Genomic DNA, 56,728 nt, shown 5'->3' with positions numbered 1-56,728 from the left:
CATTTATGCGCCGCCATGATCACGAGCATCGTGGCGGTGTTCGCGTCATGCGCGGCAGGTCCCAGCTGCTATCAGCAGCCAGGGACCCGCCGGTAATGGCTGACATCTGCGATCGCGTGGATGTCCGCCATTAACCCCTCAGATGCCGTGATCAATACAGATCACGGCATCTGCGGCAGTGCGGTACTTTGAATGGATGATCGGATCACCCACAGCGCTGCCGCGGGGATCTGATCATCCAGCATGGCGGCCAGAGGTCCCCTCACCTGGCTCCAGCTGTCTCCTGGGGTCTTCTGCTCTGGTCTGAGATCGAGCAGACCAGAGCAGAAGATCACCGATAATACTGATCAGTGCTATGTCCCATATATAGCACTGAACAGTATTAGCAATCAACTAATTGCTATGAATAGTCCCCTATGGGGACATAAAAAGTGCAACTGCCGAGCCGAGAAGTTCATGGCGAATCGAATCACTATAACTTCGCTCATCTCTAGGGAATACCTAAATCTGACCCTACCTATAAGTGGGCCCTATAAGTGGCAGACTTCTCTTACCAGCCTTACAAATAGGCAGCTCTTACAAAGGCTACATCTACAAATTTTTGTGGTTTCAGCAGTTCAAAATACATTCATAACAAATGGTTCCCTTTTGACTCTACAGCTTCATCACCATAGAACTGTGTAAGGCTGGGTTCACATTACGTTTTCTCCCATACGGCAGGGGGGAGCTAAAACCTCGCGCTCCCGTATGCCTTCGTATGCGCTCCCGTGTGTCATTCATTTCAATGAGCCGGCCGGAGTGAAACGTTCGGTCGGCTCATTTTTGCGCCGTATGCGCTTTTCCCCTGGACCTAAAACTGCGGTCAACCACGGTTTGAGGTCCGGTCGTAAAAGCGCATACGGCGCAAAAATGAGCCGACCGGACCGAACGTTTCACTACGGCCGGCTCATTAAAATGAATGACACACGGGAGCACATACGAAGGCTTATGGGAGCGCGAGGTTTTAGCTCCCCCCTTCCGTATGCGCTCCCGTATGGGAGAAAACGTAGTGTGAACCCAGCCTAAGGCTTGTGTCACAAATGGCAGTTTTTAAGCCTAAATCAGAAGTGGATCAAGCAGGAATAAGAAGTATAAAGGGTGACCAGTCCTCAAAGGGATATAAGACAAGAAGATCCAGTGCAATGAAATATGAGCATTTATTAAATAAAATGCAATGTATTACAGTGATCCCCCGACCTACGATGGCCCCAACATTTGATAGTCTCTGAGAGGCCAGCGTATGTTGAAATTATCGCATGTTGAAGGCGGCATCAACATGCAATGCTTTTGTATGTCGGGGCCATCGTGTAAACTGCTATCCTGCAGCACAGACTGCTTCAGCTGCTGCCGGATTAGCCATTTAATGTGCTCCGGTGAGTGTCACTCACCTGTCCCCACCGCTCCTGACTGTCATTTTCAGGCTCCGTTGCATAGCGGTCGCTCTACTTCGTCATCACGTCTCTGCGCACGCCGCCCCGTCATCCAATAGGAGCGGTGTGCACAGCGATTGAGAGCAACAATTCAGGGCAGCGGTGCCTGTCCGGAGTGGTGGGGACACCACAGGGACGTGATGATCCAGGGCAGCAGTGTCTGTCTGGAGCAGCGGGGACACATGAGTATAAAATTTTATATTATTGTTATTGCATGGATCCCTCAATATACGATGGATTCAAGTAACGATGGTCCATTTGGAACTAATTACCATTGTATGTTGAGGGACCACTGTACACAGAATAACTGAAATTTAGCGCAGAGCCCTTGTGCAGGCTCCAGATAATTATTGTAGATATAGGTAGATTAGAAAACAATAATATCAAGCCAATGTAATATATGTTCCCCACTATTAGTTTGGGGTATAATAAATAAGGCTAAATGATACAGGTGGAGATAAAATGATTAGGGATAAGATAGGTATTAAAATAGTATAAAAATGTTATATAAAAAAAAAAAAGGATAAAAATAGTGCCAAGGTTCGCTATAGTTTTCTATATTGCAAAGTTCGCTATAGTTCTCTGTTTTAATTCCGCTGGAGTAACAGTAGAATTTACAAGATGTTGATAGAAATTAAAAGTATTTTTGGAGCACCGCACCACTCAACACCCTATTCGTTGTGGAGGCTTCTTAGTTCAGCGTTGGATGCGGGCTGGCACAGACTAGAGTAGGCGCTGAGCAGTCGTGGCTGGGGAGCTCTGTGTGGTAAAAGCGGTGATCTCCAGTGAGGTGTTGTTGCCGCGGTTTGGCACGGATAGCAGCCGGCCTCAGAGATAGTGATGTTGTCAGATAGTGTGGATGCGCTGTGATGCCGGCATACACTTGTGTCAGAGTCTTTTCAGTGCACGTGCTGTAACAGTGGTACTGTAACTGGGGTTCCAGCTGTTGCAAGTGGTTAAAGGGGTACTCCCAAGAAAAAAATATATATATTTTTTTTTAATCAACTGGTGCCAGAAAGTTAAACAGATTTGTGAATTACTTCCATTAAAAAAAATCTTAATCCTTCCAGTACTTTTTAGTGGCTGTATATTACAGAGGAAATTCTTTTCTTTTTAGATTTATCTGCTTTCACAAGCACAGTGCTCTCTGCTGACCTCTGCTGTCATTTTAGGAACTGTCCAGATCCGGAGAAAATCCCTATAGCAAACATATGCTGCTCTGGACAGTTCCTAAAATGGACAGCAGAAATCAGCAGAGAGCACTGTGGGCTATTCGGGATCACTGCCGTGAAATCTCAGCCTCCCGAACAGCTATAGGACACGGAGGGTCCCCTTACTTGCCTCCTGGTGTCTGATCGCCAAATGACTGCTCAGTGCCTGAGATCCAGGCATGAGCAGTCAAGCGGCAGAATCATTGATCAATGGTTTCCTATGAGAAACCATTGATCAACGTAAAAGATCAGTGTATGCAGTGTTATAGCCCCCTATGAATATAAATCATTTAACACCTTCCCTAATAAAAGTTTGAATCACCCCCTTTTCCCATTTAAAAAAAAAACAGTATAAATTTAAAAAAAAATTGTGGTATCGCTGTGTGCGGAAATGTCCGAATTATTAAAATATATAATTAATTTAACGCACGGTCAATGGCGTACACGCAAAAAAAATCCAAAGTCCAAAATAGCATATTCTTGGTCACTTTTTATATCATGAAAACATTAATAAATGTTTTTAATTCAAACATCAATAAGTCCAATCAATACAAAAATGGTACCGCTAAAAACTGCAGATGACGGCACAAAAAATGAGTCCTCATACTGCCCCGTACGCAGAAAAATAAAAAAGTTATAGGGGTCAGAAGATGACAATTTTAAACGTATAAATTTTCCTGCATGTAGTTATGATTTTTTTCAGAAGTACGACAAAATCAAACCTACATAAGTAGGATATCATTTTAACCATATGGACCTACAGAATAATGATAAGGTGTCATTTTTTACTGAAAAATGTACTGTTTAGAAACGGAAGACCCCAAAATTTACAAAATAATTTTTCTTCAATTTTGTCACACAATTATTTTTTTTTCCGTTTCGCCGTAGATTTTTGGGTAAAATGACTGACACCATTACGAAGTAGAATTGGTGGCGCAAAAAATAAGTCCTCATATGGATTTTTAGGTGCAAAATTTTAAGAGTTATGATTTTTTAAAGGTAAGGAGGAAAAAACTAAAGTGCAAAAAAAAATAAAAATAAAAAGGTCCTTGAGGGGTTAAGCAATAGAATGGATAATATTTGCGGTAAATGTCCTTCGCACAATATGGAAAAAAAATCATTGTGCGACAAATTTCGGTAAACACCTTATCATTATTCTGTAGTTCCATACGGTTAAAATGATACCCTACTTATATAGGTTTGATTTTGTCGGACTTCTGGAAAAAATCATAACTACATGCAGGAAAATTTATATGTTTTAAATTGTCATCTTCTGACCCCTATAACTTTATTTTTCCACGTACAGGGCGGTATGAGGGCTCATTTTTTGCGCGGTGATCTGAAGTTTTTAGCGGTACCATTTTTGTATTTCTCACTTTCTGGTTGCTTGTTATTCATTTTTTCGTTATATAAAAAGGGACCAAAAATACGCTATTTTGGACTTTGGAAATTTTTTTGCACGAACGCCATTGACCGTGCGGTTTAATTAACAATATATTTTTAAAATTCGGACATTTGCGCACGTGGCCATACCACATGTTTGTTTTTATTTACAGTTTTTTTTTTTATGGGAAAAGGGGGGTGATTCAAACTTTTATTAGGGAAGGGGTTAAATGATCTATATTTTTTTTTTTCACTTTTTTTTTTTTGCAATGTTATAGCTCCCATAGGGGCATATAACGCAGCACACACTGATCTTTTACATTGATCATTGTTATCCCATAGGATAACAGATCAATGATTCTGCCGCTTCACTGCTCATGCCTGGATCTCAGGAGGTCCCTAACAGCCCACTGAGCTAACCAGCACTTATTAGCTTTCACTTTGGACTCTAGCTATTAGCCATGGGTCCCGGCCTTTGCTAGGTGCCGGGCCCGACCCGCTATGACGAGGGGCCATGCCCCGCGTTATAGAAAGAGAAAGGACCCAGGACGTACTGGTATCTCCTAGGTCAGGAAGGGGTTAAATCCACCCTTGTTTTGTTTTTTTACACTTATGTTCTGTAATCAGGGCTGTAGCTCTGATGAGGTGAGTGAGGCGATCACCTCAGGTGCGCTGTTGCAAGGGGGGGGGGGGGGTCCAGCACACATTACACTGAGGCATTGATTCCCAACCAGGGGGCCGGGACACTCTGGTGGGAAATATGGCGCTAACATTTTTAGATTCTTCTGCCCAGGCCTGCGTATGCGAGTCAGAGGCCAGGCGGGAGGGAAATCTGTGTGCAGATGCTGCAGCTCCATTCCTCGTGTCTCCTCCCTCTCCTGTGGAGCAGCTCTGGATTCTCCCTGGTCCCTCAGCAGAATGATGTGGATGGAGGGAAGGAGCAGTGGCAGCGTTGACAGAAGCCTACTCTGCTTCAGGCAGTGCACCCCCACCCTTCTTTCACTCCTCTACACCTCTCTGTTATCCCGTACACCCCTGTCACCCATGTACTCCCCTCTAAACCCCTGTCTCCCATGTAGATTCCCCTCTGTCACTGTGTGGGGTAATGCAGGAGGAATTGTGTGTGCTTGTGGGGGGCTGGAGGCATTTGAGTGAGGCTGGAAACATTTGGGGGGGGGGGAAGATTTATCAAAACGTGTGCAAAGGAAAAGTTGCCCATAGCAACCAATCAGATCTCTTATTTCACTTTGCAAAGGCCTTGTTAAAAATGAAAGACGCACGCTGGTTTGTTGCTATGTGCAACTTTTCCTCTGCACAGGTTTTGATAAATCTCCCCCTTCTGCGTTGTGGGAAGGCTGGTGGCATTGTGTTTGGGGTGCCCCAAGCCAAAATATGGGGAGGGGCACATTTTTCTGTTCTCACCTTAGGAGCGTAACCATGTTTAGCACTTTGCTCATCTCAGAGAACAGAAAATAACAGCGATCAGCTAAGTTACAATATTTCGATTCTGCACGAACTTTGCACCGCAGCGGTTGCTTTTCCAGCCCACCGGAGAACCTGAAAGCTGAACTAATTTATGAAGGCTAAAGAAAGCAACCCCCGAGCTGTGAGGTTCGTGCACAATAGAAATACTGTAACTTCACTCATCTCTAGGTGTAGGCAACACTAGTAACCTCATGGAAAATGTTGTTGCTAAGTGAGCTACATGATTTTTTTTTCTGTCCGAGAAGTATAAGAGCCCATGCACACTACCAAATATCCGCCCAGGGAAATTCTGCCCGGACATTTCATTTGCAGTATGGGTCACCAAAATTCAACAGTTTGCACAGTGCAGCAGAATCCCACTGAAGACACCATCATTTTTTGAGTGGATATTGTGTAGTTTTCATGTGCCCTAAAACCTTCCTCTATCTTCCATTCTGTTTAAACTCAGAAGAGAAGGAGCGCCATAGGGCTTTTTGAGAGAGAATTTGGCTGGAATTGAAGGCCATGTGTGTTTACAAAGCCCCCATGGTGCCAGAACAATGGACCCCCCCCCCCCCCACATGTGACCCCATATTGGAAACTACACCCCTCACGCAATGTAATAAGGGGTACAGTGAGCATTTACACCCCATGTGTGTCAGATTTTTTGAACAGTGGTCTGTGAAAATGAAAATGGGGGCTTTGTAAACACACATGGCATACAATTCCAGCCAAATTCTCTCAAAAAGCCTAATGGCGCTCCTTCTCTTCTGAGCCCTGTAGTGCACCCGCAGAGCACTTTACATCCACATATGGGGTATTTTCATACTCAGAAGAAACGGTGTTACAATTTTTGGGGGCTGTTTCTCCTATTACTCTTTGAAAATAAAAACTTTGGGGTAACACCAGCATTAGTGAAAAAAAAAAAAAAAGATTTTTCATTTTCACATCCAACTTTACTTACTGATTCGTCAATCACCTGTGGGGTGTTAAGGCTCACTATACCCCTTGTTATGTTCCTTGAGGGGTGTAGTTTCCAAAATTGTTTTTTTTCTTCTTTCTGTTATGGCACCATAGGGGCTTCCTAAATGTGACATGCCCCCCAACAACCATTTCAGCAAAATTTTCTTTCCAAAATCCCATTGTCGCTTCTTCCTTTCTGAGCCCTCTAGTGCACCCACAGAGCACTTCACATACACATGAGGTATTTCCTTACTCAAGAGAAATGGGGTTACAAATTTTGGGGGACATTTACCTATTACCCCCTGTGAAAATGAAAAATTTGGGGTTGCACCAGCATTTTAGTGAAAAAAAAATTCTCTTTATTTTCACATCCAACTATAGTGAAAATTCATCTAACACCTGTGGGGTGTTACGGTTCACTGTACATTCCTTGAGGGGTGTAGTTTCCTAAATAGTATGCCATGTGGGGGTTTTGCTGTTCCTTCACCATGGGAGCATCCTAAATGTGACATGCCCCCCCCCCCCCAAAACCATTCCAACAAAATTCGCTCTCCAAAATCCCATTGTCGCTCCTTCCCTTCTGTGCCCTCTACTGCGCCTGCAGAACACTTTAAATCCCCATAAGGTAATTCCTTACTCGAGAGAAATAAGGTTACAAATTTTGGGGGACATTTTTACCTAGTACCCCTTGTAAAATGAAAGAGTTTACAAGAACATGAGAGTGTAAAAAATAAAGATTTTGAATTTTCTCCTCCACATTGCTGCTATTCCTGTGAAACACCTAAAGGGTTAAACTTTCTGAATGTCATTTTGAATACATTGAGGGGTGCAGTTTTCATAATGGGGACCATTATAGGGTATTTCTAACAAAGACCCTCAAATTCACTTTGAAACTGAACTGGTCCCTGAAAAATTCCGATTTTGAAGTTTTCATGAAGAATTGGAGCTAAACTAAAGAGCCCTAAAAAGGTCTTCAAAAAGTAAAAACATGTCAACTTTATAATGCAAACACAAACTAGACATATTGTATATGTGAATCAACATATAATTTATTTGGAATGTTCACCTTTCCTTCCAAGCAGAGAGCTTCAATGTTTGAAAAATGCTAAATTTTCGAAATTTTTCCATGAAATTTTGGATTTTTTTCACCAAGAAATGATGCAAGTATCGACAAATTTACCACTAACATAAAGTAGAATATGTCACGAAAAAACTATCTCAGAATCAAATTCATAAGTTAAAGCATCCCAGAGATAATAATGCATAAAGTGATAGAGGTCAGATGTGCAAAAAAACCTTACGGGGTTAAAGGGGTACTCCAGTGGGAATTTTTTTTTTTTTATCAACTGGTGCCAGAAAATAAAAACAGATTTGTAAATTACTTCTATTTAAAAATCTTAATGCTTGCAGTACTTAACAGCTGCTGTATGGAAGTTTTCTTTTTGAATTTCCTTTTTGTCTGACCACAGTGCTCTCTACTGACACCTCTGTACATTTTAGGAACTGTCCAGGGCAGGAGAGGTTTGCTATGGGGATTTGCTCCTACTCTTGACAGTTCCTAAAATGAAAAGAGGTGTCAGCAGAGAGCACTGTGGTTAAACAGAAAGGAAATTCAAAAAGAAAAGAACTTCCAGTCGATCATACAGCAGCTGATGAATACTGGGAGGATTAAGATTTTTCTAATAGAAGTAACTTACTAATATGTTTAACTTTCCGGCACCAGTTGATTTAAAAACATTTTTTCCTATGTGTTGACTTATCGTACATTTTAAAATGTATGATAACGTCAACACATAGGTCCCATGTCATGAACTAAATTAATTATAGGAAGCGGCTAAAGCGAATCTCAAATGCAGTTTGATATATACTGTGTCCAGTATCTTTTTTTATGAAACAATTTATTCAATCCAAAATGAAATAATGACATAACAGACATGAATTATAAAGGACAACCTGTTATTTTCAGCTGTTTAATACTTGTAACATCATCAGTTTCTTAAAGAAGACCTATTTACCGTTCTAGTTAGGGAGCCCTGATCACATACCTTTTTATCAGTTCTTGGTACACCCTTATGTTCCCATGATATGTGGGTTTATAGTTGTCAGCCAATTCAGGGAATCAGTCAGATGGGCGTGAACATCAGGTCATAGGCAGGATTATACAGTCAGAGAGTGTCAATGTTTAACAAACAGCCCCTGCCTGTATAATCCCACCAATCATCTGACAGTCACTCCCCTTATTAAAATTAAACGCCCATCTGACCGATTCCCTGATAAACTATAAACTTTCATCTCTCAGGAAAAGGAGGACGGATCAAGAAACTGTAATGAGGTGTCTAATCAGGGCACACTGAACAAGCTAATAATTCTAAAGACCAACTGCATATAAAGTTTAAATTAAAAATAAATAAAAAAAAGCAGCACAGGAACTTTGTAATATTGACTGTAAATCACATTCAACAGTAAGTGTAAAGTGATCTCCAAGTCCTAATCCCCAGATTGTAAATGCATATGCCAGCAGCTATGGCTTATAAAAATAGTGGCCCTTTCATGTAGAGAGGTTCCTAAGGGCCGTGCAGACTTTATTATAAATCCTGCTGTGGATCTGGGGCAGATGAACGCTTCAAGAGGACTTCTTTATATTGCTTTTGGGAAAGAAGTCCTTCTGTCACAGTTTTGCTCTCTTCAAATTTTGGCAGAACAACTGCAATGTATCCTTCTGTTGCTGGCTAGGATAGAAAAAGTGTTATTTAAATAATTGCCTTAAAAGTAAAGTAAACAAAAACATTTGTGTTACATTAAAGAGGTTATCCAGTATCACAAAACTTTTCCCCTATGGAGAATGAAGGTGTCGGCCACTGCACAAAGCTGTGGCCAACACACCCTCTATCTCTAGGGGACAGCCAGAGATACAGCATTTGAAGGGGGGCATGTCTGCCACAACTTGTGTCGCGTCCGCTCGCTGCACTATCCTGCGGATAGGGGATAAGTTTTGTGATACTGGACTACTCCTTTAAGAGCCTTTTTTTTTTCCACACTATCTATATATATGTATGGAAATATTATGTAGGGTTTCCTTTAACAAAGTGTAACAAAACATTATATATGGTAAAATCATCTTCTTTACCATGTCTGGGAGACATTCCTGCCAGCAGCAATGGTGACAATATAAACACTGAATAATGTCCCCCGCTGGCCTGTAAGTAGTCCACTGGATGGGGATCCATCCCCCTCTAGTCCCATCTGCTTTGGCTGTAAACACGTCCACTAAGCTTGATTGACAGCCCAGGCACGGCCCGCGTCGTTGCTCTGCTCTGTCAGCTTCGGAAGCAGAGCAGTGATGTGGGCTATCAATAATGCTGAGTAAGCGTGATTACAGCTGGAGAAGACAGGACTAGCAGAGGATGGCTTCTCCACTAGGGGGACTACCTATGGGCTGGCGGGGGTCACCTTTCAAACTGCCTAACCTCACCATGGCTGCCGGCAGGAACTTCTCCTAGGCTTGGTAAGGAAGAAGATTTTAACACACATATTGCATTGCCACACATTACATATAGTAAGATCTGATGTCAGGTTCCCTGTAAACAGTGTTCATTTAACATGAGCACCAGGATATGCATAAGCATTAAATAGGTCTATAATCAGTCATGCCCAATGTTATTTTGGCTTCCACTCAGGTCCTATTTGTACTGAGATGAGAGTATTCCTGGCCCCTCCTCTCAGCTATAAATCACATCTTTAACGGTCTTCTGATTTGACTTTAGAGCTATATGCAAAATGGTTGGGGAAACAAACAGGAGCTTCGTGCACCAAACAAGAAGAACCATAATAATGGCTAGGGTAGGTGATATCCAGGATTATTAAAAAAAAAATGAATACTGTGCAACTCCTGTCCTAAGTTTTTGTTTGGTATTGCTGTGGGTCAGACACAGAATGCCACACAACCTGAGGCCTGAGGACAGATGTGGTGCTGTTTTTGATAGAATGGTGCTATATTTTTTCTCGGTCATGCAAGAGGCCTCCAGACTTCTGCAGACTCCTTTTAGAATGATGAGCAAGTTGCTCTGGGCACTATGGATGTATGCAATATAATGTACCGCATTTATCGGGGTATACCACGCACCGGCCTATAACACGCACCCTCATTTTACCAAGGATATTTGGGTAAAAAGTTTTTTACCCAAATATCCATGGTAAAATGAGGGTGCGTGTGTGCGCGTGTATACCCCGATACACCCCCAGGAAAGGCAGGGGGAGAGAGGCCAGCGCTGCCCGCTTCTCTCCCCCTGCCTTTCCTGGGGTCTAGAGCCCTGCTGCCGGCCCTTCTCTCCCCCTAGCTATTGGCGCCGCTGCCAGTTCTGTCCCCCTGACTATCGGCGCCGACAGCCAGGGGGAGAGAAGGTGCAGCAGCACCCATTGCCGGCGCCGCTGCCCCGTTGCCTCCCCCCATTCCCGGTGGCATAATTACCTGTTGCCGGGGTCGGGTCTGCGCTGCTGCAGGCCTCCGGCATGCTTCCTCTGCGTTGTTGCTATGCCCTGCATGGCGCGGCGCATGACGTCAGTGCGCCGTGCATAGCAACGACGCAGGGGACGCACGCCGGAGGCCTGCAGCAGCGCGGACCCGACTCCGGCAACAGGTAATTATGCCACCGGGGATGGGGGGGGGGGGGGGCAGCGGCGCCGGCAATGGGTGCCGCTGCCCCTTCTCTCCCCCTGGCTGTCTGCGCCGCTTGGCAATGGGGCGCCGGCACCGATAGTCAGGGGGACAGAACGGGCAGCGGCGCCGATAGCCAGGGGGAGAGAAGGGCCGGCAGCAGGGCTCTAGACCCCAGGAAAGGCAGGGGGAGAGAAGCGGGCAGCGACGGCCTCTCTCCCCCTGCCTTTCCTGGGGGTGTATCGGCGTATAACAAGCACATAGACTTTAAGCTAAAAAATTTTGCCTAAAAAGTGCGTGTTATACGCCGATAAATACGGGATGTATATGGCTCTGGCATGTACACTTTTCCCAATTGTCCATAATAGTTTGTTGAAAATGTCAAGTAAGTGAGATGTCCGTGTTCTCAGCAATGCCCTAGTTACCTTTTCTTTTAGCAGTTTAGGATTGTGAAGAATATTTTCATTTACTTCCAGTAACCGGCCTCTAATGCAACTAAGAGAATAAACCAAGTTAAAATAGAAACAAACGCTAGGCTTAAAATACAAACATAAAATTATAATACCAGAATTTGCCACTCATACATTCTCCCACACATTTCACAGGGATCAGTTTCCATGTCAACTACTTCTTCACAACCTACTGTTATTCATAAGCGAATAAGCTTCTAATAATGAAAAGATCTCCTGCGCCAACATATTAACTATTTATTAAGTGGTTCACAGTAATGGAAAAAATGTGCACCTGTAAATGGTATATTCATCACCGTCACAGCAGGTTATCCTACACAAAGGTGCGAACTCTGTCAGGAATTGTGCCCCCTGAATAATAAAAAACAAGGTGTGTAAGGAACAATTTATTGCATCTTTATAATTCATATTGCAGCAATGAAATAATACTATTCAGAGTCTTCCCAGGGTTCCCTATCGTTCAGCCACATTGAGAAACACAAAGTGTTTTGCTTACTTTTTTGTTTTGTTCTCTTTAACTTCTTAATGTGCCTTTACAGCAATCATTAAGGGTGCCTATTCTAGCTCAATGTGTTTTTGCGGTGGGGCTAGAATAGGGCAGCGTGGCTCCCATGTACAGAGATTATGGGTGCTCGGCCATCAATATAATAGCGGGGCTCCTGCTGTATCTCCCAGAAGCGGAGAAACCTCAGCTCAGGTTGTTTAAAAGGGGTTATCCAGGGAATGAATATAATATTTATTATCTATCTATATCTCTCTCTCTCTCAACTGGCTCCAGAAAGTTAAACAGATTTGTAAATTACTTCTATCAAAAAAAAATCTTAATCCTTTCAGTACTTATGAGCTTCTGAAGTTGAGTTGTTCTTTTCTGTCTAAATTCTCTCTGATGACACGTCTCAGGAACTGTCCAGAGTAGAAGCAAATCCCCATAGCAAACCTCTTCTACTCTGTGCAGTTCCCAAGACAAGCAGAGATGTCAGCAGAGAGCACTGTTGCCAGACAGAAACGGACAACTCAACTTCAGCAGCTGATAATTATTGGAAGGATTAAGATTTTTTTTTTTTAATAGAAGTAATTTACAAATCTGTTTAACTTTATGGAATCAGTTGATAGAAAAAAAAAGTTTTTCCTGGAATACCCCTTTAACCCCTCACATTGTAAGTGCTGCATGTGAAGAGTGTCCCCCCCCCCCCCCCCCATTTCCATGGCAGCCAGGGCCATTATTCTCTATGCCCAGATGTGCTGTGCAGCATGGCCAGGTACATTGCCTAATGCTGACTGCTGAATACACTGCAGTAAAGAACTAGTGCAGTGTTTTATACCAGTGTTTTGTTTTGGTGGTCAGTGAAAAGTAAAAATAAAATATAATAAGGAAATGCCCCCGCAAATTGAATGTAAAGCAAAAAATAAATAGATTAACAAAATATGGCAATCATAATGTTTGTTTCTCAGCCTTCCAACCATAAAACACATCATAAGTATTGCAAACTGTTAAAAACAAGTTTTTCCATAAAAAAATAAAAATAAATTATGAGCCCTAACAAAGCGCCATCAAGCAAAAAATTGTTATTGATCTTGTAACGTGGCAATTTTTTTTTTATGGCATTGCAGTAAAAACGAAAAAAACAAAAAAACTAAAAACACAAAGCTATATAAAATTTGGTATTGCTGTAATTGTGAGTTGTAAATACAAAAAATGAATGACAGAAAAGCATTAAAAACAAAAAATAGAATTGCTTGGGCAATTGTGTGTGATGAGGGCACCATAAACTAATCAGTCCTCATTCCCAAGGTGGAATTTCTGCCTGGACAAATCCGGACATTATGCAGGCGCTCAGAAATGCGTTTTCTCCATAGACGACAATGCATTGCCAAACAGATTCCGCAGAAAGAATTAAAGGGGTACTCCATTTAAAAAAAAAAAAATTTCCACCGAACTGGTGCCAGAAAGTTAAACAGATTACGTCTATTAAAAAATCTTAAACCTTTCAGTAGTTATTAGCAGCTGTATGCTACGGAGGAAATTCTTTTCTTTTTTTGTCTTGTCCACAGTGCTCTCTGCTGACAGGAACTGTCCAGAGCAGCATAGGTTTGCTATGGAACTTTTCTCCTGCTCTGGACAGTTCCTGTTATGGGCATAAGGTGTCAGCAGAGAGCACTGTGGACAAGACAAAAAAAAAAATTTAAAAAAGAAAATAATTTCCTCTGTAGCATCCAGCTGCTAAAAAGTACTGGAAGGGTAAAGATTTTTTAATAGAAGTAATTTACAAATCTGTTTAACTTTCTTGCACCAATTGATTAAAAAAAAAAAATAAAGTTTTCCACCGGAGTACCCCTTTAACATGTTCATTCTTTCTGCAGAGTTCAGAATTTGAATTTCCGCCCCAAAAATTCTGTGTGGAAATTCCACCACGTAAATAGTAACATCTTTTTGTAAGATTGGCAACATGCTGTCTTTCAGAAAGTATAGTGCAGTATTATTTCCTAGTGTATACATCAAATATGCCTCACAAATGAAGTTGACTTTTATCATATACTAGCAGAGTACCCAGCATTGGCCAGTTTTCCTATGTAAACCTTGTGGGAGAGGAAAAGCAACAATGACGCTCTTGTCCTCACATCCTGACTGAAGAGGACTAGCTTGTGGAGTAAGGTTGGGCTGAGCTGTGATGAAGGGATTGTGGTTGAAGGATCCGTCATAGGGTCAGAAATATAAGAGGCGTGACTTGCGGGCACGGGGAGGGATGTTGGTTATGACTTGCAAGCTGTGTTGGTCCAAAAAGCTAGACCCTCACATTTAACTATCCTATACTTTTTGCTGACCTATAAGTAACATGTATACCAAGTTTCATCAAAATATCTCAAGCCAAAAGTGATGCTGGAACATACAGACACACGGAAAATACACACAGTTTTATATATTTAGAAAAATAATATTATATGCTTACCCTTTTAGACTTTCCTGATACTTTGTTCTGTAGTCTGCTGCAGTTGGCACTAATTTGGTAATTAATACTAGAAACATTTTTGCCACTTTGAAGAACTGGGTGGCATTCTGCAAGCGTAATGACACATATTCTAAAAGATATAGAAAAGGGGGGGGAAAGACTGAAGTGTTAAATAAGCATTAGGCATTTAAAGGATTATTGTACCATAAACAATTTTTTAAAAAAAGCACCATAAGACAGGGCTTTTAAAAACCTGAGCTCCTTGTCGAAATCTGTTCGGCACTTCTCCCGCTGCAGCCCATGGTCCATTTAGTTACTTCCGGGTACTGTACGAGTGCAGGTGACCTCACGAATTACATTACCCATGATTCCTCGCTACAGTTTTCTGGCTCCCAAGCCGTCCCTCCCTCTCATTCCCCACCCTTCATATTATAAAATAGATTAGGCCCCCCTCTGCCAGACTGCCGCCCATTCATTGGCAGTTTAGGGTCACATGGGGCCGGAGCAGGGATTGCTGAGCGCGCATGCGCTCGCAGCTCTGCATCATTGGATCCTTGCATCCTGGGCGTTTGCTCAGCCTAGCCAATGCAGGCTGAGCGCGCCCTGTGAATAAATGAATATTGATAATCGGGGAGGTCCGGACTTGTGGCAGGAAGGGCCTGCAGAGCGCTATAGGGATTGTGGGGCTGTTGCACAAGATGGCGATGCGCATGTGGGGGTCGGACGTCACAGATTCTGAGAACAAGCCAAACTTCCGGTCGGCAGAGATAACAGGTATCGCTGCATTTTAGAACATGGGGGTAATTGATTTAATTGTATAAAACTTTGAATTTCATGGTCAATGGTCTAAAAAAAAAAAGATTTTGGCTGGACTACTCCTTTTTTAATGTTCGTAAATTGATCAATCAAGTTAGGCTTCTATTACACTGTGTTTGAGGCTCCCTTACAAGCAGAGGTTAAGGGCATTTTTTTTTTTTTTTTACACTTTTAGTGTCATTAACGTCCGTTATTGTAACGGAGCCTAACAGAAGTCATAATGGGCAAAGAGGATCTCATTTACCAGTCCTGACCTCAGTATCTGAGGAAAGGCATTTAGGAGTAATTATTTGAGAAGACTTAAAGGTAGGAGGACAATGTAATAGAGCAGCAGGAAATGCTAGCAGAATGCTTGGATGTATAGGGAGAGGTATAAGCAGTAGTAAGAGAGAAGTGCTCATGCCACTGTACAGAACACTGGTGAGACCTCACTTGGAGTATTGTGCACAGTACTGGAGGCCGTATCTCTAAAAGGATATAGATACTCTAGAGAGAGTTCAGAGAAGAGCTACTAAACTAGTACATGGATTGCAGGATAAAACTTACCAGGAAAGGTTAAAGGACCTTAACATGTATAGCTTGGAAGAAAGAAGAGACAGAGGGGATATGATAGAGACTTTTAAATACATAAAGGGAATCAACACAAGGAGAACATATTTAAAAGAAGAAAAACTACCACAAGAGGACAGTTTTAAATTAGAGGGGCAAAGGTTTAAAAGTAATATCAGGAAGTATTACTTTACTGAGAGAGTAGTGGATGCATGGAATATCCTTCGTGAAGAAGTGGTCGCTGCAAATACAGTGAAGGAGTTTAAGCATGCATGGGATAGGCATTAGGCTATCCTCCATATAAGATAGGGCCAGGGACTATGGATAGTATGCAGATTACTGGGCAGACTAGATGGGCCAAATGGTTCTCATCTGCCGACACATTCTATGTTTCTATGAATGAGATTCCTCCAACGTCAGTTATGACTCCTGTTGTTCTGCCGGAAGATAGTAGGAGAAAAAGACGTTGCAAGCACAAATTTTTCTCCCGCTATCTTCTAACGGCCAGTACACTCACAGGCACAAACATCAGTGTGAAAGGAGCCTTATAATATTTTTTACATACAATGTTTTTTTTACGGACCATTGTATGTTGAATATGGTTTCAAATTACAATGTCAAAGTCAGTATGGATATGCAGCACATAGGAACATCTCGAAGATCTGATGAATTAGAGGTGGTATTTCACTGGTAGAACCCCTGTGGTATTGAAGTGCATACTGATATGCTAGTAGTGCCTCTCTACAGTACACTGCAGAACTACATGTCCTAGAATACTTGTGCCAGGATTATTTTTAATTGTTTTTTTGACTGCATCGGGTACTGCACTGTACATGCATTTTTTGACTGCCTAATATATAAGCAGGCCTGCACGTTGCAACATAAACAATACTTTGTAGTGGTTGGAGGTTTCCGTAACTTAAAATACATCAAGCAAGCTTTCTCTTCTGTTGTCGTGATCAGTGGAAGCCTCATCTGTCAGATGCCCCTCTATTTTGACATTTATGGTATCATGGCTCTCAGAAATGTGATTCATTTGCATATTCTTTTTGACTTGTTCCCTTTACCTGTTTGAATGTTGAAGTATGCAGTAATCTTCATTAAGCTGCCCCTTTACATCTGAAACAGAAAGTGTGTTTGTTAAGGAAAAACAGGGAAACACAATCCATTAACCCCTTAAGGACCGGAGGTTTTTCCGTTTTTGCATTTTCGTTTTTTGCTCCTTGCCTTTAAAAAAATCATAACTCTTTCAAATTTACACCTAAAAATCCATATGATGGCTTATTTTTTGCGCCACCAATTCTACTTTGTAATGACGTCAGTCATTTTGCCCAAAAATCTATGGTGAAGCGGGAAAAAAAATCATTGTGCGACAAAATTGAAAAAAAAACGCTGTTTTGTAACTTTTGGGGGCTTCCGTTTCTACGTAGTACATTTTTCGGTAAAAATGACACCTGATATGTATTCTGTAGGTCCATACGATTAAAATGATACCCTACTTATATAGGTTTGATTTTGTCGGACTTCTGGAAAAAATCATAACTACATGCAGGAAAATTAATACGTTTAAAATTGTCATCTTCTGACCCCTATAACTTTTTTATTTTTCCGTGTATGGGGCGGTATGAGGGCTCATTTTTTGCGCCGTGATCTGAAGTTTTTAACGGTACCATTTTTGCATTGATAGGACTTATTGATCACTTTTTATTCATTTTTAAATGATATAAAAAGTGACCAAAAATGCACTATTTTGGACTTTGGAATTTTTTTGCGCGCACGCCATTGACCGAGCAGTTTAATTAATGATATATTTTTATAATTTGGACATTTCCGCACGCGGTGATACCACATATGTTTATTTTTATTTTTATTTACACTGTGTTTTTTTTTTTTATTGGAAAAGGGGGGTGATTTAAACTTTTAATAGGGGAGGAGTTAAATGATATTTATTCACTTTTTTTTTCACTTTTTTTTGCAGTGTTATAGGTCCCATAGGGACCTATAACACTGCACACACTGATCTTCTATGTTGATCACTGGTTTCTCATAAGAAACCAGTGATCGACGATTCTGCCGCATGACTGCTCATGCCTGGATCTCAGGCACTGAGCAGTCATTCGGCGATCGGACAGCGAGGAGGCAGGAAGGGGCCCTCCCGCTGTCCTGTCAGCTGTTCGGGATGCCGCGATTAGCCGCGGCTATCCCGAACAGCCCGACTGAGCTAGTCGGGAACTTTCACTTTCACTTTTAGCCGCGCGGCTCAGCTCTGAGCGCGCGGCTAAAGGGTTAATAGCGCGCGGCGCCGCGATCGGCGCTGCGCGCTATTAGAGGCGAGTCCCGGCTTCACTATGACGCCGGGCCCGCCATGATATGACGCGGGGTTACTGTGTAACCCCGCGTTATATCAGAAGAGCAGGACCAAGGACGTACCGGTACGTCCTTGGTCCTTAAGGGGTTAAGTGTTTTTGTTATGTTTACCTATGGATGTGAGATATGGCCTCATCCATAGGTTTTCAACACTATGGTCAATTCTCAATCTATTTCTTATTGCAAACTGAATTGAAAATATACCGTATATGCTGGTGTATAACACTACCCCCAAGTTTTACAGCTAAAATATAGAGTTTGGGATATACTCGCCATATAAGACTACCCCTCCAACCACGATGTACGGTACCTTGTAGTTCCTCCCACATTAGGTAGGCATCAGGTTCCCCCAACAATAAGTCGGCAGCTCCCCCCCACATTTGTAGGCAGCCCCCCCCCACATTTGTAGGCAGCTCCCCCCAACAGACATACAGCTTCCAGCCATATACAGTGTATGTCTGTACTGCCCCCACAGTGTTCCGATCACCGCTCCTCTGGCCCGGGTCACCATCTACTGCTATGGCCTATGGACCATAGCAGTAGGTGCCGGGACCGGGGAGCGGTGACCAGATCACTTAAGATAGCATGGCCGGTCACTCACCAGGCCCCGGTCGGCGCGCGTCCTCCTGCGGTCCTCCTGGTCCTGCGCTCCTCTGCCTCTATGGTTGTAGGCACGTGACGTCACTGACGTCCCGTGCGTACAACTATAGAGACGGAGGACCGCAGGAGGATCGCAGGAGGACGCCGGGGAATGGTAAGTGACTGGCGGACATCCTTATGTCCCGAAAAGATTTTTCGGGACACAGGGATGTCCAGCATAGGAATACCTATGATTATCTACCCGGGCCGGCTCCCGTGTGTGGCTGCATGCGGGGGCCGGCCAGAGCAGGTAAAAACTAATACTGTATACTAAAAACCAGGGGGCCTCCAGCTGTTGTAAAACTACAACTCCCAGCATGCCCGGACAGCCTTTGCCGTGCTGGGAGTTCTAGTTTCACAACAGCTGGAGGCACCCTGGTTTTTAGTATAGAGTATTAGTTTTTACTTGCTCTGGCCGGCCCCCGCCTGCAGCCACACACGGGAGCCGGCCCAGGCAGATAATCAGAAGTTTTCCTATGCCGGACACCCAATACCCGGCGTATAAGATGACCCACGACTTTTCAGAAGAAAATTCGGGGTTAAAAAGTCGTCTTATACGCCGGGATATACAGTACTAAGGCACAATCCATTTGGTTTTATTTGCAAAAAAATTTATATTTACAGTCAAAGGAAACCTGTCATCAGATTTTACCATTTATAACATGTCAGTGCGTTATATACAGTAAAATCTTCCTCTCCATCCCTGGGAGACGTTCCTGCAGTCAGGGATGGTGAGGATTAGAGATGAGCAAACTTACAGTAAATTTGATTCGTCACGAACTTCTTGGCTCGGCAGTTGCTGACTTAGCCTGCATAAATTAGTTCAGCTTTCAGGTGCTCTGGTGGGCTGGAAAAGGTGGATACAGTCCTAGGAAAGAGTCTGCTAGGACTGTATCCACCTTTTCCAGCCCACGGGAGCACCTGAAAGCTGAACTAATTTATGCAGGCTAAAGTCATCAACTGCCGAGCTGAGAAGTTTGTAACAAATCGAATTTACTGTAAGTTCGTTCATCTCTAGTGAGGATATGAAGCTAGAAAGCGCCCCCCTCCGAATCCATAAATAGTCCCTGGGGCAGAGAGCTACTCACCTAGTCCCGTCTTCTCCGGCTGTAATAACGCCCCCTCTGTGTGATTGACAGCCCAGATCACCACTCTGATCCCTTAGCTAACAGAGCAGAGCAATGATGTGAGCCGTTCTTGGGAGATCAATCAATCTGATGGGGCGTGATTAAAGCCAGAGAAGATGGGACTAAGTGAGAAACACTTTCTAACTTTATTTGCTCACCATCCCTGCAGACAGGAACATCTCCCATGGATGGTGAGGATGAAGATTTTACCATATATAACGTGTTGCCATGTTTTATATATGGTAGAAAGTGATGATAGGCTCCCTCCCTTTAAAATAAAATAATTTTAAAAAAATTATGGAATTAGTGCCTTGTAATACAAATTTCCTGCTGTCAAACATGTATTCACCACTGCCTCAGGGGCTACAGCAGATTGGCTTGTAGAGATCTCCTGATCCACAGGTCTGTCTAGTTGGAACAATCCAACAATCTCCTTATATGTCTCCTTAATGCAGATGTTTACCCTTGGCGCATTCTTAGCAGCTGGGCATGCAATGAGGAAAATGATGCTGCTCTTACGTCATCTACTTTGATCAAAAATAATTTGTATTGTGAAGTGGAACCAAACTTAACTTCTCCCACGCAAGAAAATAAAGAGAAGCAGCAGTTTCCCTGAAGGAGAGTTAGATTCACTTAGAAAGCTGTCACCATCTGAATCATCACAGAAGGCTGGAAATGTATGCAAATCCATTTATAGCAAATTTTCAAGCCTTGATGAAGCAAAAAAGGTCTAATAAAAAAGGTCAATGACTGGCTCCTGTCCTTAGACATACGCAGAAACATATTTACTGTGAACCTGAGTTTTTCATTTAACTAAAAAACCAGAAACCTAAATAGAGATTAGAGTAGAAAGAAAGGAGGTTCATGGATTTTAAAGAGTATTTTCACAGTTGGTGTTTTTATACCGTAATAACAACATTAAAAGAACTCAGAACATTGTACTGTAATAATAATTTTTTAGCACCAACATATTCCGCAGTACTTTACAAGTTTGAGGCTACACTACTCAACAAATTAAACAAGAGGACTGTGTGCCCACTTACATTCTATGAGATCTATGAACTGTAACAAACAAATGCAGTGAGTAAGGTGTAGGATGCGATAGCTTCTCCTGGGCCAGGCGCGGGGTCATGAATACACCGATGCAAGGTTACAGATAATTATCTTTAAGATCTGCTACTTCCAGAAACAGTACAGTCTTTTGTGCAGATGGATGGGCAGAGTGGAACCCGGGGAGCCTGTCACCTTGTTAAAAGTTGTAGTGGCTGTTGAATGCAGCTTTAGGATTATTAGTAGCCCCAAAAGCTTTGCTTACCGCCAGGCTTTGACATACACCTGTGTGCCCAGGTTTTTCCTGGGACTGGTGTGGCTGTGGAAATTTGTACTTTTCTTCTACCAAGGCTTCTCCTCACGGTACCTGTACTCCACTCTTTACTACAACTCTCAACCTCTGCTGCTAGCTTACAACTGAACTCTCCTCCCCCCCCCCCTATACTACACTACATAAGGGCTAGGTTTGGGGATCCCCCATTGGGGCGTCAAAGTCACCTGGTCACTCTGCCACAATCCCTTAAAAAGGTACAGTGCATAAATTACATAACAATATATCACAGTATAACAGGTAAGACAATGGAGCAGTGGGCTCAGCAGACAGACACCAGGGATGCCCGTGGCAATCTTACGCCCACAGGACAGCCTTTGGTGCTGTACCACACAAGCTCACACAAAATGACCTAAGGCCAGAGTGTTCAACTCAGGGCCATGCTACTGGTAGTTGTGGCCCCTTAAATGCTGAGCAGAAGTACAGCTGCCTATGCAATCAGCTGTCACCAGTATGCCACTCTATAAACCCTGAGTGCTTTCCCCGTCACACAAACATAGGCTAAGCGCTAACAGTCTGACACTGAAGTCTGAACTCTCTCACTTACTAGCTAATTTTCCCTTTCTTTTTGGAACTCACATGTTTCCTTGTTGAACTGGGGCTGCAATGAGTAAGCAAACAGGGGTTACAAGACCCAAAAACCATAAGGCCAAAATGCTTAGAAAAATAGTTATAAAGACAGAACATTATAAAAAGGGATGTCGCTTAGATTTTTTTTTTTTTTTTTTTACCAAATAGAGCCAGATACTGAAACATTTTTTTTTTCTTATCTGTTTCTATTTCCTGCTTGTAATATTTTTCTTTCATTTTTTTATACAATATTATAGGGGGGGGGGGGGCTATCTTGCCTGAGCTATTTTTAAAGTGATACTGACAGCTGGTTCACCCGCACTAAACTTAATGTATGAGGTTATAGGGAGAGATTTATCAAAACCTGTGCAGAGGAAAAGTTGTCCATAGCAACCAATCAGCTTGTTTCTTTCATTTTTAAACGGGCTTGTGCAAAATTAGAGAAGCAATCTTTTGAACAGGTTTTGATAAATCTCCCCCATAGTGTAGGTGTATTTTTAGGTTTTGGGGTGAGAATAAAAAATTGCAAGATTTCAGGACTATTTTATATATGCCTAGGGAGAGTGCCCAAAAGGTACATGAAGGCTGAATTCTTGAAATAAATAAACCTTTACTTGGTAAATAAAAGATTTGTGTATTGGTAAATAAAAGATTTTTGCCAGATCATTAGAGCAAAATACTGTTCTCTTTTCTAGTCTGTTTCTATTTTCTGAATCATTTATTTATTGTTTTGTATATATATTTATGAAGGAAGCCCTTTTACTTTTAATTATAACCTTCCAATTTTGTTTATACTTCCACCTCATTTTACACATAGCTGACTGGGAACAACCAACATCTTTTGCTACACTGTAAAATTCATTTCAGATGGAAAAACAACAATCTTTTCCAGTTTTTCAGTTGAACACACTTCAGCTAGTCTTTTCCTTTTTAGCAACAGACTAACATTTTTTACCTTATATGTATACTCTCTATTGCAAAGTGCTACATAATATGTTGGTACTATAAAAATTATGTGATCTTGATAAAACAATTACTATTACCGAAATTCATTTGAGGGATTTTTGATGAAGCTAGAATGATTGGCTATTAAACAAACATTACTTTGCACAATAGTTATGATTTACTTATTTGAAACAAAGTAAAAAGCTGGGTGATTATTCTCAAAGGGTAGTGATTATGAATGTCACTAATCCACTGCCTGCTGATCTCCACCTTCTCTGCTGATCTCCACTTGATTGGCCGGATTAGCATTTCCTAACAAAGAGTGGAGACCTAGTAAGCATCAGAACAGTAGTGGATCAGTGAGGTAATATGTGTTTTTAAAATTTTTTGCTCTCCTTTACCTGATTTGTACCATCGCGTAAAATAACGATCAACCACGGAAGGGAACTGCTGAGGTGCTTCAGCCATATAAAGATCACTGATAGCCAAAGTTGTTTTACCCTTGATGCCTTAAAAAATAGGAAAAAGGTAATGTAAGTCAAATGTACTCACTATGAACAAAAAATTTAAAAAATCCTCATCACCATCTGCATAACACAGAATAAAGAATGTGCTAGTATCAAGTAGTCTATGTGATATAATCATGTAATATGGTTACTAACTAGCAAATATCAGTGTGGCCCTGGAGCAGTGTAGCCCTAGAGCTTTCACTGCCAAACAGCTGGATTACCAAAGACCGACAAAAATGTTACTATATGATATGTACCCCAAATTACATTCTGTAACGTGCACACCTCTGATGCTCCAATTTACAACAAGCAGTTTTGCCTTCATTTCTATGAGGAACAAAAGACGACACAACGTTACATTACACAAAAACACGACTCTACCTTCCGACAAGTAACTAAGGCGCTAAAAGTTTGATGAACAAATCCTTCCGGGTAAACAAGCAGGGATCTGTGCAGGCTCCTGGCTTGTCAATCATCCTGATGTATGAGCCAGGAGCATGTCACAGACCCCCAGTGCACACTGCCCTGCTTTTCTTTAGTGCACAGAGCCCTTCTTGTCCACCCTCACTTCCTGTATTTGGACTCCTCATAGAGACACACAGGCAATAGCTGCAGAGACAAAAATATACCAATGTATATTACAAATATATATAATGGTATTATCTACATTATATAAAAAGTTTTGTTGATGACAGGTACACTTTAATTCTTTATTGAAGAATCAAACACACGGTGAAGTTTCAACCCACACAGAAATATTTATCAAGACCCCTCAGCAGGTTGAAACATTCCCATGTGTTTGATTTTTTTAATTTTTTTTTTTTTTCTATTTTACCTGGAAGGATACTATCATCTAACTTTTTATTGTTCAGTACATTACCACTTGAGGATTGGTGGTTTTCAAACAGAGCAAGTTCATACTAAGTGGAATTGTACTTTGAAATTCTGCTCTGAAATACTGAGGCAGCAGAATTCCAATCATTTCATAGCGTTTCCACTGCATAGTGCACTCTACGGAATGATCTTGCTCATTCAGTGGAATTTGCGCATAATACATTGCCTTCTATGGTGTCCTGGATTTCACAGTATAAACCCAGAATTAAGTGCATCTGCTCTGAGAGGAACCTTGCAGCAATTCAGTAACCAATAAAATAAATAATGGGATGCATAACCAAAGGACAAGTTAGCATACCAGAATGGATGTAGGAAATAAATAAATGTTCCTCACATATCCAGTGTTTACACACTTTTAAAAGACATTTGCAGCAAAAACAACATCCCACAGCGTTCGTGCCTCCTCCGCGCTATGGGAGAGGTGGGGAGGCACGAACGCTGCATCCCCACCTCTCCCATAGAGATACATGAGGGGGAGTGTCGGCTGCGGACAACACGCCTCCTGCACTGGAGAGCCTGTGGATAGGGTATAAGTTGTTTTTGCTGCATTAACAGTAAACAAGAATTATTATTATTGTTGTTTTTTTGTATGGTTGGATAGCAAGCTAGGACAGTTTTATAGCTGCCGACTATAAACAAATAATATTTTCATTCAGGTTCATGTTCAGGTTCTTTTGTACAGTTTTTTGTAGCTAAAACCAGGAATGGATTGTAGGGTTGAAACAACTAATCTATTAATTGACAACTTATTCGTTATGAAAATATACATAGCAATTATCACTAGGCATATCTGCAACATATCAGCACATACAGTAAAATCTTCTGCTTCCCCTTTGGAGCATGTAAATTGCACCAAAAGTTACCAACATGTGAAAAGCACACTCATGAATATTAGGAAAAACTATAAAAGATGCACTATGAAATTGAAAAAACATAAATTAAATATTAATCAGGACCTTTAAAGGATTATTCTAATTTTAGGATAGGGGATAATTTGTTAGATCGCGGGGGGTCTGACCACTGGGGCCCCATGCGATCGTCCAAACGGCGCCCCAGTTCTGAGTATGAATGCGGAATGTTGACCACTGCACAAAGCTGTGGCCAACACGCGCTCTGGCTCTCCCATAAAGCTGTATGGAGGGGGAGTGTCAGTCGCTGCTTTGTGCGGTGGGCAACGCTCCGCATTCATGCTGAGAACCGGGGCGCCATTCGGAAGATCGCACGGGGCCCCCAATTTATCCCCTATCCTAAGATTAGGGGATACGTTGTTACATCCCGGAGTTATCCTTTAAAATGGGGTGTTCCCGAAACACGTTGGTCTTTGTTTTGTGTTTCACCTTCCCCTATGGAATTTTAAGAAGATGTGAATAAGCTATGTTTTTAAAGATTTTCTTGTTCAAGAGTGCTTTTTTCTATCTCACTGAGGAATGTTGAGAGTTATACATGAAATATTTATACATGAGGGACAGTACATAAAGGGTACAATATACTGAAGTGACAGTATGTATATCAAAAGCACAGTACGTATATATAGATGGAACAGTACCTATAAAGAAAGTGGCAGTATGTATACAGAAGTAGCAGTACATATACAGAAGTGACAGCATCTATATAGATGGTAGAGTATGTATACAGAAATGACACTGTATACATACTCTACCATATACAGTACAGTAATACATAAATTTAGGTGCACTACTGTGGTAGATGTAAACAATGACATTAGCTAGCCCTCAACACTGATGTAAAAATTGAGACGTTAGCCAGTATATCCTTAGATGAAGGACATACCTGAGCCCGCACACCAACACCAAGGTTTCTCAAGTGGCACGGGATCCAACACTAAAGCTACCTGTGCCGTATGGGCAAAACCAGGGGCCAGTGGGCAATTACAGTGGCATTAGGTCCGACTCACAGCCTCCTCCCAAGTTACCTCCAGTGCGGCTGGAGGTAACCTGGGAGGAGGGAGACAGACTATAAGCCCCACCCAAGTTGGCTGATATGTTGCCGGCCTCACAGGTGCACCTTAATGCTGCCTATAATAGTGATCAAGGTGCATTAAATGTGGAGTTTATACACCTCCAAGACGGGGCTTATAGTCTGCCTCCCTCCCATTGTTTGTGTTGTGTGCCCAGCCACACTGGAGGTAACTGGGAGCAGGCTGTGAGTTGGACCTAATGCCACTGTAATTGCCTACTGGCCCCTGTTTTGCTTATCACGCACAGGTAGGTTTAGTGTTAGGTCCCGTGCCATTTGAGAAACTTTGGCGTTGGTGTGCGGGCTCAGGTATGTCCTTCATACAAGGATATATACTGGCTAATGTCTCAATTTTAACATCAGTGTTGAGGGATAGCCAATGTCATTGTTACATCTACCAGAGTAGTGCACCCATATTCCTGTATTATTCTAATTGTTACACATCCACACCGTCTATCTGGTGTAGGATGCTATTGTGGCACTTGTAGTCTGCTGCATTTTATGCTGGGGATTGCCCTTAGCAATGGACCACAAGCGCAGGATCTGTGCACAACTACATTTGGGGTTGAACACCTCCTGCCATTTGAGACCATGTCGTTGTTTAAATAGATGTTACAGTATGTACGCCGAAGCGACATCCCCTCTATGCATGGTACAGTATGTACGCCGAAGCGACATCCCCTCTATGCATGGTACAGTATGTACGCCGAAGCGACATCCCCTCTATGCATGGTACAGTATGTACGCCGAAGCGACATCCCCTCTATGCATGGTACAGTATGTACGCCGAAGCGACATCCCCTCTATGCATGGTACAGTATGTACGCCGAAGCGACATCCCCTCTATGCATGGTACAGTATGTACGCCGAAGCGACATCCCCTCTATGCATGGTACAGTATGTACGCCGAAGCGACATCCCCTCTATGCATGGTACAGTATGTACGCCGAAGCGACATCCCCTCTATGCATGGTACAGTATGTACGCCGAAGCGACATCCCCTCTATGCATGGTACAGTATGTACGCCGAAGCGACATCCCCTCTATGCATGGTACAGTATGTACGCAGACGCGACATCACCTCTATACATGGTACAGTATGTATAAATGTCACAGAAAGAAGAAAAGTTGGCACTACCTTAAAGGGGTACTCCGGTGAAAACCTTTTTTCTTTTAAATCAACTGGTGGCAGAAAGTTAAACATATTTGTAAATTAGCTGCTGAATACTACAGAGGAAATTATTTTCTTTTTGGAATGCTCTCTAATGACATCACAAGCACAGTACTCTCTGCTGACGTTATTATTATAATAATAACACTTAATTTATTGTTGTCCTTAGTGGGATTTGAACCCAAGCCCCAGCACTGCAAGGCAGCAGCCACCATGCTGCCCTTAGCATACATCTGCTATGCATCTGCTATGCATGGTTGCTAAATGGACAGATATGTCAGCAGAGAGCACTGTGCTCGTGATGTCATCAGTGTTCCAAAAAGAAATTAATTTCCTCTGTAGCATTCAGCAGCTAATAAGTACTGGAAGGATTAATATTTTTTTAATAGAAGTAATTTACAAATATGTTTAACTTTCTGCCACCAGTTGATTTAAAAGAAAAAAGGTTTTCACCGGAGTACCCCTTTAAGGCCCTTTGCTTGGCGTGTAGTCCGAACCTGGCAACAGCTGCAGGTCCTCCGGTGGTGCTCAGCTATTATGCAGCGAAGTCCAGCAAACGAGCAACAAAGAAACAGAATTGCAGTAGCTCACCGGTAAGGTGCAAAACAGACTTATTTTATTCTTTAAAACATGGTGCAGATACAAGCATGTTTAACCCCTACAGGACCCATGACATCCCGGTACATCATGAGTCTGCTCCTCTAACAACGGCCAGGACCCGTGGCTAATAGCGCGGCACTGATCGCGGTGACGTGCGCTATTAGCCCTTTATGAACGCTGCATCAAAAGTGAAAGTAAATCATTGCCGGTTAGCTCAGGGGGCTGTTCAGGATGTCTGCGGTGAAATCGCGGCATCCCAAACAGCTGTGACACAGTAGGAGGGTCTCTTACCTGCCTCCTGGTGTCCGATCACCGAATGACTGCTCAGTGCCTGAGATCCAGGCACGAGCAGTCAAGCAGCAGAATCATTGATCAATGGTTTCCTATGAGAAACCATTGATCAGTGTAAAAGATCAGTGTGTGCAGTGTTATAGCCCCCTATGAGAGCTATAACATTGCAAAAAGAAAAAAAAAAGTTAAAGATTATTTAACCCCTTCCCTAATAAAAGTTTGAATCACCCCCCTTTTCCCATGTAAAAAAACAGTGTAAATAAAAATAAACATATGTGGTATCGCCGCGTGCGGAAATGTATGAATTATAAAAATAAAATGTACTGTGTAGAAACAGAAGCCCCCAAAAGCTACAAAATGGCTTTTTTTCCAATTTTGTCTCACAATGATTTTTTCCGTTTTGCCATAGATTTTTGGCTAAAATGACTGACATCATTACAAAGTAGAATTGGTGGTGCAAAAAATAAGCCATCATATGGATTTTTAGGTGCAAAATTAAAAGAAAGGAGGAAAAAAACGAAAATGCTAAAACAGAAAAACCCTGGGTCCTTAAGGGGTTAATAATCGGGAGAGAGTAGATGCTTCAGAGCTCCATACAGCAGGTACTGCCGTTTCACACAGCACGTGGGCTTCTTCTGGGGTCTGCAGAAGCACATGTGTGAAACGGCGTTACCTGCTGTATGGAGCTCTGAAGCGTCTACTCTCTCCCAATTATTAAACGTGCTTGTATCTGCACCACATAAGAATAGAAGAAGTCTGTTTTGCACCGTACCGGTGAGCTGCCGCAATTCTGACAGACAGATGTGACACATGATGTATATAGAAGTTACAGTACCCATAAACATGGTACAGTTCATATATAGAAGGACTACCTGTATACACGGTACAACATCTACAGATGGTGTAGTACATATATAGAAATAACAGTACCATTAGATGGTACAGCATGTACACAGTGTATGTATATAGATTGTACAGTATCTATTCAGATTCATCAAAACTTGTACAGAGGAAAAGTCGACCAGTTGCCCATAACAACCAATCAGATCGCTCTTTTTTTTTTAAACGCCTCTAAATAAAAGAAGCAATCTGATTGGTTGTTACAGGAAACTTTTCCTCAGCACAGGTCTTGATGTATCTCCCCCAGTATGTTTATAAATCACCTATATAGTAGTGACAGTACATATATATAGAAGTATTACAGTACTCAGGAGTCACTATAATAAACCAGGTAGTATTATATTCCTCCCCGACTTCTGCACTCAGGGCGAACACTTTACCCGCATGCTCCTAAAGCATGTGCATGTCATTCCAGTATATCCTTCAGGATGTACGCAAAGGCTATGCTGGGACTTGTAGTTCCACCACGGCAGGCGAAGTTACCAGAGCCCCGGAGGAGGAGGAGGTAACAAAGCTTTCAACTTACACACAGGCACAGCATTTACCTCACGTGTTCTGCGCTTACACCAGGGCGAGGACAAAGATGCATCGATTTCCGGGATGCACTTTCGTCACAGGGAAAAAGGTATAGAGCAGCTGCGCATTGGTTTTCGCTAATTCGACGCAGAATTGGGCTCGGTTCCTATGGTGATACAGAGAGCAGGGTTTCTAAATGTTTGCTTTTTTAAGAAACCCTTGGTAAAAACTGCTGATGTTTTTTAGGGAAGTATGTGCATTCATCTAATGGCCCCGTTTATAAGACCTAACTTTTACAGGTCCTCCATTAGGCTGGTTTTACATAAGTATTATGACCACATTGGCATCAGTAATTCTAATCCAGAGTCCGGAGGGAACCTTCAGGGAAAAAAAAAATGGTTATGAAAAGATTTGCCTATTTTACCGCGTTTTGGGCCCACTCTAGGTTTCACTTGAAATATACTGAGCCAAACACTGCCCTGGGAAACTGATATAGGTTTTATATTATTTTAACTACATGACACCAAAATGTTTAAAATTGTCATCTTCTGACTCCTTTTTTAATTTTTCCTTATACAGGTATGTATGTTGCCTCATTTTTTGCACAGTGACCTGAAGTTTTTATTGGTACCATTTTGTTTTAACGGGACTTTTGATCTCTTTTTATACATTTTTAGGGTTGACAAAAATACGCAATTTTTGGACTTTGGAATTTTTATGTACACGTACATTGACCATACGATTTAATTAATGTTATATTTTAATAGTTTGAACATTTACGCACGCAGCAATACCACATATGTTTATGTTTATTTTTGTTTACATTTTTTTTTTAATTGGAAAAAGGTGTTAAATCACATTTATCAACTTTTTTTTTTACACTTTTTTTTTTCCTCATTGGGCACTATTTCATGCAATCCTTTGATTGCATACACTGAACAATGCTATGCCATAGCATAGTATTGATCAGTGTTATCTGTGCTCGATTGCTCCAGCCTGCAGAGCCTGGCTGGAGCATCAAGGGACAGATCGGACGGCGAGGAGGTAGGTAAGGACCCTCCCGTCTTCCTCTCAGCTGTTGGGGACGCCGCGATTTCACTGCGGCGGTCCCGAAAAGCCTGCTGAGCTAACCGGCATGTGTTTTCTCCTGTTTTAGATGCCGCGATCAACTTTGATCGCGGCGTCTAAAGAGTTAATACCAGACATCAGCCCATTCGGCGATGTCCTGTATTAGGCGCATGTCCTGTTTCCTGCAGCAACCGGGACCCACCGGGTATGAAGACTGGAGACGGCAATGGACGTAAATATATGTCCATTGTCGTTAAGGGGCTAAGTGTCACTGATTTTTACTGGTGCCATTGCAGCTGTGCTGGTCACCTGCTGCTTAGCACCTGAACACTTGGAAAATGGCTGGTCATCCAATCATTGGCCACAGCAAGATAACCTAATGGTTAAATGGGCACTGTCATTAAAGCTTATTTTTGCTATTGCACTCTTTATGGTAAATAAAAAAGCTTTCTAATGTACTTTGTTTAAAAAAAGTGGAGTCTTCTATGTTTTATTTGTGTTTAAAAAAAGTTGCCACTAGGTGTCTCCCTACTTGTCCAGAGCACATACCCCCTATCTCTTGCACAGACTTTGGACTCCTGCCGGCCTGGCAGAAGTCCAAAATCAGGAAATGCAGTCTGGAGTACTGAGGGGGGGGGGGGGGGTGCAGCCTTAGCCCATAGCAGTTCAGTATGAGATTAGCCATGATTGGCTGTGTGAAGCAGAGGTAGGGAGGAAGTTCTCCCCTGTATGGCTTTACATGATGCCACGCCTGCTGGGTAACGCCCCTTCCCAGTCTGTGAATCTGACTGAGACTGAGCAGAAAATACAGAGCAATATCAAGGTAGAAAAAATAAAGGCAGGGGGTGGTTTATCATGATGAGGGCAGTGAACTGGGAGGATTATAACATGTATCAAGATCATGAGAGGGACTCTTTAAAGGAAAACTGTCACATATTTTCTCCCGCACTATCCACAGGTATTGGTGGATAGTGCGGGAGACGCTGATTAAAACGAGCCCTACCTTGGTCTGATCCGCGCCGCTGTTCGCCTGCAATTGTATTTTAATCTCTGTGTATATCCTGCTGTAACTGGCAAAGGTGGTGCTTCTGTGGGCTAACGGACACTGACGTCAGCGCCGCTCATGAATATTCTGTTCTCCCTCGCTTCGCCGCTCCTAACCAGAGGGAGGGATGAATATTCATGAGCGGCGCTGACGTCAGTGTCCGTTAGCCCGCAGAAGTACCACCTTTGCCAGTTACAGCAGGATATACACAGAGATTAAAACTATAATTGCGGGCGAATGGCGGCGCAGATCAGACCAAGGTAGGGTTCGTTTTAATCAGCGTCTCTCACACTATCCACCAATACCTGTGGATAGTGCGGGAGAAAATATGTGACAGTTTTCCTTTACAGATAACCTAATATTTTAACCATAAAGTTTACTGCATAAAAACAAAGCCCCCCCAAACGTTGCAAAATTGTGGTTTTCTCTTCAATTTCCCCCCCACAAATAATACTTTTTTTTTTTTGTTTCACTGTACATTGTATGGTAAAATGAAAGGGGTTATTACAAAGAAAAATTGGTCATGGAAAAAACAAGCCCTCATATTGGCTTTGTAGGGAGAAAAATAAAAAGTAATGGCTCCTAGAAAGCGAGGAGGAAAAAGCAAAAATGCTGAATTGGAATTTTCCTGTGTTCCAAAGGCAAAATGGACTGAATCCTTGAGGGGTTAAAGTGTGGCATGACTTGGAATTTACTTAGGCAAGTCCGGCAGAAGAAGCACAGTTGGCGCCAAGTACCAGCAGGATCACCACATCTCTCCGGGATCGGCACGTCTGAAGCAGGGCCAGTACGTAATGCTTGCTGCATTTTTCCCACATTGGCTAATAGTTTATAAGGGGGCCAAGGCCGGTTTAGTGTACAGGGAGTGATGTTTATTTTATTATTATTAGCATGGGATTTTAATTTCAGATTACTTAACCCCTTAAGGACCAAGGACGTATGAGTACGTCCTTGGTCCCGCTCCCGTGATATAATGCGGGGTCCCATGGTGACCCCGCATCATATCTCGGCGTCATAGTGAAGCCAGGACCTGGCCGCTAATAGCGCGCGGCACTGATCGCAGTGCCGCACGCTATTAACCCTTTAGCCACGCGCTCAAAGCTGAGCCACGCGGCTAAAAGTGAAAGTAAAAACTGCCGGTTAGCTCAGTGGGCTGTTCGGGATAGCCGCGGCGAAATTGCAGCATCCCGAACAGCTTGCAGGACAGCCGGAGGGTCCCTACCTGCCTCCTCGCTGTCCGATCGCCGAATGACTGCTCAGTGCCTGAGATCCAGGCATGAGCAGTCAAGCGGCAGAATCATCGATCACTGGTTTCCTATGAGAAACCATTGATCAATGTAAAAGATCAGTGTGTGGAGTGTTATAGGTCCCTATGGGAGCTATATAAAAACATATCGTTAATTAAACGGCACAATCAATGGCGTACGCGCAAAAAAATTCCAAAGTCCAAAACAGTGCATTTTTGGTCACTTTTTATATCATGATCAATAAGTCCTATCAATGCAAAAATGGTACTGTTGAAAACTTCAGATCACGGTGCAAAAAATGAGCCCTCATACCGCCTCATACGCGAAAAAATAAAAAAGTTAAAGGGGTCAGAAGCTGAGAATTTTAAACGTATTAATTTTCCTGCATGTAGTTATGATTTTTTCCAGAAGTACGACAAAATCAAACCTATATAAGTAGGATATCATTTTAATCGTATGGACCCACAGAATAAAGATAAGGTGTCATTTTTACCGAAAAATGTACTACGTAGAAACGGAAGCCCCCAAAAGTTACAAAACAGCGGGTTTTTTTTAAATTTTGTCGCACAATGATTTTTTTTCCGTTTCACCGTAGATTTTTGGGCAAAATGACTGACATTATTACAAAGTAGAATTGGTGGCGCAAAAAATAAGCAATCATATGGATTTTTAGGTGCAAAATTGAAAGAGTTATGATTTTTTAAAGGCAAAAAACAAAAGTGCAAAAACGGAAAAAACCCCGGTCCTTACAAATTCTGATAATACAATTTTACAAAAACTATATAAAGAAGTGGGCGGGGCAATGCGGTTTCATTTTTTTGGTCAAGCATAGCCAAAATTTTTGGTTTCGGCCCAAAATTTCCCTTTCAGTGCATCCCTAGTTATAAGGTTAAGTTTCCACTTATTTTTTTTTCCACCAGCAAAAACACGAAAAAAACTGCCACAGATTTTTCCTGCATTTTGGCAGTTTTTCTGGCTTTTTTCTGGTGTGTGGAAACAGACAATTTTGTTCCCTGTGGCAGTTTTTACTGCCCTCAGGGTACAACTCCGTATGTCGGATGCAGAGCCCCCGGCCTACGGGGTAAAAGGAGGTGAGGAGTGATGCATAGCATCACTGCTCACCTCCGCTGGCTGTATAGTATACAGCAGTGGTACCCAACTGGTAGACCGCGGTCCAGATCCGGACCGTGGCCGCCAGTCATCTGGACCTCCGGCCTGTTCAGGGAAAAGAGGTGGAAGCTGCTGTCCTGGCATACATATGTATCGGTGTCTTTTAGACACCGATACAAATGAATAGCTGAGCGCTGCCGGAGCGAGGGAACACTGTGCTCCCTGCCTGGCCAGCACTTATCCTATGATGCAGGCTGCATGATTCGCGCTGCCTGCATCATCTGCTCTGGCCAGGCCTGATTAGAAGAGGCCAGAGCAGCGCGGGACCTGGGACAGAAAAGCAACAGGACCAGGCTTTCTGCGGGGCCAGCCATCTGAAAGTAAGAATGATGCAAGGGGGGGGGGGGGGGGGGGATATTAGGACAGAGGTTGATAAAGGGGTCTGGGGGGCATAAAAGTGAAAATAAGAATGATGCAGAAGTCTTGGGGGGAGGTGTTAGGGCAAAAGGGGATAAAGGGATCTGAGGTAAGAATGATGCAGGGGTCTTGGGGGGTGTTAGGGCAGAAGGGGATAAAGGGGTTGGGGGGCAGAAAAGTGTAAAGAAGAATGATGCAGGGGTCTTGGGGGGTGTTAGGGCAGAAGGGGATAAAGGGGTTGGGGGGCAGAAAAGTGTAAAGAAGAAAGATGCAGGGGTCTTGGCGGGTGGGGAGTGTTAGGGCAGAAGGGGACAGAAAAGTGTTAAAAAGGATGATGCAGGGGTCTTATGGGGCAGAGGAGTCTGGAGGAGGATGTACAGGTCAGGGGGGCAGAGGAGGGGTCAGGAGGGCAAAGGAGTCTGGGGGGATCTGAAGGAGGATGGGAAAGATGGGTCTGGAAGAGGACTTAGGGGTCTGGGGGGACTTAAGGCCCATCCACATTGAGGACATTCTGTTGGCGGAAATCTCCTTGCAGCAGAGTCCAAATATTTTCAATGGTTTTCTGCTGCTCTGTGTATATAGTGGAATCGCCACAGTGGAATTCCCCTAGCAAAATGGACTTAAACCCCAAGAATAAACATTTTCGTTCTTTGGGTGGACGTCCATTCTGCTGGTGGAATTTCACCAGACTGCATTGTCATCTATAGAGATGGCGCCCATCCGTGCAGTCCTACTGCCAAAGGCTTTGGCTGTGCCTACAGCAAGCGGACATTCCGCCGACTAAATGTCCACAGTGTGAAGAAGCCCTTAGGGGTCTTCAGGAGGAGGGGAAAGTGGGTCTGGGGGGACTACTGGTTTGGATTCTGACAAACAGAGGAAACAGTGTCTGTTTTATTTTTATGGGTCATCATGTCTGGCAGGGTTATAATGATTATTGTTGTTATACAGAGGATGAGGATCTACTAACAAAGTAACCAATGATGTCTGGGCATCAGACTCTGAAAGAAGACAAGGACCAGATGAAGAAGAAAAGTAAAGACAACAGAGAAGACGTCTCCTGTGAGTCATTATACAATTGTGTATTCTCCTGACTGTCCCTTCATAGCTGGAGTCACTTGTAATTTCCACAGTGATGATGGGTGACACTATACCCCAATCTGTGGCTCTCCAACTTTTTCAAAACTACAATTCCCATAATGCCTGAAGCTTTGCAACAGCTGGAGAGCCACTTAAACCAAGGTGATTTTAGAGTATGCAGCCTATTATATTTTAATTTAATGGGTGTCTGACTTCTGCGACACCCACCGTAAAAAAATTTTTTTTAAAAGGGCTGCGTAGTCTAATATGCCCGTGCCTATTTTTGCTCCCAATTCGGCCCTGGAAGTATGTGTATTACAGGAATTTCCCAACTTTTATCTCTACAGTTGTTTAAAAACTACAGTTCCCATCATGCTCTTCTGTCTGCATAATGGCAGTTGTAGTTTTGCAACAGCTGGAGTGTTCACATGGGGCACACCTCATTCATTGTTTTAAGGGACACAGAGGTATAATTCGCTTCAGGGAACAGTGGCAATATAATATTTGGGGGCTGAGCATGTGGTAGTTTTATACTCAGGGGCACAGTGTGAGGCAGCATTATAATCAGGGGCACAATTTGTGGCAGTATTATACTCAGGGGCAAGGTGTGTGGCAGTATTATACTCAGGGACAGGTATGTGTTTTTATCAGAGGCATAGACCCGCATTTATCATTGTAGGTGTAAGTGCAGCATTTTTTTACACCTTTTTTTGGGTGCTGGTAATGTGTAGGAGCACCAAATGTATTAAATAGTCACAGAGCATTTGATAAATTTTGTGCAGGTCACATTTTCCATATCACGTATATTGCCAAAATCAGTGGATTGCAACTCAAAATCAGCAGAAATGTGTAAACCAAAAGGAGCAAAAAAGGCGCCTTTTTTGCACCTTTTCTAGACACAAAAAACAGTCTAAAGACAGATCTTAGCGTTTAGTTCGAACTTCACCGGATGACAGATCTGTAAAAGCGGCCCCCTGATAAAAGTAGTTGAGTACCCCTGGTATACAGGGTGTTGCATAGTGCATAAATGTATACTACACAGGAGCCAGGAATCCCATCACTATACTGATGGGACTCCCTGCTCCTATCCCTTTGGGCAGTATACAGTATATGCATGGCCGTAAATGTTGGCACCCCCGAAATTTTTCTAGAAAATGAAGTATTTCTCACAGAAAAGGATTGCAGTAACACATGCTTTGCTATACACATGTTTATTCCCTTTGATGTGAAATTATGTCTAATTAGCTTTTTTTCCTCCCTTTTTTGGTTTAATTGCAATACACACAAACTCCAAAAATGGGCTGGACAAAATTGTGGAAAAATAATATTGTTTCAAGCATGTGATGCTCCTTTAAACTCATCTGGGGCAAGTAACAGGTTTGGGCATTATAAAAATCACACCCGAAAGCAGATAAAAAGGAGAGAAGTTCACTTAGTATTTGCATTGTGTGTCTGTGTGTGCCACACTTAGCATGGACAACAGAAAGAGGAGAAGAGAACTGTCTGAGGACTTGAGAACCAAAATTGTGGAAAAATATCAACAATCTCAAGGTAACAAGTTCATCTGCAGAGATCTAGATTTGCCCTTGTCCACAGTGCGCAACATTATCAAGAAGTTTGCAACCCATGGCACTGTAGCTAATCTCCCTGGACGTGGAGGGAAGAGAAAAATTTATGAAAGGTGTCAACGCAAGGTAGTCCGGATAGTGGATAAGCAGCCTCAAACAAGTTACAAAGATATTCAAGCTGTCCTGCAGGCTCAGGGAGTATCAGTGTCAGCGCAAACTATCCATCGACATTTAAATGAAATGAAATGCTATGGCAGGAGACCTAGGAGGACCTAAAAAAGACATAAAAAAGTAAGACTACATTTTGCCAAAATGAACTTGAGTTAGCCAAAATCCTTCTGGGAAAACTTCTTGTGGACAGATGAGACCAAGATAGAGTTTTTGGTAGTGCTGGGCAGTATGACCAAAAATGTATATCGCAGTATTTTTGTAAGTTATGGCGGTTCCACGGTATTTAACGGTATCCCCCCACCCAATCATATGTGACCCGTGGCGCTCCTTCTCTACCCTCCCCCAATCATATGTGACCCGCGAGCGCTCCTTCTCCCCTCCCCCAGTGAATCATCAGCCGTTGTACTGTACTCTGTATTCCTATGTCCGGGCTGCAAATATTAAAAAACAAACTTTAACTCACCTTCTTCCTACGTTCCCCTGTTGCTCCGGTACCGGCCTCATGGTCCTCCGCTGTGATCCTCTCGCTGCTTTCTGGGGATGGGAACGTCACAGAGCCGTCACCCTATCACCGGCCGCAACGATGTCCCACCTCGGCCGGTGATAGGCTGAGCGCACTGTCATGTAAGAAGCCGAGGGGGGACATCGCTGCGGCCGGTGATACGCTGACAGCTCTGTGACGTTCCCATCCCCAGGAAGAGCGTGAGGCCGTTACCGGAGCAACGGGGAAACGTAGGTGAAGATGAGTAAAAGTTTGTTTTTTTATATTTGCATACATATGATTGGGGGGGGTAGAGAAGAAGCGCTCGCGGGTCACATATGATTGGGGGGGTAGAGAAGGAGTGCTCGCGGGTCACATCTGATTGGAGGGGTGTAGAGGAGCGCGCGCGGGTTACATATGATTGGGGGGTAGAGAAGGAGCGCTCGCGGGTCACATAAGATTGGTTCCCCGATGTGGGGACAGCACTCTGCGGCTCATAATTCATTAATTCGAAGGGGGGAGGGGTCTAACCGGTATTGCGGTATGGGAAAAATTTATATCGTGAAGGCAAAAAAATTCGGTATGAACTGGTACACCACCTAGCACTACTTTATGGTAAAGCATATCATTCTACTGTTTACTGAAAATGGAATGAGGCCTACAGTGAAATATGGTGGAGGTTCAATGATGTTTTGGGGTTGTTTTGCTGCCTCTGGCACTGGGGGCCTTGAATGTATACAAGGCATTATGAAATCTGAGAATTACCAACAGATTTTTGGTCTCACTGTTCAGTTCAGTGTCAGAAAGCTGGGTTTGCATCCGAGATCTTGGGTCTTCCAGCAGGACAATGACCCCAAACATACGTCAAAAAGCACCCGGAAATGGATGGCAACAAAGCACTGGTGAGTTCTGAAGTGGCCGGCAATGAGTCCAGATCTAAATCCCATTGAACACCTGTGGAGAGATCTTAAAATTGTCAAAATTTACGGCCATGACTGTACAGCTATCTATAGATAGATGTAGATATACTGTATACAGAAGCCAGACTATCCCTTGCTCTGGCCAGGTCTGTGTAGCTCAGCCCCCTATACATTTTGTATAATGTGAACAGACTCTGTTCACATTGTACGTTTTGCATAATGTGAACTGACTCTTTAGGCAGTGTCTTCCCATCTTCCCAGACTGAGAGAATCCTGGTTGGTATCTGTCTGAGAACAAAAAAACCCTATGTATTTTTTTCGTAAATAAATAAACCAGCATAGAGTTCCTCATCTTTTCATTCTCAGCCAGATACCAGCCAAGCAGCAACAGCCTGACTTCCCCGTCCTCCTGCTCAGTCCCGGCGCACGCGGCCCCGTTCCCTAGGGCGTGCGCATGCCGGGTCTCTCAGATTTAAAGCGCCAGTGCACCATTAATTGGTGCCTGGCCCAATCTGTTCCAATCACTTCCCACACTATTTAAACCCACTTCCCCTTCCTGTCTGTGCCGGATCTTGTTGCCTAGTGCCCTGAGAAAGCGTTTCTGTGTGTTCCCAAGCCTGTGTTTCCAGACCCCTTGCCGTTGCCCCTGGCTACGAACCTTGCCGCCTGCCTTGACCTTCTGCTACGTCTGACCTCGCCTTGCCTAGTCCTTGTGTACCGCGCCTGTCTCAGCTGTCAGTGAGGTTGAGTCGTTATCGGGTGGAACAACCTGGGGGTTACCTGCCACAGCAAGTCCATCCCGCTTTGCGGCGGGCTCTGGTGAAAACCAGTAACCCCTTAGATTCCGTTCCCCTGGTACGGCCCACGCCATCGCCTCACTGACACAGAGGATCCACTCCTGTGTCCTTCCAGTACACCAGTCCGGACCCTGACACTAACACAGCACACTCCCTATGCGTGTCACGGCAAGGCAAAGTGTTCTACACCCCTGTAGCCCAGAAATAGCAGTTTTTAATATCGATTTGCAATTAATAAAATCAGACCAAACCACATTTTTTCGGAAAATTTGGCAAATCTGCCGAATCGAATTTTTCTAAAATTCGCTCATCTGTAGTCTCATTCTCTTCTCAGACCCTGTCCGGTGCTTCTTCTAAAGTGTAAGTGACAGACCTCGGAATAGTACTGTGGGGTTTTAAATATCTTGAAGATCAATTACAATTGTTTTCACATTCCCTCTACAAGATCTCTTCCACAATTTGAAATGTTTCTTTCAAGTCTTCAGAGTAAATGAAAACTCAGTAATATTCATTTATTTAATATTTAATAGTTATATATAGACATCTACTGGCTTTGAGAGGAAGTGCAACTGGAACTATCTTGCTGCATGATTATCTTGACTGATGTGCATCAAAGTTGATTACATAATCCTTTGAACTTCCCATTTGTACAGACATAAGAATTATACAAGCAATATTTTATGTGTTACATAAGGCCTACCCGAGATGATGATATCTGTTTTAGCTTGAGGCTAAACTGAGGAGCAGAGAGTAAGATAATAGTAACTATTCATCCTTTAACGCCCAATAGAGAGATCTGTTCTTTGCTGCTGGGAAACCCAGCTTGCTAACAGCAGTTGATAGAAGACACTGAAGCACCCTACCAAAACAGAGGACCTGAAGACTACTCAAACAGACTGAAGTCATAGCACACAGAGTTCACTTAATGTGGTAGATGGGCCATAAGACATCAAGCAGAGTTCAGTGTTTTTGAATTGTGTTTAAAGAGGAGGAATTGAAAACACATATGTATAAATCATCTCTTTCAGAGGAAAATTATAAAATCTCTTATATTTAATTTAGGCTAGTTAAAAATGTATCTTATTGCGGGGGTTCAGAACATTGTCTCCCCGCTACATTGATGGAAGCACCAGCGATACACAAACTAATACACTCCCTAAATTCTTGTAGGTGTTCAGAACTTTATCATATCTTGCTGGAACACAGGGCTGTGCAACAGAATGCTATTTCAAAAAAGGAGGCAAACAAAACAAATGGTTGTGGGGTCTGAAAACAGCTACAATACATTTTTTTTCTTTATTGATAGACAGAGTAATGTTATAAAGATGGGGAATCATAGTAGTGGGGCTTCCAAGCTTTCAAACTTTATATATGTAAAGCTGTACATATGAATATATGTCTATAGATTTGTATGTAGATAAGTGTTGTGGGGTGGGAGGGTGGTACTGTCAGTCAAATTACACTGAAATGAAATCTGTCACCTAGAAAATCTGCTATATAACTGCTTGCAAGGTTATGTAGCAGTAGTAACAATGAGAGTAAAGGAACCTAATTAGGTAATTAGCTTGCCTGTGGCCCCAATACCAAAAAATGCTCTTGAAGATTCAAAGAGGGTTGTCTGGGGCACAAGGCTGCAATTCCCTTTCGTCGCTCACTTCCACCACCTACTCACTTTATGATTGACTGCCAGCGCCTCAGAGCACGGACGCCACGTGTGTGGAGAGACAGTGAAGCCGCGTGTGCCACAGTACGGATGAACTGCACATGTTTTTTTTTTTTTTTCATTTTGCAAGGGCACCAAGAGACCTGGTTGTCAATCATAGAAGGAGAGGGGCAGAGAGGATGTTAAAAACAAGCAGGAAAAGTGTTTCAGCCCCGGACATGCATCTTTCATTCTCTAGATGTCCAAATAGAAGCAATTTTTTGGTTATTGGGGCCACATACTGGGTAATTACAGGGGCCTTTGCTCTCATTGTTACCAGTGCTACATAACCATACTAGCATTTATAAAGCATATTTCTAGTTGACATATTCCCTTTGAATAGCACGTCAGAAATGGTATTAAAGTTTATTCGTGGAAAACATACTTTACTCGTACTTTCTCTTTAGCTGATTCAAAAGTTTGAAGTTTTTGATACGAAGTAGCCAAAATGTATTCATAGAGTGGAGCACAGAATCTGTGTGTTATATGTTTTATAGCTAGAACAAAAAAACAAGTTTAGTTTTGCCATGATTGTAGTTGTATCTGTCACGATGCCGGCTGGCAGGAGGTGGATCCTCTGTGCCAGAGAGGGATAGCGAGGACCGTGCTAGTGGACCGGTTCTAAGACACTACTGGTTTTCACCAGAGCCCGCCGCAAAGCGGGATGGTCTTGCTGCGGCGGTAGTGACCAGGTCGTATCCACTAGCAACGGCTCACCTCTCTGGCTGCTGAAGATAGGCGAGGTACAAGGGAGTAGGCAGAAACAAAGTCGGACGTAGCAGAAGGTCGGGGGCAGGCGGCAAGGTTCGTAGTCAGGGGAGATAGCAGAAGTTCTGGTACACAGGGTTTTAAACACACAAAACGCTTTCACTAGGCACAAGGGCAACAAGATCCGGCAAGGAAGTGCATGGGAGGAGGTTAGATATAGTCAGGGACCAGGTGGGAGCCAATTAAGCTAATTGGGCCAGGCACCAATCATTGGTGCACTGGCCCTTTAAGTCTCAGGGAGCTGGCGCGCGCGCGCCCTAGAGAGCGGAGCCGCGCGCGCCAGCACATGACAGCAGGGGACGGGAACGGGTAAGTGACCTGGGATGCGATTCGCGAGCGGGCGCGTCCCGCTGTGCGAATCGCATCCCCAACGGCCATGACAGAGCAGCGCTCCCGGTCAGCGGGACTGACCGGGGAGCTGCAGGGAGAAAGACGCCGTGAGCGCTCCGGGGAGGAGTGGGGACCCGGAGCGCTAGGCGTAACAGTACCCCCCCCCTTAGGTCTCCCCTTCTCTTTATCGGGTAACTGCCTCCCCTGGGATGAGGACACCGGGAAAGGATGGAGGGATTCCTCAACGGCAGGCAGAACCGCAGGAGTAGGAATGGGGAGAGAGGGCAGAGGGCGAGACCTGGCACGGGGCAGTGTGACACCAGGACGAGGGCCATGAGGGGACACAGAAGCTTGCCTGATGGAACTGGGAGGGGGGGAGGGGCATTTCCTGTGGCAGGCAGAGTCCTTAATGACCTTAGGGGGACCGGATACAGGAGGAACCACAGGGTCACGGCAGGGAGTACTGGGAACCGGTTGAAGGCAGTCCTTGGAACAAGAGGGACCCCAACTCTTGATCTCCCCAGTGGACCAATCCAGGGTTGGGGAATGGTGTTGAAGCCAGGGTAGTCCAAGGAGAACTTCAGAAGTGCAATTAGGAAGGACAAAAAATACAATCTCCTCGTGATGAGGTCCGATGCACATTAGGAGGGGCTCCGTGCAGTAACGCACGGTGCAATCCAACCTGGCTCCGTTGACCGCGGAAATGTGGAGTGGCTTGACAAGACGGGTCACCGGAATGCGGAATTTATTCACAAAGGACTCCCGAATAAAATTCCCAGAAGCTCCAGAGTCCAGGCAGGCCACAGCTGAGAGGGGAGAGCTGGCTGAAGTGGAAATCCGAACAGGTACCGTGAGACGTGGAGAAGCCGACTTGGCATCAAGAGACGCCACACCCACGAGAGCTGGGTGCGAGCGTGCGTTTCCCAGACGTGGAGGACGGATTGGGCAATCCACCAAAAAATGTTCAGTACTGGCACAGTACAGACAAAGATTCTCTTCCTTACGGCGATTCCTCTCTTCCAGGGTCAGGCGAGACCGATCCACTTGCATGGCCTCCTCGGCGGGAGGCCTAGGCGCAGATTGCAGTGGAGACTGTGGGAGAGGTGTCCAGAGATCTAAGTCTTTTTCCTGGCGGAGCTCTTGATGCCTCTCAGAAAAACGCATGTCAATGCGAGTGGCTAGATGAATGAGTTCATGCAGGTTAGCAGGAGTCTCTCGTGCGGCCAGAACATCTTTAATGTTGCTGGATAGGCCTTTTTTAAAGGTCGCGCAGAGAGCCTCATTATTCCAGGATAGTTCAGAAGCAAGAGTACGGAATTGTATGGCGTACTCGCCAACGGAGGAATTACCCTGGACCAGGTTCAGCAGGGCAGTCTCAGCAGAAGAGGCTCGGGCAGGTTCCTCAAAGACACTTCGAATTTCCGAGAAGAAGGAGTGTACAGAGGCAGTGACGGGGTCATCGCGGTCCCAGAGCGGTGTGGCCCATGACAGGGCTTTTCCAGACAGAAGGCTGACTACGAAAGCCACCTTAGACCTTTCAGTAGGAAACTGGTCCGACATCATCTCCAAGTGCAAGGAACATTGCGAAAGAAAGCCACGGCAAAACTTAGAGTCCCCATTAAATTTGTCCGGCAAGGACAGGCGGAGGCTAGGAGCGGCCACTCGCCGCGGAAGGGGTGCTGGAGCTGGCGGAGGAGATGGTTGTTGCTGCTGTAGCTGCGACTGTACTTGCTGTAGTTGTGACTGGAGTTGCTGTGTCATGGTGGTCAAGTACGACAGCTGGTGATCTTGTTGCGCTATCTGTTGCGACTGCTGGGCGATCTGACGAGCTTGCTGGGCGACCAGCGTAGGGAGGTCAGCGACAACTGGCAGAGGAACTTCAGCGGGATCCATGGCCGGATCTACTGTCACGATGCCGGCTGGCAGGAGGTGGATCCTCTGTGCCAGAGAGGGATAGCGAGGACCGTGCTAGTGGACCGGTTCTAAGACACTACTGGTTTTCACCAGAGCCCGCCGCAAAGCGGGATGGTCTTGCTGCGGCGGTAGTGACCAGGTCGTATCCACTAGCAACGGCTCACCTCTCTGGCTGCTGAAGATAGGCGAGGTACAAGGGAGTAGGCAGAAACAAAGTCGGACGTAGCAGAAGGTCGGGGGCAGGCGGCAAGGTTCGTAGTCAGGGGAGATAGCAGAAGTTCTGGTACACAGGGTTTTAAACACACAAAACGCTTTCACTAGGCACAAGGGCAACAAGATCCGGCAAGGAAGTGCATGGGAGGAGGTTAGATATAGTCAGGGACCAGGTGGGAGCCAATTAAGCTAATTGGGCCAGGCACCAATCATTGGTGCACTGGCCCTTTAAGTCTCAGGGAGCTGGCGCGCGCGCGCCCTAGAGAGCGGAGCCGCGCGCGCCAGCACATGACAGCAGGGGACGGGAACGGGTAAGTGACCTGGGATGCGATTCGCGAGCGGGCGCGTCCCGCTGTGCGAATCGTATCCCCAACGGCCATGACAGAGCAGCGCTCCCGGTCAGCGGGACTGACCGGGGAGCTGCAGGGAGAAAGACGCCGTGAGCGCTCCGGGGAGGAGTGGGGACCCGGAGCGCTAGGCGTAACAGTATCATCATTTAGGAATAGTTCTACGATAAATTGTGCTACCGTATGAATAAACGTTTCACCCATGTGTAACCACCAACCTTTTAACCCCTTCAGGACGGAGCCCATTTTGGCCTTAAGGACCGGAGCGTTTTTTGCACATCTGACCACTGTCACTTTAAACATTAATAACTCTGGAATGCTTTTAGTTATCATTCTGATTCCGAGATTGTTTTTTCGTGACATATTCTACTTTAACATAGTGGTAAATTTTTGTCGATACTTGCATCCTTTTTTGGTGAAAAATCCGTAAATTTGATGAAAAATTTGAAAATTTTGCATTTTTCTAACTTTGAAGCTTTCTGCTTGTAAGGAAAATGGATATTACGAATACATTTTTTTTTGGTTCACATATACAATATGTCTACTTTATATTTGCATCATAAAATTGATGAGTTTTTACTTTTGGAAGACACCAGAGGGCTTCAACGGTCAGCAGCAATTTTCCGATTTTTCACAAAATTTTCAAACTCAGTATTTTTCAGGGACCAGTTCAGGTTTGAAGTGGATTTGAAGGGTCTTCATATTAGAAATACCCCATAAATGACCCCATTATAAAAACTACACCCCCCAAAGTATTCAAAATGACATTCAGTCAGCGTTTTAACCCTTTAGGTGTTTCACACGAATAGCAGCAAAGTGAAGGAGAAAATTCACAATCTTCATTTTTTACACTCACATGTTCTTGTAGACCCAATTTCTGAATTTTTACAAGGGGTAAAAGGACAAAATTTTTACTTGTATTTGTAGCCCAATTTCTCTCGAGTAAGCACATACCTCATATGTCTATGTAAAGTGTTCGGCGGGCGCAGTAGAGGGCTCAGAAGGGAAGGAGCGACAAGGGGATTTTGGAGAGTACGTTTTTCTGAAATGGTTTTTGGGGGGCATGTTACCTTTAGGAAGCCCTTATGGTGCCAGAACAGCAAAAAAAAAACACATGGCATACCATTTTGGAAACTAGACCCCTCGGGGAATGTAACATGGGATAAAGTGAACCTTAATACCCCACAGGTGTTTCACGACTTTTGCAAATGTAAAAAATAAATAAAAAATTTTACCTAAAATGCTTGTTTTCCCCCAAAAATTTTATTTTTAAAAAGGGTAATAGCAGAAAATACCCCTAAAAATTTGAAGCCCAATTTCTCCCGATTCAGAAAACACCCCATATGGAGGTGAAAAGTGCTCTGCTGGCGCACTACAGGTCTCAGAAGAGAAGGAGTCACATTTGGCTTTTTGAACGCAAATTTTGCTCTGGGGGCATGCCGCATTTAGGAAGCCCCTATGGTGCCAGGATAGCAAAAAAAAAACACATGGCATACCATTTTGGAAACTAGACCCCTCGGGGAACGTAACAAGGGGTTAAGTGAACCTTTATACCCCACAGGTGTTTCACGACTTTTGCATATGTAAAAAAATTTATTTTTTTTTACCTAAAATGCTTGTTTTCCCAAAAATTTTACATTTTTAAAAAGGGTAAAAGCAGAAAATACCCCCCAAAATTTGTAACACAATTTCTCCCGAGTACGGCGATACCCCATATGTGACCCTAAACTGTTGCCTTGAAATACGACAGGGCTCCAAAGTGAGAGCGCCATGCGCATTTGAGGCCTAAATTAGGGACTTGCATAGGGGTGGACATAGGGGTATTCTACGCCAGTGATTCCCAAACAGGGTGCCTCCAGCTGTTGCAAAACTCCCAGCATGCCTGGACAGTCAACGGCTGTCCGACAATACTGGGAGTTGTTTTGCAACAGCTGGAGGCTCCGTTCTGGAAACAGTGGTGTACCAGACGTTTTTCATTTTTATTGGGGAGGGGAGGGGGGCTGTGTAGGGGTATGTGTTTATGTAGTGTTTTTACTTTTTATTTTATTTTTTGTGTTAGTGTAGTGTAGTGTTTTTAGGGTACAGTCGCACGGGCGGGGGTTCACAGTAGTTTCTCGCTGGCAATTTGAGCTGCAGCAGAAAGTTTGCGGCAGCTCAAATTTGCAGCCCGATACTTACTGTAAGCCTCCGCCCATGTGAGTGTACCCTGTACGTTCACATTGGGGGGGGGGGGGGACATCAAGCTGTTGCATAACTACAACTCCCAGCATGCCCGTTGGCTGTCGGTGACTGCTGAGAGTTGCAGTTTTGAAACAACTGTAGGCACACTGGTTATGTATCACTGAGTTTGTGACCTAACTCAGTGTTTCACAACCAGTGTGCCTCCAGCTGTTGCAAAACTACAACTCCCAGCATGTACGGTGCATGGTGTACGGCGACTGCTGAGAGTTGTAGTTTGCAACAGCTGGAGGCACACCGGTCGTGAAACACTGAGTTAGGTAAAAAAAAACTGAGTTTCACAACCAGTGTGCCTTCAGCTGTTGCAAAACTACAACTCTCAGCAGTCACCGACAGCCAACGGGCATGCTGGGAGTTGTAGTTATGCAACCAGCAGATGCACCACTACAACTCCCAGCATGCACTTTAGCTGTTTGTGCAAGCTGGGAGTTGTAGTTATACAACAGCTGAAGGTACACTTTTCCATAGAAAGAATGTGCCTCCAGCTGTTGCAAAACCATAAGTCCCAGCATGCCCATAAGGGAATGCTGGGAGTTGTGGTGGTCTGCCTCCTGCTGTTGCATAACTACAGCTCCCAGCATGCCCTTTTTGCATGCTGGGAGCTGTTGCTAAGCAACAGCAGGAGGCTGTCACTCACCTCCAACGATCCAGACGCTGCAGGTCAGTCCCGCCGCCGCAGCTGCTCCTGGGGCCCCGATCCCAACAGGGGCGCCGGGGATCGGGGTCCCCAGCACCGGGGGTCGTCTTCCCGCTCACGTCCTCCAGAAGAGGGGCGGAGCGGGTGCGGGAGTGACACCCGCAGCAGGCGCCCTGATTGGTCGGCCGGTAATCCGGCCGACGAATCAGGGCGATCGTGAGGTGGCACCAGTGCCACCTCACCCCTGCAGGCTCTGGCTGTTCGGGGCCGTCAGAGACGGCCCCGAACAGCCAGTAATTCCGGGTCACCGGGTCACCGGAGACCCGATTGACCCGGAATCGCCGCAGATCGCTGGACTGAATTGTCCAGCGATCTGCGGCGATCGCCGACATGGGGGGGCATAATGACCCCCCTGGGCGATATGCCGGGATGCCTGCTGAACGATTTCAGCAGGCATCCGGCTCCGGTCCCCAACCGGCTAGCGGTGGGGGCCGGAATTCCCACGGGCGTATGGATACGCCCTCGGTCCTTAAGGACTCGGGATTCAGGGCGTATCCATACGCCCTATGTCCTGAAGAGGTTAAAGTCTACTCTACTAGATGCATGAAATAAGCATGAAGAACTTGCTGGGAACGTAAGAGGAACTGTACAAGAGCAGCATTAGCAACTTTTTCTCTTGTCAAGAAAAATTATATTATCTTTGATCTTTCACATTAAGAAGCTTTTCTCTTTAAGCCTTAAATCAAACAGCTTACATCTTACTCGTTTTGGTTTCACATGATACTTCACATGATCACAGGTACAAAAGAACCATTCAGGGTTTGCTTTTTTAATGCAAGCTCAGTTTGTATTTAGGCAGATTGTAGAACACAGGATATACAGTGGGGATCAAAATTTTGGGCACCCCAGGTAAAAATATGTATCAATGTACATAAAGAAGCCAAGGAAAGATGGAAAAATCTCCAAAAGGCATCAAATTACAGATTAGACATTCTTATAATATGTCAACAAAAGTTAGATTTTATTTCCATCATTTACACTTTCAAAACAACAGAAAATAAAAAAATGGCATCTGCAAAAGTTTGGGCACCCTGCAGAAGTTATAGCATGCACTGCCCCCTTTGCAAAGCTGAGACCTGCCAGTGTCATGGATTGTTCTCATATATATCAAGACTAGGCACATCGAGATTTTGATGCAACAAATAGAAATGTTTATTTTGCAATCCAAACAAATAGTTACGTTTCGGTCACACGACCTTCATCAGACCGGATTGCTGCGGGGTAAGAGGAAAGTAGATAGCGGCAAGCAGGGCCGTGCTGTAAGTAGTATGGCGTGGCGACCATACTACTTACAGCACGGCCCTGCTTGCCGCTATCTATTTTCCTCTTACCCCGCAGAAATCCGGTCTGATGAAGGTCGTGTGACCGAAACGTAACTATTTGTTTGGATTGCAAAATAAACATTTCCATTTGTTGCATCAAAATCTCGGTGTGCCTAGTCTTGATATATATTGGATTATAAAGGAGTGGGATTCCTACTACGGCACCCCGACCGTCCACATACAGAAGTGACATAATTTGTATATTGATGGATTGTTCTCAATTATCATCTGGGAAGACCAGGTGATGTCAATCTCAAAGGTTTTAAATGCCCAGACTCATCTGACCTTGCCCCAACAATCAGCACCATGGGTTCTTCAAAGCAGTTGTCTAGAAATCTGAAACTGAAAATAGTTGACGCTCACAAACCTGGAGAAGGCTATAAGAAGATAGCAAAACATTTTCAGATGTCAATATCCTCTGTTTTGAATGTAATTAAGAAATGGCAGTCATCAGGAACACTGGAAGTTCAAGAAAAATATCAGACAGAACAGCTCGCAGGATTGTGAGAAAAACTATTCAAAACCCACGTTTAACTGCACAATCCCTCCAGAAAGATCTGGCAGACACTGGAGTTGTGGTACACTATTCCACTATAAATAGATACTTGTACAAATATGGTCTTCATGGAAGAGTTATCAGAAGAAAACCTCTTCTACGTCCTCACCACAAAAATCAGCGTTTGAACTTTTCAAATGAACATATAGACAAGTCTCATGCATTTTGGAAACAAGTTCTGTGGACCGATGAGGTTAAAATTGAACTTTTTGGCCGGAATGAGCAAAGGTACGTTTGGAGAGGAACAGAATTTAATGAAAAGAACCTCTGTCCAACTGTTAAGCATGGGGGCGGATCAATCATGCTTTGAGGATGTATTGCAGCCAGTGGCACAGGGGACATCTCACGGGTAGAAGGAAAAATGGATTCAATAAAATGTCAGCAAATTTTGGATGCTAACTTGATGCCATCTGTGAAAAAGCTGAAGTTAAAGAGAGGATGGCTTCTACAAATGGATAATGATCCTAAACACACCTCGAAATCCACGGGGGATTACATAAAGAGGCGTAAACTGAAGGTTTTGCCATGGCCTTCACAATCTCCTGACCTCAACATAATTGAAAATCTATGGATAGACCTTAAAAGAGCAGTGCGTGACAGACAGCCCAGAGATCTCAAAGAACTGGAAGACTTTTGTAAGGAAGAATGGGCAAAGATACCTCAAACAAGAATTGAAAGACTCTTGGCTGGCTACAAAAAGTTTTTACAGGCTGTGATACTTGCCATAGGGGGCAGTACAAAATATTAATTCTGCAGGGTGCTAAAACTTTTGCAGACACCATTTTTTGGATTTCTGTTATTTTGAAAGTGTAAATGATGGAAATAAAATCTAACTTTTGTTGACATATTATAAGAATGTCTAATCTGTAATTTGATGCCTTTTGGAGATTTTTCCACCTTTCCTTGGCTTCTTTATGCACATTAATACACATTTTTTACCTGGGCCATAGTATCTCTAAGGAGTAGAGAAGGAAAAGTGAATAGTAAAAAGATAAGTCACCTTTAGATGACCACTTATGTGTGTGTGTGTGTGTGTGTGTGTGTATATATATATATATATATATATGTGTATATATATATATATATATATATATATATGTATATTGCTGGTAGGTGTTTGCTTTTTTCTGCTGAGTGGAGTATATATAAATTGTGGATGTAGCACACTGTGTTAATCCTGCTGAAACAGATGGGCTTTTCAATAACTTCCATTCCGACAGTTTAAAGGGGTACTCCGCTGGAAAACAAGTGGAAAACAAATTAACTAGTGCCTGAAAGTTAAACAGATTTGTAAATTACTTTTATTTAAAAATCTTAATCCTTTCAGTAGTTGGAAAGTTGTGGATTTTTTTTTCCAGTCTGACCACAGTGCTCTCTGCTGTCTTGAGTAAAACATAAAAAAAACTGTAGCAAATTATGAGAGTAGTTCAATTAGAACAATGGCGTAGTAACAGTTTACAGTGGCATGGCTACAATAGAAATGAGGCATTAAAAATCAAAGGGGGATATTTATCAAAATCTGTGCAGAGGAAAAGTGGACCTGTTTTCCATATCAACCAAATTGCTTTGAACTCTAAGAAATAAAAGAAGCAATCTGATTGGTTGTTATGGTCAACTGGTCAACTTTTCCTCTTCACAGGTTTTGATAAATCTCCCCCAAAGTCTTTTGAAGTCGAGCTTATCTAGCACATGACCATGGATAGTGTCCATTGAGTCTCTTAATGAGTACTGAATAAGGGTCCATAAGACCTAAGGACAAGATAGCAATCTAATGCAACATACTTTTGAAAGTGCTTTGATGTATGGAAAGAACTCAAGGGTGGTGCTGCATAGCAACACACAAAACGCCAATATAAACTAACCCCCCCCCCCCCAAAAAAAAAAAAACACAGATACGTATCTCATTGTACTAGACTGGGCACAGAACGCTTGGTGGTTTCACATAATAGAGATTTTATGGCCAAAGTCAAGCACATAAGCATAGGTGTTGTGATTATTCTTGCGTCGCACTTAAACCCAGCACCAACATGGAGACACACAGAATGGGCAACAGGGCCTACTCAAGGATGTAGGATTTAACGCAGGTTGTGCTGGAATCTCTGACCCTGTTATTTTGTCATCGAGCGCAATTAGGGCGGCTCTCCCTTGGCCAAATTCCAATAGGCTTTGTTCCGGGTGTATTTCTTCATGTGGTTGTGTTGCATACTTTTTCTGGTGGTAGTGTTGCAGAGGCAACATTAGAAACTGGTAATAGAGTGGTCGTTACCATGGGTAGCTCCATTCTGGCTCCTTCACTTGCTCCATTTCTATTAGTATACATGTTTATCATGAAGGTCGAGTGCACTTCTGGACTAAAATGCACCATAGTAGTAGAAGAGAACTGTGATAGCCATATTAGTAGAGCAGACGCGGTTGGTTAATGTGATATGTGGTGCTAGTTTTGTGGCATGAAGTGCAGCTGCTTGCAATGGTGGGGCAGGCAGATGCTGTAAAATCAACCCCCGTGGAGTCGCTTTTAAGGCGGCAGGGCGTAGGAGGTGACTTACTCTTGTGGCTCTAAGCCAACAATACCAGCGGCCCACCATCCTTGTGGCCCAAGCATTTGGGTGAACTCTACTTGGATGCCAGAGCTCAAAGCTGGCATGCTAAAGTGCAGTGTGATGCTCCAGCTGAAAAAGAAGGCTTTGGGTGGCATAGGTGTGTACAGGAACCCGAACCCCCTCTCTGTGTCATACTCGTGCACGGTACCTGCCCACCATAGCGGTGCGTGGTCCCTGGCTGCGGATCCTCCAGTCACCTCTGGATGTCTTGCTCGTGGTCCTCCTGCTGTCTGAAACACTTGCTAGGGATGCACTGGGGAAAAGAGCACTTGAGTTTTGGCCTCTAGGGTGGTAAAAGATGCTTGTCGAGGGCCCCCTGCAGACACTTCTCACCTACAAATATTAATTAAGGCACTTCAGCTATGTCTGGACTTGGTTGCCTTCCAAGCAGATTGTGTAGGCGCAAAATACAGTGGGCCAAAAACTATTTAGTCAGCCACCAATTGTGCAAGTTCCCACACTTAAAAAGACGAGAGGCCTGTAATTTTCATCATAGGTATACCTCAACTATGAGAGACATAATGAGAAAATAAATCCATAAAAAATTCATAAAATTGACTGATTTTTAAAGAATGTATTTGCAAATTATGGTAGAAAATAAGCATTTGGCCACCTAAAAACAAGCAACATTTTAGGCTCTCACAGACCTGCAACTTCTTCTTTATGAAAATACAAAATTGAAAAGAAGTAAAAAAGCTCACCGCCCGGTAGATATCTTTTAAGGAGGAACTTCAAATGTCCTGTAGGAAGCACGGAAATGATCCAAGCCGCATACTTGGTGTGAACAAATCCTAAGAAAGAAAAAGTGTAAAAATGTGTTCAATGTGCTGCCCATTGTGTTGGATTGTCAATGCAACCCTCTTCTCCCACTCTTCACATACTGATAGCAACACCACAGGAGAAATGCTAGCACAGGCTTCCAGTATCCGTAGTTTCAGGTGCTGCATATCTCGTATCTTCACAGCATAGACAATTGCCTTCAGATGACCCCAAAGATAAAAGTCTAAGGGGGTCAGATCGGGAGACCTTGGGGGCCATTCAACTGGCCCACGACGACCAATCCACTTTCCAGGAAACTGTTCATCTACAAATGCTCGGACCTGACACCCATAATGTGGTGGTGCACCATCTTGCTGGAAAAACTCAGCGAACGTGCCAGCTTCAGTGCATAAAGAAGGAAACACATCAAGTGCATTGGTCGTCGTGGGCCAGTTGAATGGCTCCCAAGGTCTCCCGATCTGACCCCCTTAGACTTTTATCTTTGGGGTCATCTGAAGGCAATTGTCTATGCTGTGAAGATACGAGATGTGCATCGCCTGAAACTACGGATACTGGAAGCCTGTGCTAGCATTTCTCCTGCGGTGTTGCTATCAGTGTGTGAAGAGTGGGAGAAGAGGATTGCATTGACAATCCATCACAATGGGCAGCACATTGAACACATTTTATAAGTGGTCATAAACTTTTAAATAACTCATGAAAGAATAAAGTTATGTTAAAACCAAGTACATCATTGTTTTTCTTGTGAAATTCCCAATAAGTTTGATGTGTCACATGATCCTCTTCCTATTGAAAAAACAAAAGTTGGATTCAAAATGGCCGACTTCAAAATGGCCACCATGGTCACCACCCATCTTGAAAAGTTTCCCCCCTCACATATACTAATGTGCCACAAACAGGAAGTTAATATCACCAACCATTCCCATTTTATTAAGGTGTATTCATATAAATGGCCCACCCTGTAGAAAAAATGAAAACCAATAAGGTGAATTATAAAAGCATAGCAGAAACGCCAACGCGTTTTGAACCATATGGTTCTTAGTCTTTATGAGTCTCTGTCCTCCACTCGTTACCTGTATTAATGGCATCTGTTTGAACTTGTTATCAGTATAAAATATACCTGTCCACAACCTCAAACAGTCACAATCCAAACTCCACTATGGCCAAGACCAAAGAGCTGTCGAAGGACACCAGAAACAAGACTGAGAAGACTGAATCTGCAATAGGCAATTATTAGAAAATAGAAGACATACAAGACTACTGATAATCTCCCTCGATCTGGGGCTCCACTCAAGATCTCACCCGTGGTGTTAAAATGATCACAAGAACAGTGAGCAAAAATCCCAGAACCACACGGGGGGACCTAGTGAATGACCTGCAGAGAGCTGGGACCAAAGTAATAAAGGCTACCATGAGTAACACACTACAACGCCAGGGACTCAAATCATGCAGTGCCAGATGTGTCCCCTTGCTTAACCCCTTAAGGACCGGGGGGGGTTCCGTTTTTTGCTCCTTGCCTTTAAAAAATCATAACTCTTTTAATTTTGCACCTAAAAATCCATATTATGGCTTATTTTTTGCGCCACCAATTCTACTTTGTAATGACGTCAGTCATTGTGCCCAAAAATCTACGGTGAAACAGAAAAAAAAATCATTGTGAGACAAAATTGAAAACAAAACCGCTGTTTTGTAACTTTTGGAGGCTTCCGTTTCTACGTAGTACATTTTTCGATAAAAAATGACACCTGATATTTATTCTGTAGGTCCATACGGTTAAAATTATACCCTACTTATATAGGTTTGATTTTGTCGTACTTCTGGAAAAAAATCATAACTTCATGAAGGAAAATTAATACGTTTAAAATTGTCATTTCTGACCCCTATAACTTTTTTATTTTTCCGTGTATGGGGCGGTATGAGGGCTCAATTTTTGCGCCATGATCTGAAGTTTTTAACGGTACCATTTTTGCATTGATAGGACTTATTAATCGTTTTTTATTCATTCTTTCATGATATAAAAAGTGACCAAAAATGCACTATTTTGGACTTAGGAATTTTTGTGCGTGCACGCCATTGACCGTGCGGTTTAATTAATGATATCTTTTTATAATTCGGACATTTCCGCACGCGGCGATACCATATATGTTTATTTTTATATACACTGTGTTTTTTTTTTTTTTTCTGGGAAAAGGAGGGTGATTCAAACTTTTCCCCGCAGGGAAGTGTGGGAGGTGCAAGGACTTATTGTGTGTTGTCAGGTGCAACAACTAATTATGGTCGTACTGGCCCTTTAAATTTCAGAGCTCCGGCGCGCACGTACCCTAGGAGACTGGGACGCACACGTCGGAGCTGAGACACAGAGGAGGCGGTAGCGGAGCATGGTGAGTGGAGGGCTGGGACTCGCATGCGCTCATGGCCAGTACTTGTACCCGGAGCGCAGTGTATGACAGTACCCCCCCCCCCCCCCTTTGGTCTCCCTCTCTTTTTGAGGACAAGAACTTGTGGATAAGGTCACGGTCTAGAATGTTGTCCTGCGGCTCCCAAGACCTTTCCTCTGGGCCAAATCCTTCCCAATCCACAAGGAAAAAACTTTCCCTCTGACAAACTTGGAATCCAGAATTTCTTTGACGATATAGACATCGGAGGTACCAGAGATGGGAATAGGAGTGATGTCTTTTTTTGAGAAGAGGTTATGGATAACAGGTTTTAAGAGCGATACATGAAAAGAATTATGGATCCGGAGAGAATAAGGCAGATGGATAGAATAAGCCACAGGGTTTAAACGTTTTTGCTCTTGTAAGGACCCAAATAGCGAGGGCCCAGTTTATAACATGGAACCTTAAAACGGATGAACTTGGAAGACAGCCACACTTTGTCCCCTGGAGAGAATTCGGGAGGAGGACGTCTTTTCTTGTCTGCTTGCGATTTCATACAAGTGGCGGCATGCTGAAGAGAGTCACGAGTCTTTTGCCAGATGGAGACGAAGTTCTGCACTTGATCATCGGCCATGGGAACTCCAGAGTAAGTGGAAAAGGGTAAAGGAGGACGAGGATGAAGTCCATAGACCACTAAGAAAGGAGAAGACCCAGAGGATTCAGAAGCCTTATGGTTGTACAAAAATTCGGCCCAGGGTAGCAGATCGGCCCAGTCGTCTTGGCGAGCGGAAACAAAATGGCGTAGATAGCCTTCCAAGACCTGGTTCACCCTTTCGACCTGTCCATTGGATTAAGGGTGGTAACCCAAAGAAAAATTTAATTTAACTTGAAGGCGTGAACAGAGGGACTCCAAAACTTAGAGACAAACTGGACTCCTCGGTCGGAGACAATATGGGAGGGCAATCCATGCGGGCGGAAGATATAACAGAGGAACAACTTGGCAAGCTGTGGTGCAGAGGGTAATTCCGGTAGTGGCACAAAATGAGCCAGTTTAGAGAATCGATCCACAACAACCCAAATTACCGTATTTGAGCCAGAAGAGGGAAGGTCAGTAATAAAGTCCATAGCGATATCGGTTCAGGGATGCTCTGGAACTGGCAAAGGATGTAGTAGA

The 56,728-nt window shown here is 43.6% G+C and overlaps 1 protein-coding gene across 7 annotated transcripts; it reads right to left on the bottom strand.

Moving 5' to 3' along the window:
- Positions 1-8,288: 8,288 nt before the first annotated feature.
- ABITRAM (actin binding transcription modulator) lies at positions 8,289-52,734 on the bottom strand. 7 transcript variants are annotated; one of them, XM_056520911.1, is made up of 7 exons: positions 52,551-52,734; positions 23,358-23,465; positions 16,995-17,046; positions 14,563-14,692; positions 11,889-11,965; positions 11,570-11,639; positions 8,289-9,219 (listed from the first exon to the last, which is right to left on the bottom strand). In XM_056520911.1, exons 2-7 carry the CDS (start codon positions 23,422-23,424, stop codon positions 9,076-9,078), a joined length of 540 nt encoding a protein of 179 aa, XP_056376886.1. In that variant the 5' UTR covers positions 23,425-23,465; positions 52,551-52,734; the 3' UTR covers positions 8,289-9,075. The 7 variants fall into 7 exon arrangements, with proteins under 7 accessions (XP_056376886.1, XP_056376881.1, XP_056376882.1 ...); XM_056520906.1 differs by lacking the exon at positions 52,551-52,734 and adding an exon at positions 29,844-29,986; XM_056520907.1 differs by lacking the exon at positions 52,551-52,734 and adding an exon at positions 29,825-29,856.
- Positions 52,735-56,728: the final 3,994 nt, after the last annotated feature.

This window comes from Hyla sarda, chromosome 5, assembly GCF_029499605.1.
Source record: "Hyla sarda isolate aHylSar1 chromosome 5, aHylSar1.hap1, whole genome shotgun sequence".
NCBI lineage: Eukaryota > Metazoa > Chordata > Amphibia > Anura > Hylidae > Hyla > Hyla sarda.
The sequence above is the reverse complement of the archived record's forward strand: the minus strand, read 5'-3'. Positions and strand labels throughout refer to the sequence as shown.

Bases quoted from the DNA above. Each gene is read 5' to 3' on its own strand.
- ABITRAM (XM_056520904.1), bottom strand. From the start codon at position 23,790: ATGAAGGCAAAACTGCTTGTTGTAAATTGGAGCATCAGAGGTGTGCAC. The intron at 11,640-11,888 runs GTGCACATTTTT...TTATTCTCTTAG, and splicing joins GATGAATATACCATTTACAG to TTGCATTAGAGGCCGGTTAC. The intron at 9,220-11,569 runs GTAACTAGGGCA...TTTCTATCCTAG, and splicing joins CTAAACTGCTAAAAGAAAAG to CCAGCAACAGAAGGATACAT.